At 48.5% G+C, this 67,874-nt stretch overlaps 5 protein-coding genes across 8 annotated transcripts; 1 reads left to right on the top strand and 4 right to left on the bottom strand.

Moving 5' to 3' along the window:
• Positions 1-7,715: 7,715 nt before the first annotated feature.
• On the bottom strand, positions 7,716-12,846 carry PNPLA1 (patatin like phospholipase domain containing 1). The gene is made up of 6 exons (XM_031042900.2): positions 12,608-12,846; positions 10,174-10,406; positions 9,124-9,189; positions 8,413-8,625; positions 7,995-8,055; positions 7,716-7,915 (listed from the first exon to the last, which is right to left on the bottom strand). The coding sequence occupies exons 1-6, from the start codon at positions 12,807-12,809 to the stop codon at positions 7,716-7,718; spliced, it is 975 nt and encodes a 324-aa protein (XP_030898760.2). The 5' UTR covers positions 12,810-12,846.
• Positions 12,847-16,770: 3,924 nt separating this feature from the next.
• On the bottom strand, positions 16,771-19,546 carry LOC115945324 (apoptosis facilitator Bcl-2-like protein 14). The gene is made up of 5 exons (XM_031042901.2): positions 18,847-19,546; positions 18,062-18,196; positions 17,676-17,737; positions 17,183-17,446; positions 16,771-16,815 (listed from the first exon to the last, which is right to left on the bottom strand). The coding sequence occupies exons 1-5, from the start codon at positions 19,544-19,546 to the stop codon at positions 16,771-16,773; spliced, it is 1,206 nt and encodes a 401-aa protein (XP_030898761.2).
• A 2,683-nt stretch (positions 19,547-22,229) lies between these two features.
• On the bottom strand, positions 22,230-28,496 carry ETV7 (ETS variant transcription factor 7). Of its 2 annotated transcripts, XM_031042906.2 has the most exons (8): positions 28,403-28,496; positions 26,417-26,534; positions 25,972-26,136; positions 25,606-25,713; positions 24,599-24,790; positions 23,832-23,974; positions 23,391-23,491; positions 22,230-22,999 (listed from the first exon to the last, which is right to left on the bottom strand). In XM_031042906.2, the coding sequence occupies exons 1-8, from the start codon at positions 28,406-28,408 to the stop codon at positions 22,882-22,884; spliced, it is 951 nt and encodes a 316-aa protein (XP_030898766.1). In that variant the 5' UTR covers positions 28,409-28,496; the 3' UTR covers positions 22,230-22,881. The 2 variants fall into 2 exon arrangements, with proteins under 2 accessions (XP_030898766.1, XP_030898765.2); XM_031042905.2 differs by lacking the exon at positions 28,403-28,496 and having other exon boundaries at positions 26,417-26,837.
• An 812-nt stretch (positions 28,497-29,308) lies between these two features.
• On the top strand, positions 29,309-48,463 carry KCTD20 (potassium channel tetramerization domain containing 20). Of its 3 annotated transcripts, XM_031042908.2 has the most exons (9): positions 34,862-34,982; positions 40,286-40,485; positions 41,164-41,198; positions 41,301-41,443; positions 42,494-42,596; positions 43,043-43,163; positions 43,657-43,854; positions 44,585-44,695; positions 45,312-48,463. In XM_031042908.2, exons 1-9 carry the CDS (start codon positions 34,972-34,974, stop codon positions 45,602-45,604), a joined length of 1,215 nt encoding a protein of 404 aa, XP_030898768.1. In that variant the 5' UTR covers positions 34,862-34,971; the 3' UTR covers positions 45,605-48,463. The 3 variants fall into 3 exon arrangements, with proteins under 3 accessions (XP_030898767.1, XP_030898768.1, XP_005142210.2); XM_031042907.2 differs by lacking the exon at positions 34,862-34,982 and adding an exon at positions 29,309-29,351 and having other exon boundaries at positions 41,164-41,443; XM_005142153.4 differs by having other exon boundaries at positions 41,164-41,443.
• A 227-nt stretch (positions 48,464-48,690) lies between these two features.
• STK38 (serine/threonine kinase 38) lies at positions 48,691-64,085 on the bottom strand. The gene is made up of 14 exons (XM_031042917.2): positions 63,896-64,085; positions 62,188-62,320; positions 59,889-59,940; positions 59,627-59,749; positions 58,998-59,081; positions 57,904-58,027; positions 57,132-57,286; positions 55,541-55,643; positions 54,940-55,001; positions 53,889-54,006; positions 53,569-53,692; positions 52,743-52,838; positions 52,396-52,490; positions 48,691-51,793 (listed from the first exon to the last, which is right to left on the bottom strand). Exons 2-14 carry the CDS (start codon positions 62,316-62,318, stop codon positions 51,663-51,665), a joined length of 1,398 nt encoding a protein of 465 aa, XP_030898777.1. The 5' UTR covers positions 62,319-62,320; positions 63,896-64,085; the 3' UTR covers positions 48,691-51,662.
• Positions 64,086-67,874: the final 3,789 nt, after the last annotated feature.

Genomic DNA, 67,874 nt, shown 5'->3' with positions numbered 1-67,874 from the left:
CTACCTCCCAAGGGGCTGGAAACTGAGGCTGGGACCCCAGGGTGCCACTGGGCACCCACCAGCATGGAGAAGCAGCCTTTTGCTCTGGAGAACTCACTCCAGAGGCCTTGCTGACCTCCTTTGGCTGATTCCCAACACTTTAGTGCAATATGGAATGTCCACATGGCCTCATCCTTTACCCAGTGCACAGCTTAGAAACGTATTGCAATGGTGTCATTTGATTTTAATGGGTGGCCTTAGGAATTAAGGTGTCACGTCATCCCCTTCTGCCCACCGTTTCACAGGAAGACTGACTTAGAGATCAGAGATATAAGACAGCAAGAGTGTGGTCAGAAACAGAAGCAGGGTGGGAAAAACCACAGCACAGTATAGAAAAAAGCCTTCCAAACCTGTTCTGGACAGCAGCTTTCTTGTGGCTTGAGTGCTTGGTGTCAGCAGAGGGGATGAACAGGAATGGAAATGAGAGAGAACCTTTCACTATCCTGTTTCGAGGCTGCAGCAGCTTGCTAGTATATGAAGCTGGAGTGTTAGCTGCTTTGAAGGAATTGTCACCCAACATGCTGAAATCTGCGTCCAAGATATATGGGGCTTCTTCAGGATCACTTATAGGTGCATTTGGGTTGTGTGGCTGTGATTTAGGTAAGGGCTCTTCACTTCCATTTATTCTTCTGTGTTTAAAGAGATCAAATGTCTGGAAACGTTGGAGTTGCATTAAGATCTGGTTTGGGTTTTCTTTATATGTGGTTAATTCCTCAGAATTTTACTTCATTGACTTCTTTAAGAGCAGGAAATGTGGATAAATTAGCCCATGAGAAAATAGACTGGATAGAGATATTAAATAAGTCAGTGCATCTTATTAGTTTGAATTAATGGTAAACATATTTAATATAAGAAACAGAAGTGCCCTCCTTGGTGATGCTTTTGGGGCTGTTGGAAGATTCCCAACACACAGAGGAGAAAGAAAATACATAGAGGGGCATAAATGCAGAGCCAAGAGGAAGAAAGATGAGTGAGATTCCCGTCAAATTTCTCCTATATTGCCAGAAAACTTTAAGATGTCTTGTGGAGGAAATGGAGAGAAATGGGAACAGAGAAAATGTTTCTGCTTCCTGTAGTATTGAAGGTGCTTTTAAAATCTTGACCCACTCATGAGAGCTTCAATCCTAATAGAAACAAGGGCTTTATATGAGCATTCACCAGCACAGCATCCCGGACTGGTTTGGGTTGGAAGGGACCTCAAAGCTCCTCCAGCTCCAACCCCTGCCATGGGCAGGGACCCCTTCCACTGGAGCAGCTGCTCCAAGCCCCTGTGTCCAACCTGGCCTTGAGCACTGCCAGGGATGGGGCAGCCACAGCTTCTCTGGGCACCCTGTGCCAGCGCCTCAGCACCCTCCCAGGGAACAGCTTCTGCCTTAGATCCAACCTGAACTTCCCCTGTTTCATTTTGAACCCATGAAATGGTAAAATGACTCTTGGGCAGGTGGAAAGGCAGCCCAGAAAGTCCATAAATAAGAACAGTATAAGGGCTGTGGAATGACTGTTTGTTTTGCTTTGCTTTAGACAAGGTGAAGTTGGATTTCTACAAATATTCCTGCACCACTTTCTGGTCTCTTCACCTTGGAAGAGAAGTCATTAATGTGATAAAGAACATCTTAAACAACCACCTGCCCCCGAACGCGCACCAGCTCGTGGCTGGGAAGCTGCATGTCATCATCACCCGTGTGCGGGACTGCAGGAGTGTGGTGGTGTCAGACTTTGCCTCCAGGGAGGAACTCATCCAGGTGAGAGCAGCCACAGCCACACCACGAGGGCACTGAAATCACAGCCACTGTCAGACTCAGCCCAGGTAATGGAGGATGCAGAGAGCACAGTTCCACAGGTTACCTGCCTACCTCTCCAATCCTGGCTGTGGATATCAGACATGGTCTTGTCCACAATAGTTAGTGATGCCAGATAACCCACCTGTGGGAATTTGGCATTCATACATGAGCCACCATTCCCAAAGGAACCATCCCAAAGACAGCAGGTTTTCATGGCCCTCACCTCTCTGCTTTCCTTCTCACCCACAGGCCCTGCTTTGCAGCTGCTTCATCCCTTTCTATTTTGGACTTTTACCTCCTATGTACCGTGGGGTGGTGAGTAGCCTTATGGTTTGGAGACACTATCAAGCCAAGGGCCCATCTAGACTGTGTCCTTTGTCCAGTGGTGGTATTAAGCACATTTATAGCTGTTTGCCACTGAAGTTGCTTGGTGCTGTGTTCACACAGTGTCTGCAGAGGGAAGAAGTGAACTCAGGTGCCCCACAATGTGACCTCAATGCAGAACTGACCTGCTCACAGAACTGTTCATCATTGATTCTATTGCTGAAAAGGAGGAGGTGGTGTTATAGACCTGGAGCTCGTGGGTCAGTGATCAGGGCTGTTGCCTGGAAGGGGATCTCTGTAGCCCCAGTGCTTCAGTCTAGTTTGGGCCTGGGTGGGGAGGAAACCCCAAATGATGCACATGTGGAGAAGGACTTGGGGGTGTTGGCTGATGAGAAACTGAACATCAGGATATCTGATGTTCAAAGCCCTGTGTCCTGGGCTTTAAGGTCCCTTCCAATCCAAACCATTCTGTGATTCTGTGCTCTAACACATCACTCTTCTCCCTAGAAGGAGGAAGTCTCAGGGTTCCTTGTTTTCTCTCCTAGCGTTACGTGGACGGGGAGATCGGGATGTGGCGCTCCAACTTCGTGTCCCGGACAACCATCACCGTGTCTGCTTTTGCCGGCGAATATGACATCTGTCCCAAAGACTGCCCTGCTGCCTTCCTCACCTTCCAGTTATCTGATTGTATTTTACAGATCTCCAAAAGAAACCTCAAACGTTTACTCTGTATTTTCTACTGTCCTACACAACAAGTGAGCTGCTTCTACAGGTCCCCAGAGCCATAAAACCCCTATAGCTGTCCCATCTGCCCTGACTGCCACCTCATCCCTGCAGGTTCTGGATGAGTATTATATGTGTGGCTACCAGGACACGGTTTCCTACCTAAAAAGACTGAGTAAGTGCTTGGGAGTGAGGAGCAGGTAGGTCGGGTGCTTCTCAGTATTGGTTTGCTGACAGAAGGTAAGATGCTACCAGTGCACCTAGGGTGACAAGGCCAGAGAGATCCTGGCATCCCTGGCATTGCCAGGATACGCTTGAGTCCCATCCTCTGTGATGCCTCTCCTGTAGCTCCCTGTTCATCCCTTCCCCTCCAATAGTGTTAGGTCACCTCTTCTCTTCCACACTGGGCACAATAGAGCTTTGCAGGGAATGCAGGTCCCCAGGACCTAGACAGAAGCATAGACTCAGGTGCCCTCTGTGATGTTAGGCTGATAACCTACTGATGCACAAAGCAGCAATGTTTGGTGACTCCTGACCCAGAAACCCCACTCAGATTAGCCATGCACTGTGGGCATCAATCCCCCTGTTTTCCAGTACACCCTGGTCAAACTGGTCAGTCCTTTCCATTGCTGGAGACCTGGTAGTTGAGCAACAAGCAATGAGAGCTGGGTTCTTTTCCCACCAGGTGAATTTGGTATAAATTACCTTGATGAGGACTTCACGCTTTCATTCAACAAATCGTGTCAGAAAGGTGAAGAGACCTTGCACTGGAAGCCAGAAACAAGAGTACTTCACTCCAGAGCCACGGACCCTGAGGACATCAAGGAAGAGAACCCAGGGACCATCCAAGCAGCAGATGAAGTGGAAGAGGAAGTCCCCCACCACCTTCTCCACCATCAGATAGGTAGAGGACCAGCACTTCTTTACCCCATCAGTTTTCATTAGCTAAATGACACTTGCCCAGGGCTCTCACTGACAACAGAGGTTGGCTGGGCTTTTGCAGGCTCCAGTAGTGAGAACATGAGAAATGTGAAAGTGTCCCCCCTTGGGTCACTGGTTATTAGGGAAGCCTCATGTTGAGCTTGTTTTGGGTGGACTGAGGACTTCGAGTGTGGCCAGGTTAGAGGGGCTCTTAGGAGAAGCAGCTCTTTCTATGAAGAAAGACTTTTCTTCACCATGTAAGGTAGGAACAGGTTCTACCTACACAGGATTTCGTTAAGGGTGAGGGAAGGAGCAGCATCTCAATGCTCAGAGCTGGGTTTCTACTGAGTAACTCAATGCGCCACCACATCTGAAGGGCAAGAAAGGCCTATTCGAGCTGCAGGTGAACATGTATCATTTTTATGCAACATAAGGTGGGTTTAAATCCCAAACTCCTCATTTTCTGCAATCCTCTGCAAAATAATGTCCTCTCCCATGTCAGTTGTGACATGGAAACCCGGTGAACCCTCAGCATTTCAGATTCCAGTTTGTCTTGTTGTTACTGGGAGAACACAGAGCAGCCTGTGCTGGAGTCCAGCATTTCTTTCCATTTGATTCTTTATTTTCTCTTTGAGTCTTCCAGCATTTCTGAATTTGTGGACTTAGGAAAACAGTTTTCCCAACATGGTGATGCTTTAAAATGTTGCCACATAAACCAAAGGTGAAAAAGGACCCAAATGCTGTTCTGCCATATCTAGGAGGAGCACACCAAATGAGGAACATCAATGGGAAGGAACAGGACTAGTACCATTCCAGATCTAGAAATAAAAGCTTGAAATACATAAAACAAAAGCAAAGAAGATATTTCCATTGAAAACAGACAACTCTATGGGACCCACACTAGAAATGCAGGGCACAGTCTTAGGCTGTGGTTTGCTTCCAAGGTTGGCTTTAAATGCCTGGGAGGAAAGGCATTTTGCAGTATGATCAAAAGCAGCTGATGGGCTGCCTGGCCCCTCTCCTGCCCAGGGAGCAGGGGGTGTCTCTGTGTCCTCTTTGGTTTGATCTATGGCAGTTCACAACCTGGTTTTGAGCAGCCCAGCTTTGCCTGCAGAGCTTGAGAGAGGCAAATCCAGCCAGGACTTCCAGGAAGGGAGGCAGGAGCCAGTTTTGATGGACCCAATGCAAAACAAGCATCCAGGTTTCTTTTAGCACACTCATTGCAGAGCAAATATTCCCAGGTCATTGATTTCAGTCAGAGATAGCAGAACAGGTTGTCTTAATCTTTTGCTGAGCATTCATCATTAACTCTGAATCTGTTAACACCAACAGAGCCTTCAGCAATTCCCACATTCACACCTGCAGTCTCCAGAGCACTTTGGATGAAACTTCCCTGTTTCACTTCCCTTTGTGCAGTGAAACAAGCTGTTCATTCAAACCAACAGCTTGTGCTATTGTGATCTGTTCCTTGCCCATGGGGAACCAGCCAAAGGATTCAGTTGGGATAAATCCAATCCATCAGCCTGATGTGTAAAGTGTATTTGGAATGAGGAAGAGTGATGCTAATTCATAGGCAAAGTGTATTTGGGATGATGAAAGAGTGGTGCCAATTGATTCTCCATAAGGACCAGCAACATGAGGTGTGTTTGCCTGGACCATACACTGTTTGTAGCAGCAAGTTACAAAGTTGTATGAAAAGAACTAATGTACGTGTGAAATGTCAGCTCTCCTGGTGCAGCAGCAGATGAACGCTGCAAGAATCATCTACTTTGAAGTAAGGGGAGGTTAATCTTGATGTTTCTCCATCCTTCTCCACAGCTGCGCATTCAGAGGGGTCCAAATGTGTGCCTGCCCGTCCCCAGCAGGAGCAGCCAACTTCCAAGGGTGTATGAAGCTCAGGAATAGGTAATTGGTAAAATAACTTCAGGGAACTGGGCAAAAAATCGTTCCTGCTCAGTGTGATGTTCCCTAAAGCATCTCCTCCCTCTGTTTGCTGCTTCTCGGCAAGTTTTGGAGTGGGAGGAAAACACTGGAAATGTGACATTTCCTGCAAACTCCTGTCCTGTCATCTGCATGAAAGCAGGGGGAGGGATGCTGCTGGTGAGCAGCAGCTGGGGTGGTTGGGGAAGCTGGTGGCTGAGCTGTACACACATATAAGTGAAGGATGCTCAGTCTGCCCTGCACAGGCTCTGGTTGGGTCGCAGACACAGCCCTGTGATGGTTTTCCTCCAGCCATCATGATAAAGCAAGTCAGGCCTGGGCAGGGAGACTGTGGCAGCAGCACTGGGAATGGAATCAGCCAGTTTCACCCCAGTGGAACAAGAAAAGCATCCCCACACTCCCCAAAACTCCGTAAGGATCCAAGCTGCTGTGTGGAATGAGCTCCAGTGTCACCCACCGCATCCCAGGGCAGCAGAACCACCGCATCAGAGCCCCCCAGGGCCCATCCAGGCTGGTTGCCTAAGGGAACAAGCTGGCAGTTAGCTGGGTCCTGGTGGGTGAACCAACATGAATAAGTAGTCCCAGGGATGTCTGGTTACCAAAGGGCTTTTTCCTAGCTGAGGGGTTGTGTCACTAGGTGAAATCATCCTCCTCACCAGCTGCATGTGAAGTAACTTGCAAGCAGGTTTTGGGGAGGTATGGTTTAAAGTTATCTGTATGGCAAGTTAAATGCCTTAAATCCTTGAGAGTTTAGTGCCAAAACATCTCTCAGGCTCTTCTTGAACATGCCTGATGTCCTGCTAAGACAGAGCCCAGCAGATACATGCTTCGGAACAGGAATACGTCGCTGTAGGGAAGCGGCACTAAGCTGGTTTACAGTTCCTTTGAGATATCACTAAATAATATCAGAGGGAGGAGGGAAATAACTATTCGTAATGTGGGATAGCCAGGATTTGGAGTTCTCAGTCACACTCAGCATCAGTGACCCACAGCTGAGGTCCCCCAGGGTTTCCCTGCTCTCCCTGCTGAGGGTCTGCATCCCCTGAGCACCTCACCTCCTGGCTGTGGCTTTCTTGGGCAAACCAGGCACCACGGTTTGGAAGAGCTTCTGGAACCATTTTACCATGGAGCTGATACCATCGAGCAGCCCCCACAGCTTCCCCAGCCTGCAAATCCAACATAAACAGGCTGAGTTTAATGACCACTCAGTGCAGCCAACAGGGGAGGGTGTTAATGGCAAATGCACATTGTGATGCTCCTAACCCTAACCCTAACCCCTAACCCATACCCAAGTAATCCTATGGTGTTCCTGTCAGCCATACCCCTCCCCCTGAGAGCTTGCCTTCAAGTAATACCAAACCCTCCCGTGGAGTACGGGGATGCTGCTATGCATGTTAATGCAGCAGATGTGCACTGGTCCATAGAAAAGAAGGGATTCACCACCAGCCCACCCTGCCCCAGAAGCTGCCCCATGTGTTTCCAGCAGCTGAAAGATGCTGCAGCCCATTGCACACTCCAGTGCAAGGGATGTTGGATGCCTCTTGCTAATCCTGCACTGTGTCCCTGCAGCTATGTCAGCACTGCTGAAGCCACAACCATTGGTTTCTGAATCACTTTCAGCTTCAATGCCTCTATCAAGATGTTCTTACCCCTTCCTGAAGAAAGCTGGCAGCCTGTATGGTTGCAACAGGACCTTTGACAGTGGATCCTGAAGTCCAGAGGGCTGCTCCTTCCTCCACATACCCAAGCCTGTACCCATGGATGACAGCACAGAAGTAAATAAAGACCAGGAATTAGAAATAACCCAGTAAATGCAATAATTCCTCTTGTCCAGCAACTCTTGCTGCAGCTCAGCCTGTAGGCACTGAAGCCCAGGCTTGAATCCAGCTTGAGCTGCTCTTACAAAGCTTCTTTGTAAGAGCAGCTACTGCAGATACAGGAATATTTCCTATAATAACTAACTCAGTAATGTCTTTAAGGTAATACTCAAAGACTGCAGCAGCCCTCAGAGGCCTTGAAACCCAGGATGAGCACCCCAGATCTACCTGGCAGGAAGCAAGGAGCTGGGCACTGTGTTTCCATTTTGCATAGGCCAGTGCAGGTCCTTTTGGATGGGGCAAAGTCATTCTTCCCACATGAGCTGGCGAAGCGGAAATTCCCACTGCAGTAATTAAAGCCAAAGGCATCTGTGGGACACAAATAGAGGGATGAGGTTTGCATGTGCGTTGTGTCTAGGACAGACTTCAGGTCCTGGGTATCACTTACTGTTCCTGTACAGGAAAAGGGCAGTGTCCTGGTACCCTTGGGAGAAGATGTCATTCAAGACCTGTAAGGAGAAACACTTGAGATCACTAGAGCTTTCCATCCAGGCACTGACAGGATCTGCCTCACTGTGGAGGGTTGGGGTGCCCCATTTGGAAGGCAGCAAGCACAGGCTGGCTTCCAACAACCAAAGCTGTAGTCCTTTGCAGGTTATTAAACTAGGGTGCACCCCATTCCAGGTTGGCCACCCGTCAGCACTACCCACCAAAGAAATGCACTGCAAAACTAGTAAGTACTGCACCTTCCATGTGAGATCTGATTGATTACTGATGGAGATGGAGCTGAACCTTAAAGTTTGGGAAGGCAGGTCCAGCATCAGTTTGTTTTAACCAAAAGCAGGGAAGGAGAGCTGCTGGCTTACCATGGTGCTGGGTGGAAAGAGAGCATAGCTAATCCTGCAGAGGTTTTCTATTGAGATCTGAATGCTGCCGTTGAAGATCTGGAAGCAGAAGAAGATGGCAGGACAATCCCTTGGGCAGATATCAAGCTCTCCTGTGAATGGGGACACGGTGATCACAGGTTCCTCCAAGCTGGAAACAGGCTGCAGACCAGTGAATCCTCCATCCACATATCGCTGAGGGGGAAGAGCAGAGGAGGGTTTGCTCTGGGGGTTGCTGTGGTTTGTGAGCATGTCTTCTCTCTTCCCACCTGCAAATGCATCTCTTCCTACCCCTTGGCCTCTGCCAGTTCTTTCTGCTGCCCTGCCTGTGGCATCCTGGTGGCTCCTCGCCCAGATGCTGTGATCCACAGCAATTATTAGAACAGACATACAGTTCTTTAGGTTCCCAAAGCTTTGTAAAGCTGTTTTGGCAGTCATTGGCCAACTCAAGCATCACTGCATTTAGAGTGTCGTATAGATTTCAAGTCCTGAGCTCAAGCTGTCGGACTCCTGCATTTAATATTCCACCCAGCTATCATCAGATGGGATGAAGAACAGGCTAGAAGGCTTTATCATCCTTCCTTAACAAAGCAGCATCCTAGGCTGATATATCCCTCTCTGTTCAAGGGAACGTAGAGTTAAACCCAAGAACATACTGGTGGGACAATAAGTTTTACATGAAATAGCACTCACCACACCTCGGTAGGATGGAGGGATGAAGCCACAGTAGATGGGAAGAAAGCAGCTGCAGAGGAGAGCCTGGGGGATGAGAGGGATTGCAGAAGTAAATGGCCCTGTCAGAGTTGTCCTGGATAAAAGCTGTTGACATGATGCCTCCAAAACCAGGCTTGACCTGCCTGTCAGTGCCACCTGCACTTTGCATTTGACTGTGTCAAGAAGAAAGGTGTCAATGAAGGGGAAACACCTCTTTTGAGAAGGGCAGAGCACCTCAGTTTGTCATGTTTTGAGCTGGAGCAACACTATAGATGTATAATTTACGTATCACTGTCCACAAGTGCCCTTCGACAGTGGCAAGGTGAAGCTCTGGGGTCATTTTTCATGTTTGAGGGGGTTTGGACAGTACCAAGACATCCTCCCAGTGCATTTTCATTCTGCTGGGATTGTCCATGATAAAGCCATTGCTGGGCCATTCACAGCCATTTTCTACCCATCTCATGACCTGGGAATAAGCATCCTATGCTCCTGGGTTGACCTAGGGCAGGCACCAGAGGGTGAACTCCAACATATCCATGGACTTGCCATCCTCTACTGTCTCCCTGAGATGAGCAAGTCCATGACTTCATGGTCTATTAGGGATTTACCCTGCGTTTCTTTTCCCCAGCAGCTCATTTACTGGTTCATCTGTTGCTTGTTTGGCACCACAGATGCTTTGTCCAGCTTTTCCTCCAAGGGAAGTGCTGAGGCAAGGAGGAAAATCACTGCCAATGGGGAGAGACCTGTCCAGAGAGCGGAGAGGTCATGTTAGCTTTAACTGCTCTGCAAAGAGTCATCGGCACTGCCTAGGGCTGGCCAACACAGCAGCAGCTTTTTGAGGCTGGGAATAAACCTGCTTTCTGGACCTAAGAGCATCTTCCACCCTCCCTCCAAGCCCCATGGGGCTCACTGTGGTGCAACCATGACACCCTGACACCTTCCCATCTTGGACGCAGTTAAAGTCGTCAATGTTTGACCCCAAGCAGTAGGTAGAGCTCTTCCTACAGCACCCAAGGAAGGTCCCTTTACCTGGATGAGCTCCTCTTTCGAGCTGAACTCTGAGGCCATGACGTTCTGGCCATCCACCACCCGTGTGAGGGAGATGTGCAGCCTCCCCGAAGCCAGTTGGTAGGAGTTCTCTGGTAGCATCCTCTGCAGAACAGCCTTAATATTTGCCAGCAGGCTGCACTTGGGAGACAGGGGACCCAGGATGGTTTCTCTGGCCTCCTTTGCCATGGCAAAGAAAAATTCCTTTAGGTCATCTAACAGAGGTGGGAGGGAAAGACAGAGAGAAAGTCAGGATGTGCTGCCCAAACAGTTGTGAGTTTTAGCCTATTTTTAACACTCCCCATAAGACTCCCCAGAGAAGCTGTGGCTGCCCCATCCCTGGCAGTGCTCAAGGCCAGGTTGGACACAGGGCTTGGAGCAGCTGCTCCAGTGGAAGGGGTCCCTGCCCGTGGCAGGGGTTGGAGCTGGAGGAGCATTAAGGTCCCTTCCAACCCAAACCAGGCTGGGATTCTATGAGTGCCCCATACTGGGCAGTTAAACCCTTGCAGAAGAAACCTCACCAGACTCCTCAGTGCTGCAAAGAGCCATTCTTGCATCTGGGTGGCCATGGCACAAAGCCGTGGGCTTGTCTTTGTAGGGGCAAAGGTGTCCAGGCTGTCTCATGAGACTGCTTTAAAAGCACGGACAGACAGATTAGATGGAGTGTCCTCAAGTCAGCTGGAGCCCCACAGGTATTAAGAGGGGTTATAAACATCTGAGCGGATGGTCAGGCCATGTGGGGTGATGATTAGTGCACGGTGGGTTTACACAGGGTCAGCAGGGTGCTGAAAGAGGCAGAGGCACCGCAGGCAGGTGATGGGGTCTTTGGCTCTGGCCAGGGCTTTGGTTCAGGCTGGGTGGAATGACCCTGGCATGTAATGCTGTGACCATCCCTGCCTGCAGCAGCTTGCTGGTGACAAGCAGGAGGTGACCTGTGCGGTGGCAGAGGACAGCCTGGCTCAGAGGGCTGAGAGCCACTTACTCAGGCTGTGGTGCACATAACCATGGGACACCCCATCAGGAGCCTTTAAACCCTCTTTTTCCCCCAGTCCTCTCTATGGGAATTTGACAGACTTTGTGCCACACTCATTTTCCTTATTAGAAACCAAACCAGAGTCACCACTGAGCAAAAGGTCTTTTCTTCTCCTGGGGAAGTCATTTTGGGCACACAATCATCTCAGCACCTCCAAGCAGACAGTGTCACCACCCCCAGTGAAGCAGATCCCTATTTCAGCACCAGTGCCCACAGAGAGAGCAGTTACCAAACTGATTCATACCTGGTGGAGACCCTAGCACCATCCAATTACACTGGGATCAGGAATCAGAGAGGAAAGCTTTGGGGTCCTTGTTGATTTGTAGACGGGTTCATCCCCATATAGGCAGAAAGGTTCTTTTCTGCTTTGTCTAAATACATTTGCCAAAGTTTTGATTTCTTTGGGCTCCAGCAGAGGTTTCAGAAGTGGTTGTTTCCTCTCTGCTTCCTCCATCATTATTTGGACCCTAAACCCATAAATGTCCCTGTTGCTTGACACAGGGCTTGGATCAGCTTTCGAAGACTTAAGTCTTGTGTGCACTTGTTTACACATGGACACTAATTGGAAATATGGGAGAACGTGATTATTAAAAGTGGATTAACTGCTCTGAATTAATTCTACACATAGAACTTAATGACTGGGGGGGGGGGGGGGGGGAGGCTGTTTCCACATTGTCCGAAAAAGTTCATAATAAAACCTTTTTGCAGCAATAAGAGAAACCTCAGCCCCAGGCTGGACCAAGCACTGCTGTGCCCTGGGCATGTCATAGAGTCATAGGATCATGAAATGGTTTGGGTTGGATGGGACCTTAAGATCACCCAGTTCCAACCCCTGCCACGGGCAGGGACCCCTTCCACTGGAGCAGCTGCTCCAAGCCCCTGTGTCCAACCTGGCCTTGAGCACTGCCAGGGATGGGGCAGCCACAGCTGCTCTGGACAACCACAGCTTTAAGGTCCCTTCCAATACAAGCTGGTCCATGATTCTATGATGTCCACCCACCACAGCCATGTGGACTTGTTTTGGAACATGTCTCAGTGCTCCTTAGACCTCATAGCAGAGGAAAAGATCTGCTCCTTCAGCAGGAGCAGGGAAATGAGGCAATAAAATGCAGATACATCCAGATTTACCCATGCAATATCTGCCTGACCATCTGAGACAGATAACAACAGTAATAACCAGATGCTTCAGCTTGCACCACTCAAAAGTGCTCCGGGTTGGCTGCTGAAGTGGCAGCATATGCAGGTTTCTTTTATGCCTTCTGAGTGGCATGAGTCCCACCAGTATCATGTCCCCACTGCTGCTGCTGCTGTTTTAAGGTTCCTCTGTTTCTGTTCTGGAATAAACCCCCCATAATAAGGAACCCTGGACAGTCACTGTCTTACCGAGGCCGATGCCGCACACCACGGCCGCGGCGATGAGCGAGCCCGCGGATGATCCATAGACCTTGCAAGCGGATTTGAGGAGTTCGGGAGCCAGCTCCAGGAGGGACTGAACCACCCCAACCTGGTACAGGGCGAGGAAGCCACTGCCCGAAAAGGAGAGTGAGAAAGGGGTGCTCAGACCTCGGGGATCCTCCTCAGCCATCTCCAGATCCCGGCTCAGGTTGTCCTTTATCACCAGCTGAACCTCAAGCTGTCTTCTCTGCTTCCTCCAGGCTCATCTCTGGCTGCACAGGAGTGAGATGGATTTTCTACCTCCCTCTATGACAGCTCCCCGAGGCGTTTAGATCCATGAGCTATTTTAATTGCTGCCTGTGCTAAAAACAGACGTTTTCCCCTGATCAAAACAGCTCTTGTAATCCTCGGCCACAGGCAGATCATATGCTCAGGGCTGACTCAAGGCTCCCCTTGTTCTATCAAGTGGTCTGAAGCACCCCAGAAGCTCTCCTGGAGATGGTCCCCACATTCTTGTGCCCATCATATTTGGAAACATCCATGTAAAATTGTCTCTTTGCTTCGTGCTTCCTACATCCAGGCTGTTTTCCTAAATAGGATTCTCCATCAATCCCAGCTCAGGCACAGCTCAGCACTGAGTGAGTAAAGGCTTGTGTAAGACACTTAAAGCCAGAGGGTGTTACACAAGGGGTGGATGCAGGCTGTTGTGTCGGGTTAGGTTTGGTTAGGATTGCTTAGATTTGCTCCCTATCGGAAGGGTTCTGTCTTTGCCTGACTCTTGGATACCCTCTGGGAGGGTCCTATGCTCTGCTCCTGCATTTACAGGATCCCAGACTGGTTTGCATTGGAAGGGACCTTAAAGTTCATCCAGTTCCAACCCCTGTCAAGGGCAGGGACCAGATGTTCTTACCCCATTCTCCTTCGGGCACCTGGTGATAGTTTCTTTCCTTGCCCCTGCCATGAAGTAAAGTATTAAATGGGATTTTCCATTCCCAGAGCCAGATAATGAAGGATGATGTGGTGGCCACCAAACAGCTGTTATCCCTGCAGGAAGACAAGTGGGAAATGCATGGTGAATGCAGGAATTGTTCCTCAGCTCCATCTAAACCTGCCCTGGTGCAGCTTGAGGCCGTTTCCTCTTGTCCCATCCCTTGTTCTATCCCTTGGGAGCAGAGCTCAGCCCCTCCTGGCTCCATCCTCCTGCAGGCACTTGGAGGGAGCCATCAGGTGCCCCCTGAGCCTTCTCTTCTCCATCTGAACCCCCCAGCTCCCTCAGCCGTTCCCCATTACCCTTGTGCTCCAGGCCCTGCTCCAGCTCCATTCCCTTCTCTGGCCCCATCCAGCCCCTCAAGGTCTCTCTTGCAGTGAGGGGCCCAGAGCTGAGCACAGGATTCCAGGTGCAGCCTCACCAGTGCCCAGTGCAGGGGCACAATCCCTGCCCTGGCCCTGCTGCTGCACTGGGGCTGATCCAGGCCAGGATGCTGGGGGCTGCCTGGGCACAAACTGCTCATGTTCAGCTCCATCTCTCAGCACACAAATCACCCTGTCCCATGATGAATTACAGCAGCTCCTCAAGGCAGGGAGGGGGCATAAAAACTGTGTCCTGCACCCTCGCATGCTGCAGCATCCCAGGAGGCAGCATCCTCCCTGGCCTGGTGCCACACTCCCGTGAGATGAAACCTTGTCATCATCCTCTCAGCGACAGGGAATTGGGCATTAACCGGCTCATTAAGGGCTGGTTTCTAAGCCACCCTCCCCCTCCTGGCACTCAGGAAAATGGGATTAACAGAGGCTAACTACACAGGGTCCCAGAGGCAGCATGAGATGCTTTCAGGAGCCTCCCCTGCTCCCATTGAGCAGCAGGCAGGAAAGGGGCTGTGTGGGGTGTGAGGCTGTGTTTCCTCAGCAGGATCAGTGCCCAGATGGCCAGTGTCCGTGATCCCATGGATTGTAGGGTGAGGAGATTGTTTTAGTGGTTCGAAGCCACAGAGGAGAGGATGAAGGTAATACCACGAGCTGGAAACCAATCAAAACCCTGGGGCTAATAATTTGCCCTTCTTTAATACACTCTTACTATCTTCAGTGGCCACAGGCAATCATGGTTCTCACTTTTATGATCAAGACATTAAGCCAAGATGCCAGAGTTGTTTGCTCCCACATCCAACAGCCCTGGGGTGCTGCACTAACAGCAGCTCCTGAGGACAGCCCACCAGGCTGGAGCAGCATCCCAGCTTTGGGCTGGGTTATCTGGGACCAGGAGCACTGTGTGCAAGGGGCTCTGCAGGGTTTGGTCCTTATTTCCTCAGCATCACTGACCTGATGGGTGGGAAAAGGTTCAGTGACCACAGAAGGGTATTTGCTTCAGCCCTGATATGAGGAAGAGAATGGCAGAGATGAGCTGTTTTCCTCACTGGTGTTTTCCTGCATGCCAAGGGCTGACGATGTCCTCCGGGAAGTCATCAAGGAGACAAAACCCTTTTCTGCTCCATGCAAATCCCAGCCCACAAGTGGCACCACATGAGCTGAGATGCAAAACAAACAGGAGCATCCCAGGATTCTCCTGCCAGGTCCCTATCAGGTCCCAGGCACCTGCCCCAGTCACAGCCCCAGCTGTGTCCCAGGCTCCAGGCAGTGGACAGGAAGGTTGTGATGGTTGCAAATAGGTGAGAGCAGTTTTGGTTTCTCCTGCAATAAAAGTCTCTCACTTCGGTTGCCAGCCAAAAGGAAACACAGTGTTGGCACTGTGCTTGGTGCTGGCACTGTGCTTGGTGCTGGCATCACTGGGCAGGATGCAGGAGTGGGATCTGGTGGTTTCCACAGTCATAAGTACCCTGGGTTAGATTAGTTGGAGTCTCTGCAATGTGTTCCCCCTCCTTGGGGCTTTTTCAGTGATTCAACTCTTTGTCTCTACCAAACATTTCCTTAAAGGCTTTGCAAAGGGGGATGTTGATCTGTGTGGAGAAGAGCTACTTCCTTCCTTTGAGGAGTCTGCTTCCCCCTTTTGTTTTACTTAGGGTTTTAAAAGGACCAAGAAGTTTAGGTTCCCCAGAAGAGGAAGCACTGGGCAGCCACAGGCTGCCACTGGCAGCCCACATTGCACTGTCACCCCATGCCCGGACTGAACCAGACCAACAGATTGATTCACTGCCATCATCCCCTCCAACCCACTAGATCCTGCCTCCATCATCTCCTTCATCCCACCTTTCCTGCACTGCAAGCCTCCAGATTTTGACCCCTTCACCCCAGGCTGGGTCCAACTCTGGCAAGGGAGATGCTCCTGTTGGTGCCACCACACTGAGCACTGTCAATCCCCCCCAGCCCCGAGCTGCCTTAATCCATGGCCCTGCTTAGGAGTCTGGGCAGAGATTAGCTGGGAACACTCCCAGAGATTAGGCTTTAATCGCTTTGACATTTCACATCTTCTTAGACCTTGTAGGTGAGACCACGACAGCCACAAATCCCTTCAGTCCTGGAGGGAGCCAAAGGGAGGGCAGCTCCTGCACCACTCGGGAGCAAGCTTTGAGTGGTTCTTGGTGTCACATCAAGCTGCTTTGGTGAATAAATCTGCTGCTGGGAAGGGAATGGCTATAAATAGTAAAAAGTGGCAGGATCAGACCACGTATCTGCTGTAAGACTCCCTTTGTGCCACTGGAAGGAGCAGCTGTAGCAAAACAAACATTATCCCATGTATAGTGACTGTACACATCACCCATTAACCAAGACTGGCTGTCATTTAGGGATCATTTTATTGGAGTTTTAGGGTTTCTTTCCTGAACTGGAAGCTGGGCTGAGAGCAGAGGCTACAAAAATTACCTTGTACATTCCCAGGTACTTATAGAAAAGCAGGTAAATAAATACACAGACACAGACACAAACCAAACAAGAGGTTCAACACATGCACTTGCTGAGAGCTACAACACAAATACAGAGTGAAATCTGGGCTTTGCTTGATTTACAGTCACTCCGCCCCCAGCCAGGTGAGGTTTAAGCCTTTCACACTGCTGCAGCTATCACTGGGCTTTTCCTTAGAAGCTGTTAAATCCACAGCTCTGAAAATCAGCCCAAATCCAGGTCACCAGCAGGATGCAGTGACCTCCATCAGTAAATCCACATCCTTCCCAGGCACCACCGGCTCTCCGGAGCAGCCCACGTCAGTCTGGGCTCTCACAGATGTCTCTGCTGAGCTCTTCTCTGTTCTGCTGAGACAGAAGGAAGCACTGGTGAGGTCCCTTCCCAACCTGAGCTGGTGCTATTGGTCTGCTAGATGAACTGAGGAGGAAATCCTCCCTGTTGAAGGTGTGGTTACACCAAGATGCAGCAATGCCAAGCACTGCAGAGCATCTCCTGGCTGCATCTTGCAATGCATCAAGCAAGCCCTTGTGTGCGTATGGGCTGTGCTCATGTTGGGGAGGGTAAAGTCAGCCCAAACAGGGTAAGATCCAGCACCCCATCACCTCCCCATACAAGCCAGCATGGCCCAGGTCTGTCAGTCACCCTAAAATTACACCTCTTGCCCTAAGTCTGTGCTGGAAGCTCAGCCCCAGACTCCATCCTCGTCCCTACCTGGAGAATTCTGCTGTAGGACAAGGGTGCAAAGGAATCCTCCAGGTAGCGGGTGCCAAAGCCCATGATCCTGTTCACTGCCTGGTTGCAGATGCCTGCCACCTTGGCGGTGAGGTGTACTGTGAAGGCAAACTGGATCTCTTCGGGATTGACATTGGGTCTGCTGGTTGTCATTTCCTTATGGACGTAGGCATCGGCCAGGTCCTTGAAGGAGCTGTAGGACATGTCTCTGAAGAATGTCCGTAGCCGCGCGTCTTCCTTCACCTGGTTAAGAAGCAAGTGAATACATGTGAATAACTCGGTGTGTCATCCTTGTGTTGATGCCTTCACTCCACATTAGGACTGACAGACAGACAGACACGATCACACCCAGTCGGGGAATGAGAAGATACCATCTCATTGACTTTACTGTTTCCCTGCACAAGGGAAATCAATGGTGTTGCTTTGCCCACGTTCCCTCCACCCATGCAGCTGAGCACAGTTCTCCTCTCACCTGCCTGTCCAGCTCATCTCCTGCTCTCTGGAGCAGGGCCACGATTCTCCAGATGGCTTCATCTGCAGAGAGAGATCCCACGTTACCTCCAGCCCTTTCTTCAGGCCTCACACCCAATGCTCTGTTTACACCCAGGAAAAACCCCCTGAGCAATGTGCATCCACCTCCATCCCTCCAAATCCCATCTCAGCCTGTTGCCAAGTGACTTTTTAACCTCAGCCAGCAAAAACACTCCAGTGACTTCAAGTCTCCCTCTCCCCAAATCAAGCCCCGATGCTGAAAATCAACCCCAGTCTTCATAGGGGTCATGTAAGCCTCAAGGTCAGGATTGAAGCAGGGTTTGGGTCCCATGCAGGCTCTGGATTGCTTCAAAGGGCAACACTCACCGACCCCATCAGCGCTGGCTGGCCGTGGTGGCTCCTCACATCCACATGCTCTGCTCCCCTGGCTCTCACTGCCCTGCACAATCAGCCCAATCTCTTCTGAGACTCGTGCATAGTAACCATCAGGCTGCTCCTCATCTGCTGCAAGAAGAACACAGCTTCAGAATTGAGGGTTATTTCTTTGCTGGCCATGGGTTGGAAAGGAAAAGCAGTCGCAGCGTTGGCTGCATCCATGGGGTGCTCATGCCCACCCTGGATCAGTGCATGGTGCTGGTGAACAATGAGGCTGAGCTCTCTGAATTGCAACCAAGTGGCTTCAAAATTGACCCAGATCCACCAAAGCTTTGCAGAAATCTTCTCACTGCTTTCTCACTGGGGAAGGGCAGCAGTGAGGGTACAGGGTGTCCTGCACCCTTGTGCCAGCACCCTTCCCCATAGCAAATCAAAAGTAGCTTAACATTGGCCCTGGAGCAGCACAAGATTTAACTCCAGGTCTCAAAACCAGGTTTAAATTAAACCTGGAGCAACTGGGAGTAACTTGCTGCACACATAAGTTGCAGCAATGCTGTGTGCTCAAAGTAACAACAGCTTGATCCATTCCTGAGGTAGCAGGTTGAGACTGGAGCCCTCAAAACCTATCCCAAACCTCAGCAAGCACCAGGAGGGTGATGCTTCGGTTAGAAAACAGCTCTAAACACTATGGAAGTTCAACCCAAAAGAAGCCCAACAGAGAGCCCATTGGCAGTAGGGCTGGTTTAGGGTTCGGGCTAGGGGTGCTGGGGTCCTACCTGCTGTGGCCGGAGCCTGGACGTGCCGCAGGGGAAGGCAGCTGGGTCTCTTGGCCCTTGCCCCTGCTCCTGTCTCTCCCTTCTCCTCCTCCATGTGCTTCTTGAAGGAGAAAACCTTCTTGAGGCTGGCTCTCTTCTTGGAGGCTCTGCCCGGTGATGGGGATGTGCTGGAGTGCCCCGTGGCTCTTTTCACCCCTTCTGGTTTGGAGCTGTGAGGACCTTTGGCATCTTTCTCCTTTGCCTTTTGCCCCACGTTTTCCTTCTGGTCCTCGGGGCTCTTCTTGAAGAGGAAGTTTAAGACAGTTTTGAACCAGGTGCGTTGGGTTCTGCCTTGGGAAGAGCTTTTTGTGCTTTTCCTCTTGGGCTCCAGCTCCTCTTTAGAGACCTCCCCAGGGGCTTTGCTGTCATCATCCAAAGCCTCATCCAGGTCCAGTGAATTGGGTCCATCCTCCTGCTCCTTCCTGGGGCTGTGTCTGACGCATGTATACTTGTAGAAGTCACTTTTCGACCGCTGCAGCTCACCTGCCTTCCTCCCATGGCCACCACCTCTCACCTGAAATGGTTTCTTTGGGTTCTCGTAGCAGCTCAGGGAGCGCTTGACGTAGATCTCCAGCACCTTCTTGGCCCCTTGCCTGTCCAGTGAGAGGATCTTGCCTGACGGCTGCCTTGCCATGTCCCACTGAGGCTTCTCAGCCTGCATGCTGCTATAGAGAGGAGCAAGAGCTCAGCCTAACTGCTGCTTTCCCCCATACACTGCACAGTCAGGCCGGGCATGGTGGGAACCATTCCCGTTTGGCACGCAAGGATGGGCTGTTTATGCTCCCAGTAAATGATCAACCCTTTTTATAGCTATGGGAAAGCACCTTACGTAGATGGCACGAGTGAGGTTTTATGATGGGCTGTAGGCACGGATGATAGAGAAGTGAAACTGCGGGGGGGAGATGTGGACGTGTTTTACTGAGAAATCCTGGTTTACTTCCAGTGTGTTTAATACAGCAAGGGTGGATTCAATAGAATCCGGACACTCTGGTACCCTGACTTCCCATATTACAATGAAAAATCACATGCGAGGACAACATCTTGTTGGTGAATCACACAACCCAGGTTTTTACTATCTGCCCTTAAAGTATTGACTCGCCTCAATTTCTGGGCATTCCCCAGCAAGGCTGTGAGCTCCCAGCACTTGGAGAGGCCAAGGGCAACGTGGGCTCCTGCAAATACTGCAGGTGTGATGGGGAATGGCTGAGGGAGCTGAGGGGTTCAGAGGGAGAAGAGAAGGCTCAGGGGGCACCTGATGGCTCCCTCCAAGTGCCTGCAGGAGGATGGAGCCAGGAGGGGCTGGGCTCTGCTCCCAAGGGATAGAACAAGGGATGGGGCAAGAGGAAACGGCCTCAAGCTGCACCAGGGCAGGTTTAGATGGAGCTGAGGAACAATTCCTGCCCCACAGGGTGCTCAGGCATTGGAACAGGCTGCCCAGGGCAGGGCTGCAGGCACCGGCCCTGCAAGTGCTCACACAGCGTGGAGATGAGGCCTCAGTGCCATGGGTTAGGGGTGGCCTTGGCAGGGCTGGGAACGGTTGGACTGGATGGGATTAAAGGGCTTTTCCAGCCTGGTTCATTTTATGATTCTATGAAATATCCTCAGTCATTGTCAATACTTGCCCATCACCCTGCAATGATGCAGCCCCTCTGGGAGCTCTCACAGGCTGGGAGAACCCAGCCCAGACCTTCCAATCGCAGAAGATGCTGCTATTGAGAAACCAGAGCTGCACCTTGTGCTGGCACTAACTCCAAACCCAATTTCACTTTTCAGAGACCCGGCCCCAGCCCAGACATTCTCCACCACTGAAGAGTACAAGGGAAAACAACCCCCAAATCCAGCACATTCAGCTGTTCAGACCACCCTGGAGCCCAGCATCATGAATCATAGAATGATTTGCCTTGAAAAGGACATTAAGATCATCTATTTCCAAGCAGGAACCCCTCACCTCACAACTCTGCTTGCTCTAGATGAGCAGCATCACAACACACAAGCACACCCACCCACCCCAGCTTGGCCTGGGTTTGGATCAAGAAGACACCTTTCCTTCATCCAAGCCAACACCAAAGCCACCCATCCACCGAACAAGAAATCATTTGACTACATTTAATCCCAACAAAACAACCACCCCCATCCTACTTGGACTCATTCCAGTTCATTGGCCAAGTCACTTTCTTGATTCGCTCTTTCAGTATTTACCTTTCCATCAGTATTTCTGCCCCTCTGGACACAGGTCAAGACAAGCTCCTCGGCCACAGGCACTAAGGGATGTCAGGCTCTCCTTGGAGGTGATGTTTTATACCCAGGGCTGGTGGATGACTAAGTCCTATTTTTAGCAGCCGTTCAGGCAGGAAAGAGGCCAATGCTTCCGCCTGGGATCCCACTATCACCTCCCTCGTGGGTGTGAGTTTCACTGGAGGTACAAGCAATTTCCCTGTGACAATCAGCAGCAAAACATCATAAAAATCACCTATTACCTGATGCAAGCACTGGGCTCTGAAACCACCTTCCTAAGCCATTGGATTTGTTTGTTTAAGTGGGTATTTAATGACTGTGATGCCATTTATGGGAGTTTCTGGGTTGTTTCTGTAAGGAGAAGCCATGTGTTTGTCAGATAAATGGGGTTTCAGTGCAGCAAGAAGATTGCCCCACTTATATCTCAGGAGTTTCCAGGGAAGAGGATGCTGGGGGTTGTTATGGGACCACAGATGCTCTGGGGCACGGTGCTATCAGGTTGTTGCCCTGCACAGTGCATGGTGTCAAGGGAGGGGATCCTGCCCTCTGCTGTGCTCTGGGGACAGCAGCACCAGAGAGACCTGGAGCTGATGGAGCGAGGCCAGAGGAGGCCATGGAGCTGCTGCGAGGGCTGGAGCAGCTCTGCTCTGGAGCCAGGCTGAGAGAGCTGGGCTGGGGCAGCCTGGACAAGAGAAGGGGAGAGCTGAGAGCAGCTCCAGTGCCTGAAGGGGCTGCAGGAAAGCTGGAGAGGGGCTTGGGACAAGGGATGTAGGGACAGGCCAAGGGGAATGGCTTGAACCTGCCCAAGAGAGGGGAGACTGAGCTGAGCTCTTAGGCAGAAGCTGTTCCCTGGGAGGGTGCTGAGGCGCTGGCACAGGGTGCCCAGAGAAGCTGTGGCTGCCCCATCCCTGGCAGTGCTCAAGGCCAGGTTGGACACAGGGGCTTGGAGCAGCTGCTCCAGTGGAAGGGGTCCCTGCCCGTGGCAGGGGTTGGAGCTGGAGGAGCTTTAAGGTGCCTCCCAGTGGCTGGAATTCCTGCTTCCGACTCCAAGCAAATAACCACATTTCTGACCATGAGTAATGTTCATTACTGGCTGTATTTCTCTTCACATTACTTACACAGCTAATTACAAACAGCAATAAAGAGGGAAAGGAGTTAAAACGAGACCCAGCTTGGGCATCCATGCAGCCTGGAGCTCCAGCCAGGTCCGATCCAGAGAGATGGTTCAGCACAATCCCATTCTTAACCACAGGAGCAACCCCACAGGACAGTGGGACTGCAGTCTCTGCAGTGGAAGTCCATTCTCAAACTGGAAAGTGGCTCAGATCCAGAGCAGTGTGGTCAGGCTCCAGGCCACCACTCACTGCAAAAGCACTGGGGTAGATGCTCAACCCAAAGCACGTGCTCCAGTGCTCTTTATTCAGCACATCTCGCTGCAAGAATGGTCTTTACCAGCAAGTTTGAACCTTAAAGACAAGCAACCGAATTTACACAGCAAAAATGTCAGGCTCCCTCCCCAAAGGGTAGAAAAGAAGTGAGCAGGAGACGAGCCCATATTCTCCTGCACTTTGGGGCTGAGGGGCAGCTTCTGGGTGTGCTTTGCTAATGAAGCCCCAGAGATGACACTGCTTTGGCTCAGGGTGGGTTTTGAGACACAGGAGCAGTTCTGTGGCCTCATGTCCAGGAGATGCCAGAGACACCAACATGCCCCAGCAGAGCACAAGTCTGTGATGCACTGCAAGTGCCACCATCAGTGACTCCCTATGGTGAAACCTCCAGTGGGTCTTCTTTCAAGTCCTCCTGGTCCTCACTTTCCTGCTCCAGCTGCTCCACTTTGCTGGATTTCTCATGGGTGATCTCCCCAGGAGTCTTCAAAAACCTGTAACACATTTGTTGAATGGCTTTAGAGCATGTCCCAGCCCCAAACCAGGCTATAAAGCTCTTGCCCTCATCAGCTGAGCTCTGGAGCTCACCAGAGGGTATCTGCCATCCTTGGCTTTGCTAAGCATCAGCTCTTGCTTTGCACCCAGCTCAGCACTCACCAGTCCAGAGCTCACATTTTAACTCCAAACCAGTCCCAGGGAAGCAGCCAGCACTGAAACCAAGAGGCTCCTGGCTTATTGTCACCCCTTCATCTGTCTGGAGGTGAACTTCAGACCTGGTGTCACTGGGGATCTTGCTGGATGAAGCAGCTGCCAACATCTGGAGCCCATCACCTTCCCATGCCCCACCTGCAGTGCCCCAGGCAGCTCTGATCTGCTCCAACCCACCTGAATAACAGCTTCTGCCCTGGCTCCTTTCTGATGATGTTGAGTTTGTAGTAATGTCTGAGCGCTCGTGACATCTTCTCGTAGGTCATGTTCATCCGGTTCTGGAAGAAGAATTGGGAGGTCTGTATAAAAGCATTGACATGTGGCTTGGGTCTGTCTGCACCAGGACCACACATGGGACATTAGAGGTGGTTCTTGGGCATTGCAAGCTGCAGAATGGGTCTCCAACCCAGCCTTGCTCCTGGGTCTACCCATTACAGTTTGCTTCCTAGGGGATAAGAAAGCCTCCCTCCTTAATCGCCAGGAGGTTGGCATCCCTCACCAGCTCTGCACCCACTGTCTCACCCTTCCCAATCCCTGTGCCATCAGCTCTGGAGAACAGGTCCTGAAAGCAACATGCAGAAGCCCAGGAATGACAAACTGGTTCCCAACTGCATTTACCTTGTGGTTGCCCCAGAGCTGGGCAAGCCCGTTTGGGTTCACAACCCGGAAGATCTTGGCTTCCTTGTCTTCCCACTTGATGTAAGGCTCATAGCGGCTGTCGCAGAGGAGCTGGTACACATAATCCCACAGCAACCTGCAGTCTGAGTGTTGGGGAAGAATAAATAGGCACCGAGCTCCCACTAAGACTCCAGTGAGGGTCAGTCAGCAACAGAATTGCACATGTTAGCAATGGTAATAAAGAAAAGAACCCAGAGCTCATGCACAGCACTTTTCAGGAGGGATTATTTGCCTACAGGAAAGCTGGAGAGGGGCTTGGGACAAGGGATGTAGGGACAGGCCAAGGGGAATGGCTTGAACCTGCCCAAGAGAGGGGAGACTGAGCTGAGCTCTGAGGCAGAAGCTGTTCCCTGGGAGGGTGCTGAGGCGCTGGCACAGGGTGCCCAGAGAAGCTGTGGCTGCCCCATCCCTGGCAGTGCTCAAGGCCAGGTTGGACACAGGGGCTTGGAGCAGCTGCTCCAGTGGAAGGGGTCCCTGCCCGTGGCAGGGGTTGGAGCTGGAGGAGCTTTGAGGTCCCTTCCAACACAAACCAGGCTGGGATTCTGTGATCCCAAAACACTAACAGGAACTGCAGTTTTTCAGGTGAGGAAGCTGGGGCAGGGAATCACCCACTGCTGCATGGAACAGACCGAGGTGAGAGAGATGGGCAGACAGGACAAAGCACAGGCTCATTGCCCCCAGGAACCAGGCTATAAACTCATATTTACCTGCAATTCTCCCATCCACTGGGGCTGACAGGGCTGTAGGAAAAGAGCAGATGGCATCTGCCCTGCAGCTGCCCTCCGAGCTGTGATAGGAGAGATTCAGTGGCCCTGCATGGCTGCAGGCCATGGGCTGTTCTGCACAACCCAGGCAGGAGGAAACAGCCATTGGAGCAGCCTCAGCACTGCAGCCTATCCCTGGAAACACAACAAAGTCAAAGCAACCTGGTGGTGCATTACAGCAGGTCCCAGGAGATCTTCCACAGCTCCAAAATCGGTGAGAAGGGACAGCCCAGGCTGGTTATCAGCCTAGAGAGAGGACAGGGATGCTAAGGAAACCTTGGGATTTTCCCAAGGCAAGAGGAGCAGGAGGTCCAGGGGAATTAAAGGAGATGCCAAGGAGAGTGAGGAACAGATACAGAAGAAAAGCTGGAATAGGTGAATGCACCAGAGTACAGACTCTTGTACCATAAATTGTTGTGGAGGCTTAAGATGCTCATCACCCTACAGCTGAACTGACAAAAGAACTGAGGAAAACCCTCCCAGAGCCACCTCAATGCAAAGCCACTTCCCTTATGGGCACACATAAGCCTCACTGGCCCTGACCAGCCTCACCTGGGCCTTTCCTCACTGGCCCAGAAGCTCTATTTAAGCTCAGCCCTGGATCCCCATTCCTTTCCCAGCTATGCTGCAGGAGGACTGGATTCTGCCTGGTTATCAGCCCTCTCTGATCCAGATCTCAATCCATAGACAGACTTCCTAATGTAGCTACAGCCTCACCTGGCCACCATGGATCCACCTAGACCTGATCTGACCCAACCTGCTCCATCGCTAAAAGCTTTCTTGATGACCTGGACTTTGTTGGACCTGGCTGCCACCTCCAAGACTGTCCTGCTACCCTCAAATAGGATGGGATGGGTTCAGCTGCTTGAGCTTCAAACCCCAGATGCCTGTAATCCACTGTAGCTGAGGACAAGTTTTGCTTGACAGACAGCTGCCATTCTCCATGATACCTTCCTCTGGGCTCCTGGCTTCCCTGAAGGGTGAGTTCAGCAAAGGGCTGCACACCAGAACTCTGCGTTGAGTCTTAATGTGCTGGAGTATTTCATATAGCACATCACCTGCAGGGAAGGGAAGTCTGCTCAGATGACTTGGCCTTACAGTCTCTCTCAGTTGATGTTGTTGCTTAGATTTCTGTGCCACAAAGAGGTTGTTCCCATCCCAAAGCATTTACAGTCCAGGTAGACTAAAGGCAGAGGGCTGTCCTTGTCTCCAGCACCCAACTAAAGCCTGCTGGGACCCATCCAGCCCCTCTCAGCATATCACAGCTTGTGCTGTACTTGGATGGGCCTCAGAAACACCCTTGCACTCAGTCTAACCTGAGCTGGGAGCTCGATATCTGAAGTCATCCTTGGTGAGGATGCACAGGGCTTTGCCATTCATTTCAAACTTGCTGTCATCAGCTGGCCGAAGGGAGAACTCTGCTTCAGCCCATCTTAGCCAATGGATCACGTCGTCTTTGCTCCACAGGGAGGGCTGGATTCCTGAAACCAGGGGCATCCTCTGAAACAACTCAGTTTCCAGCTCCAAAACTGCTGGGGGGGGGGGGGGGGCAAGGCAGGACACTGGTCCTTTCTATCACTAAAAACTCAAGTCGAAAGCACCCCAAAGAGAGAAAATGAACCCTGATGACTGGTGCATCCTGTGCCACTTGACCACAGGGAATGGGCTCTGGGTGGGACACCACGGCTGTACCCACAATATTCCACCCTGTGGGAACGTCTGGGGTTTGAAGCAGCATTGGCTTGCTCAACATGGACTCACTCAGCCCGCCTGGAAGCATGAAGATCTCCCCCTCGCTGCTGGCTGGGTGTCTGGCCTGGGATGGGGCTGGTATCGAAGCTGTGACAACAGAGCTGGGAGAGCTGATGGCTGCTTGACCCTGGGAAAAGAGATCAAACACATCAGTGGGGGAAATTCCCAGCTCTGGTTCTGCCTTTCCTTTGGATGTGGCTCCATCACAGCAAATACTGCTCCAGTTACCCATCTGGTTTCTCACAGCAGCTCTTCTGTCTGCTGCTCTTCCACACTGGCTCTAGGTCCTTTGTCAGCCCCAGGATGAATCTCTGGTTGCTCAGGACATCGTTAGTAGCCAGAGATCCCCCTCTCTTTCCCCAGCTCTTTAGCACCTTTCCTTTAGTACCTGCCCTCATCCAGGCTCTGGATGTGGGTTATCCATCCTCACTGCTCTGTGGCTGCAAGCACACACTGAAGCTGGCTCATGTTCATTTTCTCATTGACCAACAGCCCCAGGTCCTTCTCCGCAGGGCTGCTCTGAATCTCTTCTTTGCCCAGCCTGTAACTGTGCCTGGGATTGCTCTGATCCAGGTGTAGGACCTTGCACTTGGCATGGTTAAACTTCATAAGGTTGGCATCAGCCCACTTCATAAGCGTGTCGAGGTCCCTCTGGATGGCATTCCTTCCCTCCAGTGTATCAACTGAACAAGAGTTATCGGTTTGGTTATTCATTAAAGAGCCCCTCCAACATCACTGAATGGGGAAGATGGTCTGTGCTGGGAGGAGAAGCAGCCCCATCATCAGCATCTCTGCCTCCAGATCTCACCCAGAGCACGTGAGCCAGGAGGGAGCTCTCATCCTTTCAGCCCCGTCTAGATCCTGAAATATTGCTGCCAGCCAAGCAGATAATGATTTCCCTCAAAAGTCTATTAATGTGAATCCCAGCAATTTGTCAATGTTATTCTCTGGGAAATTAACAGCTTTGCCTACAGATGGCATTTTCTGAAGCTCCAGCACCCCCTCAGGTGGATGCTTGGAGGCAGTCAGAGCAGCCAGCTCTCCTCAGTGCATAAAGGAGCTGATCCCCCCTGAAAATCAGGGCTGTAGGCACCGGCCCTGCAAGTGCTCACACAGCGGAGACAAGGCCTCAGTGCCATGGGTTAGGGGTGGCCTTGGCAGGGCTGGGAATGGTTGGACTGGATGGGATTAAAGGACTTTCCCAGCCTAGTTCATTCTATGATTCCCTGTGATCCTTGCAGCAGGAGGAATGTGGGATTTTGGTGATGGGCAAGGGGTTTTCTTCAGCAGGAGAATGAGTTTGTCCCCATTCCCTGCTAGCAGGGCAGTGGTTGCTGCCTGGCTCAGAGGTTTAGCAAAGCACAAGCTCTGTGACACACAGGAAACCAGTGAAAATCCAGTTTAAAGTCTGAACATGAACACAAGAGACCTCTCGGATTCGTTCTGAGCAATAAGCTACAGGAAAAAAAATCAAAGTGAAAGAAATTAGCGGAGTACTTTGCCTAAAACTTCTCTGATAAAATATATTTTAGTTTCCTCCCACGTGTGTGACTCCCTTACAATAAGGCTTACACTGAGAACAGAACAAGTGTTTGGTATTTTTCCTGCTCCTAAAGACTTCCAGGGCATAAGAGATTCCTCCTGAGTTTTTAGTACTTGATATTAATCACTTTACACCAGTTTGATTTTCTTGCTTTTCCCCTGCTTTGCTGCTTCCACATGGTACCATTTCCTCACTATGTGAGGAAGGGTTATCCTTGGAGAGGTTTAAGGGGGGGAAAGCAAGGAAAAGGGGATGAAAACGAATCCCCTGCTGTGTGAGAGCCGCTTTCTGCTTGGTCCCAAATGGGGGGTATGGATCCCCCCCGGCTGCTCCAGGTTCTGTGAGGCCATTTGGAGGAGGATGGGGGTCACTCCGCCCCCCCAGCATCAACTTCCAGCCCCTCCTGAGGGTGGCAAAGCGGGGATGGAGGGATCGGGGGGAACAGCTCTTACCTGCATCCCCGGTGGCAGCGGGCGGTCAATGCCCACCGCGGTACCCCCCCGGTGTCCGGTGCGGGCGGGTCCCGTCCGTGCGGCCGCTGCGGCTTCAGCGCGATCCTTCCGGGAAACGAAATCGAAAGGAGCCGCAGAGCAGTGATGCGCGGATGGACTCCACAACCAGTTAAGGGTGTAAAGCAGGTATGCTTTTATTCAGGCTGAGGTGCATGGGGATAGCTCCTGCAAAGCATGCACACCTCAGGGTTGTTCTCCCTTTACATTTATTCTCTTAAAGTATATACATAGACATGAGGTTGCTCAATCCGCCTATACATATTTAGTATCTATTCCCGCTTCGCATTATAATGAGCCAGAAGGTCCTTTGCACCTGCGCAGTGCCCCTTCTGGTCATGGGCAGGGGTCTCAGGATGAAGTAAATGAGTCTTCCTCTTGTGGGTAGGGGTCTTCAAGATGAAGTAAATGAGTCTTCCTCTTCTTAAACTTTACACCTTTTAACCTTCAGACATGGCCTTAGGGTCTGGTTGGTCGGTGTCCAGTCTGCTTCTCCTGCCGCTTATCAGCAGAACCCATCATCTGCTTTTGTCCCTTGTCAGTAGAACTGCATCTGCTTCTCCCCCTCCAGCAGTGATCTATGCCTTGGCAAGATGCCAATGGCAGGTACTTGGGACTTAGGACTTACTCAGCCGGTGTCATCCTTTGTCCCCACCGGGATCGGGCCGGGAAGGACCGGATGCCCAATGGGATGGAGACCGGGACCGGATCAGGAGCACGGAGTGGGGGTACCACGGCCGCACGCACCCCCACCCCACCGGCAACTCTCGGTTCCCATTGGCCAGCCGCCTCTGCAGGCGGAGCCAATAGGAAAGCGGACCGGAAGGGGCGGGGCTTAGAGGCGGGACCCCGCCCTCCGGCAGGCGGAGGGAGAGGCTTCGGTGGGGACGCGGTGAGTGAGGCCTAAGGGCGGGTGAGGGGCGTTGAGGTCCGGTGTGGTCTGCCCGGCCCTCCGGGGGTCTTAAAGCCATTGTAGGAGCCGTTTCTGGCTCTGTGAACCGGGGACGAGCTTCAGAGGCCTTCCCGGGCCCTCTCAATGCTCTGAGGGTGACCGCCGGGCCTGAGGCCGCGCGGGGACTGAGGTCCTTCGCGGCTCGGAGGAGGCCTTTGGAGCTCGAGGTCTTTCCTCTCCTCTGCGGGCGCTGAGGGGGTGTCTGTGGGGTTGGATGGGCTCTGGAGGGGGCTGTGGGCCCGGGGGGGAGGTAGAGGGAGAGCTGCCCTTCTGTGGTGTGTGCATATGGGGTCTTAGTGTGCACTGAGGGGGGCTTCCACCTGCCCCGTGTTTGCTTGGAGAGGGGCCTGCAGTGCTTGGCAGGGACTGGACTTTCTCCTGGGCTGTGTAAGAGGCCTTGGGGGCTTGACTTTACCCAGTGCTCCTTGGTGAGGCTGCTGCTTGTAACCACCACCTCCAGAGCAGGAAGCACCCTCCTCTCAGGGTGCTGGTTGGTCACACGGCCCTCCTGTGTGTGGTCCGGGGTTGGAGGCTGGTGGGTTATTATCACGATGTACGGTTTTAGGTTTGAATCCATACCTTCCCTTTTCTCCTTCCTATCTGGCTCTGCTGCAGTTTGAAAGGGGTTTTCCCCTATAAGGGTGCATTAGGTGAGATCTCAGCCTGCCTCTGCTCATAGGCACCGTTTCGTGTGGCGCCTTTCCCTGTCTTTGATCCTGCTGTTGGATTCTCTGTGTTGTCTTCTCAATGACCTTAGACCTTTCAAAGAAGAGGTAATGCTAATGCCAAGTCTTGGATATAAACCTGGGAGGCTCAGAACACACCTCTGCACAGAGAGTGTTTTGAATGCCTTTGCTGCAAGCACAAACACTGTTGTTGCAGTCAGTTATGGCGTTAAGGCAGAAAATTCACCTGTTTTCCCTGTGCCTGCCTTATCCTCACCCCAAAGTCACGCTCCTTCCTGCTGGCATTGGACTCACGACCTGTGAATCGGAAGGAGGTTGTGTCTGGGGGATCAACAGAGAGACGCAGCTCTCCCTTTTGAGGTGTGTCCTTGTTTACCCTGGTGCTGGCACTGTGACACTGCACTGCTGACAGTCACCTGGATTTAAGGTTTATAAATACTTCTGTCCTCAGTTCACCGAAGCGCTCTCAGTGATGTAAGCATCAGAAGAGTGAATTATTGGGTTCAAAAACTGTGGCTTAGTCTGTAGGCAAAGCTGCTTGTGAGAGGTGTTAGTTATTCTTCACACTGGATTTACACATGCCTTTGTTACAATGGAGTGATTTCATTTGGGGTAACAGTCACGCTTTAGTAAAATAGACTTGATGCTGTTTATAACTTCTTTGTACTTATGTCACTTAAAGGAATGCTCTTTTGCAAAGCAGCCTGCTCATGTTGTCACAATTGTCTTTATTTTCTATAATAACATCCATGTTAGAGGCTCTTCTATGGTCTGATCTTATGGTTGAAATGGAGCAGTTTGTCTAGACTAATCCTAAGTGAAGCCTGTGCAGAAAACTGTGTCCAAACCTAAGCTTTTAAGAGCAGGTTAAAGTTGTGCTCTCATGGAGAAAGGTGAAGCTTCTGCCCATGTGAGTTCTGATCCAGGTTTACCACCAAGAGATTCGCTTGGTTCTGGTGGTTTCTTGGAAGTGTCTTTAGTTGGCAGCCACAATGACAATAGCAAACTTGTTTTATGCAGTCTGTGGTGAGAGCTCTAAAATGTCAAGCTTTGGTCACATCTGACCAGGATTGAATTGAAATCGGGGGATTAGATAGAGAGAGCTGCTTTGTACATTAATAGACCCTTTTAGGCCCTGCAGTAAGACTCCACTTCTTGTTAAGGATTTATTAAACGCATGGATAAGCTCCACTACTGGCATATGTTAATTTCTTTGTGAATCTCTTGGATTATTCAGCAGAACAGCTGAATATTCCTCCCAAGGACAGCCTTTGAGGACAATTCCCTTGAAATAAATGAATTGTAACAAATCCTGGCCTTTCTTTTGCTTGTTGTCTTTGAGATAACCATGTATGCATCTGAAGTTTTGACCAGAATTAATGGGTTTCTTGTTCATGAACTTAAAAATGAGCTGGAGCGGACTGGTCTGGAATACATTTGCATCTTAGAACTTTGCCTTTTAAGAGCCACCTTATTCAGTGCCCAAATAGGCACCTTACCCCTGCACAAACACCTCGGTGCATGTGTTGGCATAAGCATCACCTCTGCTTTTTCTATGTTGTATTTTTAAGTGGTATTTTCCCTTTCTTTAAACTTCCACAGAATACGGCTCTGGTTCCTGCTGCCTTCAGCAGAAACATGACACAGCCAAATATGTTTTTGTGGAAGAAGTATTAGTCACATAAGAAAGAATGTTATGAAATATACTTAGAAAGTGTTAGGCTGTGCTTGGCATCTGAACTGTTTACCCCCACGTATAAACAGCTCAGGAGGAACCTTAACTCTCGCCAAGGTACCATCCTAAACCTGAGTGTTTTTGAAACCTTGAGCAACGTGGTTTTCAATGCTTGAAAATAAGGTCTCATGTTCTGTGCTGACACAAACTGAGAGTGCCAATGGGTGGCCTCACCCAGGGGACATTTTAGCCCCTGCTGACACAAACTGAGAGTGCCAATGGGTGGCCTCACCCAGGGGACATTTTAGCCCCTGCTTTTGCCTCCCTAAAAATAAATCAAGATGTGTTTTCCTGAAGAGCTGCAGTGTGCTAAATAAAACACTTGTGTTTATGTGAGGTTCCGGTTGCTTCAGTGTTACTTGCAGTTTACTCATGAGGCTGCACTCTAAAAGGTAGGCTTATGTTTGCTTTGCTTTTTGTTGTTGTCTGGATCTTAATGTGAATTAAACAACTTGATTTGGAGCAGTGCAGCTGATTCTGCAGCCAGTGTGGATCAGCTTTACCCTGCTTATGCTCCAGCTCATCTCAGCCCTTCACCTGGGTAGCTAAGCTGTAGCTCTGGTGGCTTTATCTTACCCAGCTTCCAGCACCTCACCCTGCTGCCTTGTGGTGAGATACAGCAATGGGGATGTCAGATAAACCCCCAGCAGAGATCTGGTGCCAACCTGTCTCCTACCAGTGAGGTAAAGATCTCCTATGCTGGGTTATGACATCCGAGTGTTACCAAGCCTGGTTCTGCTTTTCCACACAAGACACAAACTGCTGGAGAGGGGCTCTTCATCAGGGACTGCAGTGACAGGACAAGGGGTGATGGGTTTAAACAGGGGAAGTTCAGGTTGGATCTAAGGCAGAAGCTGTTCCCTGGGAGGGTGCTGAGGCACTGGCACAGGGTGCCCAGAGAAGCTGTGGCTGCCCCATCCCTGGCAGTGCTCAAGGCCAGGTTGGACACAGGGGCTTGGAGCAGCTGCTCCAGTGGAAGGGGTTGGAACTGGATGAGCATTAAACTGCCTTCAACCCAAACCAGTCTATGATTATTCAGGTACCTCAGTGAACACTGAGCTCCTCCTTACCATAGCACAAATGCCTTTTCAAAACTGGAATATTTACTTTCAAATGTAATTGCATTGCATTAAGCATTTTGCAGCTGGTTTTGTGATGCTGTGTAACTGTTATTCTGAAATCTCTCTGGTGAACAGCTCCTGTGGCCACATTCAACTTTCAAAAATCTATTGTTGGCAGCAGAGCGGAAAGCTATACAATTGGTTAAAAATGAATGGCAGTTGGGAATGAAGGAGCAGTTACTTACTGGGATCCCTTCCAGAGGAGGAAGGTGGAGTTTGAAGCTGCTCATGGTCTTTCTAAAATAAGAGTCAAAGTAAGTGCTTTCTGCTATGGGTGAAACACCAACTGGTGATTTGTAGCAGATGAAAAGCTCAGTGAGAAGAGGAATTTTAGCTTGATCTGAATGTTTCTCTCTACTGATATTCTGCTGTAAAATATTCCACTCTTGTGTACTTCAAAACACACTGATTAATACACTGATCCTCATCTCAAGAGCATCCACACTGGATGGGTTTTGTGCTGAAAGCAAACAGAATGGTTTCTTGAGCCTTTATGGTGCTGCAGTCTGGATGTAGGTCTGGACGCTGTGTTGCAGGCCAGAATTGGAGCTGGTGGTGGCAGAAATGATTCCAAGGACTGACGTTGGGAAACTGCCTGTCCTGAGACCACTGTGGTGAAGCAGAAAGAAGGGATATCTGGTGTTGATCCCCTCAAGTGTGAGCTGAAGTGTTCCTTTGTCCCCTGTTGTCTGCTCCTTGCTCATTTTGAGGGTTCATGCTCTACCGTGTGTGCTGCCTTCAGCTGTAGCACTGTGTGCTCTGGGAAGCTTTGTATCGTCCTGAGTGGTGCAGCCTGCCTCCCCTGTGTGGGATAATGTGCCTCAGTGACGAGAGAGTTGCTCTTTCTTTACATCCCCCCAATCTCTTTATTGTATCCAGACACACCGGATAATTGGGCATTAAAGAATTAAAAGCTTGTTCCCAAGCCACAGGTTGTTCTTGCAATACGTGGTACATATGTATAGAGCAAACATGAGTTTGTACATTAGTGATGTGATATCCAGCATAACATGATAGTTTCATTGTTTGGTTTGGTATGAAGTATGATACCTCTTAAGGCATCTTTCATTAAGCTATTCAGGTGCTTTGGATTGTTCAGCATAACTTGCCAGCACACACACAGATGCTTTATCACAGGTTTGAATCAGGATAAAAATAGTTTCCTACTTATTCAGGTTCTATTTGAATTAATTCAGTATTATTGATGATCTGGGATATACTTAGTCCTGTTCCATGAAATTGTGTTTAAGTAAGCTAGATCCATCTTAGGGGGAAAGCATTAAGAACAACAGAGTAGATTGATCTATGACTTGAACTGATAGAGGATCACATGTCCAGTGTGATGTGTAAGAGCATGGAGCAAATGTGGGCCTTCTTACTGTGCTCAGTAGCAATGCATCACACAGGCACTGGCATATCAAAGTAACTCATTTTATCCTCACTGTAAATTTCTTTGGGCCCAAGTCTGGGATCTCTGATTTGAGAATCCACATGCACATGGTTATGTGCATACTAGAAATCCTGGGAGTTCATTCCTTTCTGGCTGTGTGAGGGATGTGCCGTGGGTGAGTGTCTCTGACCATATAGCATCAAGGACTGGATAACACTGTGCCTTGTCTGCCCTATAGTTCATACAATCAGAGTGGTTTGGCGTGGAAAGGACCTTCAGATCACCCAGTTCCAGCCCTTTGACACCTTCCACTAGAGCAGCTTGCTCCAAGGCTCTGTCCAAAACAGGCTGACCCAGGAATCTGGGGGGAAAGAAAGATTTTGAGAGGGGTTTTGCTGGAAAAGACGAGGCTTAAAGTTATTTCAGGTTTGTATATTCAAACAGTTCATGAATCAGCGCGGGGGGGGGAGAGTGGAGGCTTTTAAGCTGAAACATTTACATGAATCAGGCACTGGGGGAGTGACCATCGGGCACAAACAGTTCAAACCGGACAGCTCTGCTGTGACTTGGTGCTTCCCTCTCCTGCGAGCGGATCTGGGGCTGCTGGTGCTTGTAGCACAGAGGACGTATGAGCCGCCAGTAAGTAAGAGCTGTGCTGTTTGAGAGGGGCTGTTTGCACAGGGTTTGCTTCAGGGTTATAGTAGGTAATAGGAGCGATTATTTCTTGTCCAGAAGTTGTGATAGGTTCACGTAAATCAGACTTGGAGCTTTCTCAGAAACACTGTTTTCCTTTTTTGTGTAGCTTAGAATTGAGAAGTTGCTTTTAGTGTGCAGCTGTAGGAGTTGGAATAGTGTGGATTTGAAACCCAAGTTAAATTTAACTGCTTAAGAAGAAAAATTGAGAAAGAAAACAGCCTTTTTATATCTGAAGAGCTAAAGTGGGTCTTGCTTTTAAACTTTGAAACATTTATTGCTCTTCTGAAAGGTTTTTTAAGTCGTTTTGCAGGAAATGGAAAGAGGACACAGGGCACAACCCTGTTGTCTGCTGCTGTTGCTTCTGGTGCAGGCTTTTAGGTGTATTTGTAGCTTAACCTAAGGCTGGTGAAGGCGAAGTGTAACTCATGGGTGTCACCTGGTTTAACACTTTATTTAGCTCAGAATTCTGTGGATTTAAGGGGGACATTTGTTTTTGCTGTCTCTAGACAAGAACAATCTGCTTGTATTTGAAACAGCTCATCTTTTGGCAGTTTTCCCCTTACCCTGATCAGATTTGCATCCATCCTTCTGCCTAGGAAGGAGCCAGGTGTTCTATATGGGTATAGAGTCACAGACTGATTTAGGTTGGAAGGAACCTTACAGCTCCTCCAGCTCCAACCCCTGCCATGGGCAGGGACCTCTTCCCCTGGAGCAGCTGCTCCAAGCCCCTGTGTCCAACCTGGCCTTGAGCACTGCCAGGGATGGGGCAGCCACAGCTTCTCTGGGCACCCTGTGCCAGCGCCTCAGCACCCTCCCAGGGAACAGCTTCTGCCTAAGAGCTCAGCTCAGTCTCCCCTCTCTTGGGCAGGTTCAAGCCATTCCCCTTGACCTCCAGTTTCTCTTCAGTTCTCTCCCCCATCCCACTGGGGAGTGAACAAGTGACTCTTTGGGGCTCGTTTGCCATCTGGGGTTAAACCACAACAGAAATTAAATTAATTCCGAGCTTTTCTTGGTTGCATGCAGTTATATTAGAAGCACATCTTGTTCTGGAGTGTCTTGACTGCAGAATTAGGTCAGGCACACCCTATGGATGCGTGTTTCCTGCTTGCTCACATTTCTGAAAATAATTGGACGTGGAATGGGTTTGGAGGTTTAAAGTGGTGTTGTCACCTTGGAAAGGAGTTGTTTGGAGTTTTATTTAAGTCCTTGCGGTTACACCGTGGTTCAGGCAGAGGGAAGGATTAGTAACTGTTGCACTCACTCAGTGCAGGTTGTTCCTTGCTACTCACAAACCCAACGGTGAAGTAAGGTCACTACTTCTACTATTTTTACTCTCTTACCACTTCCTCCTTGTCATGCTGGAGAGGGGCTCTTCATCAGGGACTGTAGCAATGGGACGAGGGGTGATGGGTTCAGACTGAAACAGGGCGAGTTCAGGTTGGATCTAAGGCAGAAGCTGTTCCCTGTGAGGGTGCTGAGGCGCTGGCACAGGGTGCCCAGAGAAGCTGTGGCTGCCCCATCCCTGGCAGTGCTCAAGGCCAGGTTGGACACAGGGGCTTGGAGCAGCTGCTCCAGTGGAAGGGGTCCCTGCCCGTGGCAGGGGTTGGAGCTGGAGGAGCTTTAAGGTCCTGTATTTAAAGGGGTTTTCTCTGATGGCCATGTTACAGTGTTGGAGTGTTTTCTCTACACACACATCACTGATGTACTGATCATGGTGTGCAAGTTAAGCCATTTGGCTCCTTCCAGTAGCCAGGCAATGACTGTATACCTTGGAAAGCTTGGAAGAGCCTTGGATTCCTTAGGGTGGGGAAGAATAATGTGCTAAAGATATCCCAGTACAATTCCTTCTTTCTTAAGAGTTGCATAGAACAAGGCTCAGCCTCTATCCCTGCAAAAGGTTTGCAGCAGGAACCAGTTGTGCCAAGGATGTTGCTAAATAAAACTTGTCTCCAGTTTGTGTTTAGAAAAGCAACCTCACTTCCCTTTTTTTCTCTCAGCAAAAGTGTTGGCTTGAAACAAGTTCAAATAAAGATGACTTCAGCGCGTGGGTTGGGGAGCAGAGATGCTGCTTCAGTTGCATGTCATGTTCTGGAGGGAGGAGGGATCCACATGCTCCAAGTGAGGCAGAGTCAATGGCCACAGTCAGATGTGAGGTTTGATTTCTGACTGTGACACTGATTTCATTTTAAATCCCAGCCTCTTCAGGAGCTCTTTCTCTGAGCTTTAGTGCTGAGCATGACATTGGGCTTTTGTTACTGCTGACTTCCCAGCTCCCCAAATCCAGCTGCCCACAAATCCTGAGTCTTCAGCTCAGACTGGTCCCTGCCTGCTTCGGGATATCAGCATCCAACCAAGCACCTGAGAAGTGAGCTAAGAAGTGGGGTTTCTCATGATCAGTCCTGTAGTACCAGCCAATTGATGCTTACCAGAGGGTAGAAACGTGCATGGAAACACACCTCAAAAGAAGATGGGAACCTGCTTGTCTTTGTCCTGCTAACCACAGGGTAATTGCTGGTGAGCTCCAGGAGTGAACGTGCTGCAAGTCAGTGTAACACTGAGCCTGATGCTCTGGCTAGTCCCGAAGATGGTGTTTCTCAGTGTCCTTCCCTCCTAAAAGACTTCCCTGCAGTGCTTCCCAGGGCTGCCAGGAGGAAGGAGCAGTTCATATTTGTATGAAGATGAATACTGCTAATTATTATTTATAGGTATTTATTCTCACTATGGGTATTGCACCTTGATCCTGGGCATGAAAAGAATATTTGTAAGCTGGTCAGGCATGAGTAGAACCTTCTGAAGTCTTTACTTACTGGTTTCCCTGCTGGGTTGTATGTATGATTGCAGTGTATTTGTCATGCAAAATGACTAGTTTGGATCTGTATTGTCCCAGCCAGCTGTGCTAAAGGAATCCTTACTCATTTACCTCAATTCTGCTGACGCATAATGTGTAGGATTTGAGCATGCCAAGAGGCAACAGGGAAATAGCATTAGCCTGGCCCAAGACAGATTATCAGTAGGGCTTCCTGTAGATTTAATGACGAAACTCGGATCTGATGCTGGTCAGAGCCACCACTATTGCAAAGAGCATCTGTGTTTCTGCATCTTTCTATCACTGCAGCTTTTAGCACCTTTCACTGGTGCTGACCTTAATGTAACAGCAAAGAATGAGGAGAAAAGTGTCAAACAGTTGGGGCTTTTTGTCCTAAAATCCTGCTTAACAGATTAAGCAGAAAAGGACTGGGGGGGATGATCAGGAGAAATTCATGTCTTATAGCTTATGTGAAGCTACAAGACGTATAGATGGTAGTTCTACAAGTAGTTTCTGAGGTGTTGTAGTAGAGGTCTCTGCTGACTGGCACACAGGGTCTCTGGAATTGTGCATGTGTTTAATTCTAAGCGTAAGATGATGAACAGGCACAGCAACGTTCATCACACCCAGATAGTTGTGAAAATGCATCTGTAGGCGTTTTTCATGCTATTTGACATAAAGTCCCAGCCTGGTTTGTGTTGGAAGGGACCTTAAAGCTCCTCCAGCTCCAACCCCTGCCACGGGCAGGGACCCCTTCCACTGGAGCAGCTGCTCCAAGCCCCTGTGTCCAACCTGGCCTTGAGCACTGCCAGGGATGGGGCAGCCACAGCTTCTCTGGGCACCCTGTGCCAGCGCCTCAGCACCCTCCCAGGGAACAGCTTCTGCCTCAGAGCTCAGCTCAGTCTCCCCTCTGGATAAAGGAGTTCCCCTTTGTCCATTAACATAGATCATTCCTGGGACAGGAGGTTTGTCCTGAAGTTGTAAGAGTGGGGCAGTTGGTATGTTCTGCTTAGATCCTAGCACTGGGTATTTGGTGAGAGGAGGATGGTGATGCACTGCACACTGTTGAGTTTGCAGGAACTTGCATGACCCTTGTAGGTTCCTTGTGTGGCTGCTGCAGCCTTTGGAAATGAAAAAGTACAGCAGCTTTTCACAGGGTTCTGCTGCTGCCAGAAATCCTCCTTCTGATGAGCCTGGCATGAGGTGTAAGCACTGCGTTTGTATTACATACAGATAATGCTGGCAACTTCCTGTTGGATTGATGGGACAAGAGGAAGGAATTGTTATTCCTTTTGAATGTTTCCAATTAAGACTGAAATGGCAGTAACTGACTGGAAACCCAGCACTGAACTGCTCATTAAAACCTTTATCCTCAGCAGATCCTGCCCAGCAAACTCTCCAACTCTCATTTGGCATTTTGGTGGTTTGTTAGTGCTGGATTGCGTCTGGTTTGTATCCAGCCCTGTCAGGGTTCTGCCATGGATGGGACTCCAGGCTCTGGAGTCTTCATTCAGCCAGGCAGAGGACACAGGACAATTGTTCTGCAGGGGGGAAGTTGGGAACATTCATTAATGAGGAAATTGGTGTTTTGTGTTTGGGAGAATGAAAAGGAAACGCATCCAGCCAAGAAAAGAGAGTGATGTCTTGTCCAGGGCAAGGGGAGAATGAGGTAAAGAGACAGCAAAAGAGATCTGTAGGGAGAGAGAAGGGAGGGAAAAGTGACCAAAGAAGATGTCTTCACATGTGCTGAAGCACAGTTACGATTTGAGTGGCATTGGTTAAAGTGTTGTATGTGTCATGCAACACGGTCTAGTGTGAAGTGTCCCTGCCCATGGCCGGGGGTTGGAACTGGATGATCTTAAGGTCTTTTCCAACACAAACCATTCTGTGATTCTATGACTATAGTGGGTTAAACACTGGCACTGGAGTAAGCACTATGTGACAGGAGGGTGGTGAATCAAGAAGGAAAGACCACAGAACGCAGTATCTGTGACCAGGGAGCTTCCTTCAGACCTCAGAGGGGTTAAGAGGCAATGCCTGAGCTGTTAACTGGGAAAATGCTGGGGTTTGGGCTATAGCTGTATTACAGAAGTCATTTTGCCGGTGCTGGGAATCTAGAGAGATGTGGTATGGAGGTGAGGCAGGGAAGTAGTTGCAGGATCATACATGTGTCCTCTGAAGGCATCAGTGGCTTTAGACTTGCTTCTTAATAAGCAAAGGTTTCTAGATTAAATAGACCCCTGATTACTATAACAGCTTTATTTCCCTCGCCTTAGGTAAACATAGGGCCACAACCAGCACCATAAGCCTTCTGAAACACAGTTAAGTGTCTGAAGAAACACCTTTTGAGCCTGGGAGGCTTTGCTTGTTATTCCAGGTACAGGGATTCATTGCTCGGGAGTTTCTTCCAAAACCAACAACCTGGTGTTTTCTCTCCTAGCTCTTCTCTTAGAAAACGCAGCCAACTCCTCGCGTCACGGAGGCCCAGCATGAATGTGAACTGTGCTGCTGGCACAGACTGGCCAAGGAATCTGGAGTCCACTTGTTCTGTGGGGAGCACAACGGTAGCAGTCCAGGAGTCAGAAGGAAGTAACGTGGTGTTAGGAGGTCACAGCCCAGCTGCAGCTCCCAGGACTGAGGGTAATGCCTTTACCTTAGCAGTGAGAAGGTTTTAGGGTTGTTTTGTTTTTCTGAGGGGGTGCTGTGTTTTGGGAAATCTCCAGTTTGCTATAGGGAATACGTATCCTGCCTCTGCCAGGCTGGTCGAAAGGACAATGGTCCACAGCAGTTTGGGGTCTTGCTGTTTTAGCAAGAACATCACACAGGTACGCCCTGGTTGGCCAACTTGCAGCTCCTCCTGAGTTGTCCTCCTGAGCACATTAGGACATTCCTGATGAGCTGTGTGCCCACCATGGAGCAGCATCAGCCACCATCCACTGTGGTGTTTGCTTCTGCTCCTGCTTTGCTGTGAGAGTAGCTGTCAGTGCTGGGACTCTGTGTTTCAGGCCTTGTGTAATTCCTGGGCTCCTGCTCTTACACACTGAAGCTCCTTGCTTTAACAAGGAACATTAAGCATCATGGTTCATCAGGAATTTTCTTACTCACAATCCAACTGCTGGCTCAGTTTTAAAATGCAGTGTGGTTTTATGTCATGTAACATTACCCTGACCTCCCTGTATGACTCAGGTGATGACGTATAACACTACATATATTGACATCCCTGTATGACTCAGTTTTCTTACTACAGGGCTACAGTGAAATGATGTTTTTCAGCATCCTCAATATCTTACTCTTGCAATATTCATTTGTCTCTCTCAGGTTTAGATCCTGAATGCCGGCACACTCCTTGTCCAGTAAGTCCCCAGCTCAGTAGCATGTTGTCTGCTCCTGAAGACACTCACAACTGCCATTTCCAAGATGGAAATAAGAGACAGTTGGAATACTTTAACACCCAGGAACGCCATGGGTGCTGCACCTTGTCCTCAAGCAGCAGCTCACAGCCGGTGGCTCCAGAGAAGGTGACGCTCGTGGTAGATGGCACTCGCTTTGCAGTGAACCCACAGATTTTCACTGCTCACCCTGACACCATGCTGGGAAGGTGCGTTGGTTCTAGATGCCTCAATGGGGGCAAATGTTTGCTATAGTGGAACAGACTCCAAGAGCCTGTTTGCCATCTGTACACACAAGCAGGGCAAGGTTGACCTCATTCAGAACTTGGCTGTGAGGGCTTGAAGACATGCCCAGATGTAGAAGGAGTTGGTAGTTCTCTAGGTAACATTCTCCTTTCTGTCCTCTTCCTTCAAACAGTGAGTGCTTTTAGCTAGACCTGGTCTCCTTTTGCCTCTGACTGTTTGCCTTGTTTGTAAGCAGTGCATCTGTCCCCAGCTGATAACCTGCCTTCCAGAATGGGGAAAATGATAATGTTCCATCCCCCTTCTGCTGTTATCTTTTGATACTCTCCCCAGAGAGAATTTACTCTGCTCCCTGTAGCATGGCATAAAGGTTGGAGCCTTTTGACACAATAGGAAGCACTCATTTTCTGTATTGCCAGTGCTTTCACCCATCCCTGACCAAAGGAGATGGGTTACTGACCCCTGTGGAGGCTATTGTGTAAAACAAGGGATCAAAAAGCATGTGGTGGGTATCTCATGTAGTGTCAGTGAAACGACTTTATTGCTGGGGTAATTTCTGACAGGATTGAATGAGTTGTTCCTTGGAGCTGTGGCTTGTTGCATGCACTCCAGTAGATGGTCTTTACTGTTCGGGTGGTGAGGAACTGGAATGGGTTGCCCAGGGAGGTTGTGAATACTCCATCCCTGTCAGTGTTCAAGGCCAGGTTGGACGAAGCCTTGCGTGGCATGCTTTAGTGTGAGGTATCCCTGCCCATGGTGGGGTTGGAACTGCATGATCTTAAGGTCCTTTCCAACCCAAACCATTCTGTGATTCTATGTAACAAGAGTCCAGTTATAGGATGACTGAGCTGAAACAGCTCTTGTGCTTATTTACCATGTGAGAGATTTAAATGTAGGGTTTATTACTGTATATATGTATCACTGCTGGATTTGTTTAACCTCAATGCACCTATTGATCCCTAGAATGAATGCATTTCAATATACTTATGCCCTTACATAGATTTTTATCTGTTCAGAATGTTTGGACCAGGAAGAGAATACAATTTCACACGGCCAAATGAAAAGGGGGAATATGAAATCGCAGAAGGAATCAGCTCAGCTGTGTTCCGGACTGTGCTGGTAAGGACGTGTTTGCAGATGGAAGAAAACAGTCTGTTTGTGCCAAACTGAGCCATGTCCCAGGGGGGATGCAGCTGCCTGGGACATGTTCTGTTATTCCTGTTCTGCACTGTGATTGTATTAAAACTCTTCAGTATGAGTCAACATTTCAGATGTTGCCTTTTACCTTTCTTGTGTCACACTGTTGTAGCCTATGAGCTGTTATGAAACTCTCTGCCATGGGAGAGGTTTTAACTGGAGCTCACTGTTGATCAGACCCAAGCGAATCTGCAAAGAGACAGAGATGTAAATTCTCGGACAGGGAGGGTGGTTTTACTGTTCACAGAGCTATAAATATCCTCTGTAACTCTCAAATGTTGGTTAACAAAACAAAGAGGTAATGAAAAGTTATCAGGCTCCAAGATATTCTCAATTTTTCATTCCCAAAATTGTCCTTTTATTTGCAGGATTATTACAAAACTGGGATCATTAACTGCCCTGATGGGATTTCCATCCCAGACCTTCGAGACACATGTGATTACCTCTGCATAAACTTTGATTTCAACACAATCAAATGTCAAGATTTAAGTAAGTATGGAGAGAAACCAGCTCTTAGGAGCTAATCTGCATGGGTTTGAGCACTCTGATCCTGACTCAATGCAATTCTTTATTGTGGGCTTTAGTTTAACATGGAAGTGTGGACTCACTAAGACTCATCTATGCATGGCATTTAAACAGCTTCCTTTTTGTGCTGCATCAATCCCAAGGGAAGTGAGCAAATCACAGGCACCTTGCATTCATTCTATTGCTGTTCCACTCTATTGGTTGGACCTTGGTGTTCTTTTAATGGTAGTGTAATGATTCGACAGTGTAATGTGTATCCCTTTGGAAGCATGGTCTCATGCATCTGATTTTGCCAGTTCTGGAGCTGTGGAGACTGTTGATGCATCTGAACATGTGTTAAGCAGTTTGTCTGAAGAAGAATTCAGGCTGTGCTCTTGAATGTATATGGGAAGTGTAGAGTGGGGACATATTTTCTTGCTGTGTAAAACAGTTCATCGTATGATGTCCATCTCATTAGGTGCTCTGTTACATGAGCTCTCCAATGATGGTGCTCACAAGCAGTTTGACAGCTACCTGGAGGAGCTCATCCTGCCTATAATGGTGGATAGTGCAAGGAAAGGAGAACGTGAATGCCACATTGTGGTGCTGACAGATGAAGACACTGTGGACTGGGATGAAGATCATCCACCTCCAATGGGAGAGGAGTACTCACAAAGTAAGGGCTCAGCACTGGTGCTCCTGGCTCCATGTTCCTTCTGAACTGACTGCTGCTAGAGCCTGGTCAGAGCTTTGATCTGACCACCTGTATTGGTAATGACAGCACTCACTGCATCTTCCTTTCATTTGCTGCTTCCCCCTCAGCTTTTTCATGGCTCCTTAGTGAGTAAACACTGCTTCACACACCCTCCACCACCCATTCTATCCAGCCTGCAATATTCATCACTGCCTTCCCACCAAGGAAGTGGTACAGCTAGTCCCAGTCATGGGAACAGACATCTGGAGTAGTTCTTGGGAACCAAACTTGGTTTTCAACACCTCACAGAATCCCAGCGTGGTTTGGGTTGGAAGGGACGTTAAAGCTCCTCCAGCTCCAACCCCTGCCACGGGCAGGGACCCCTTCCACTGGAGCAGCTGCCCCAAGCCCCTGTGTCCAACCTGGCCTTGAGCACTGCCAGGGATGGGGCAGCCACAGCTTCTCTGGGCACCCTGTGCCAGCGCCTCAGCACCCTCCCAGGGAACAGCTTCTGCCTAAGAGCTCAGCTCAGTCTCCCCTCTCTTGGGCAGGTTCAAGCCATTCCCCTTGGCCTGTCCCTACAGGCCCTTGTCCCAAGCCCCTCTCCAGCTTTCCTGTAGTCCCCTTTTAGGAACCTCCACACTGTAGCATGTCAAAACCAGGGAGAAAAAGTCCCTCCTTGTAGTTTCTAATCCTCTTTTTATCCCTCCAGTCCTTTACAGCTCCAAGCTGTACAGATTCTTCAAGTACATCGAGAACCGTGATGTGGCAAAAGCTGTCTTAAAGGAGCGAGGCCTGAAGAACATTCGCATTGGCATTGAAGGTAAACTGCTCCTTCAGGTGACTCCACACTAAAGCCTGGTTTCCTCTGGGCTCAAGGCATTTGTTGCTTTGCTCTGTGTTACTAAGTGTTTATTTTCATGGAATTAGTACAAGCCAGGTGTGTTCCTTCACCTTTATCATGTTACACTGAAATTGGTCAGGAGGCTTAAATGTTAGAGAAAAGTAAAAGAGATGTAGCATGGAGTAGTAAGACTGTTCTCTTTAGGAGCCAGTAAACAGGAAACAGGAGGCCCAGAACTTCTGCCTGCTGATCCAGGCATTCCCTTGGGGAGCTTAGAGAACACTGTGCTTTGTCCTGGGACTCTGTCTTATTTTTAAAGTAGCTGTGTCTGCTCACAAACTGGCCAACACTGCACAGCCTTGATCATATAGCTACACACACAGTACTGCACCCTCTTTATAGAGACTCGGTTTTGAGTATAGAGACTCAAAAAAAAACAGTTTTTGCAAACCAACAATGGTAGATGTGGAATGTGGGTGTTCATCTCCTAAGTCCCCCTGACCCCATAGTCATTCCTGCCTGGCTGTTCTGGGATCCTCTTGTCCCTTTGTGCATATCAGAGATGTGAAACATGACTGACTGGCTGTGTTTTCAGGGTATCCCACCTGCAAAGAGAAGGTGAAGAGGAGGCCTGGTGGCCGCTCAGAAGTTATCTACAACTACGTTCAACGGCCTTTCATCCAGATGTCATGGGAGAAGGAAGAGGGCAAAAGCCGTCACGTTGATTTCCAGTGTGTTCGGAGCAAATCCCTCACAAACCTTGTCACTGTGGGTGATGATGTTTCAGAGGACCACGAGGTTATAATGCATCACCCCCCACAGGTAGATGAACTGGACAGGCTGAATGCACCATTCTCCCAAATGGCTGTGAATGATATACCAGATTAGTGGTGGCTCAGGGTCATGGTCCCAGTGATGTGGGAACGTCTCAGCATAGTTCCATCCCTGGTGATGGAACACAGACTCTTGCAGGGTGCTTTATCCTCGTTCCTGCTCTTACTACGTTGTCATACTTCAAGCATGTTAATAAAGAGCCACACTCTATGGTCTAATTGTGCAATCAAAAGCAACATCTCCTCAAACAAGAAGAAATGATGCTGTTTGTTTCTACTTCAAAGGCTTCCAGATTGGTGGGTGCTGAATATTTTACCTGAACTTCTAAATGAAGATTCTGAAACATCGTGTTTGACATGAGAGAGGAAATTCTGAGCCTGTCAAGACAAAGCTTTCCTTTATCATTAGGCACTTAGCTTTGCTTTTGTGTTATATCAGTTACAAAGGACCCAATATCAAAGCAGGACAGATGATGCTCTTTCATCAACCAGCAGAAATGTAGCACAGCTGGGACAGCAAAATCCTGAGTGTGGAAGAATGTGTTTACACTGCCACCTGGCTCTGCATCCAGTGTTGTACTGCTGTTCAGGGCAAGGATGGACTAGCTCAATAGGAAGTATATGCCTGTTGACAGGAATTGCCCATATATACTTATCCATAGGATGGAATCGTTTTTAGGGATGTTGTCTGTTAAGTTCAGCAAAATGAGTAGATCATATTGAAGGAAAAAGCAAAAAAGAAGAGACTGTAGTTGATATTTTACCAACAAAGTAAATCTGTTTAGTAGCCTAATAGATGTAAACATCCTCCTAGAAGTGACTGCATGCTAAAGACTATCAGTTGTCTTCTCCACCCCCCTGCTAAGACAGAAGTGGAGGAGCCCCCAGTACAGTTTACTCTGTAAGTAAATTCCTTGGTCTCATCCACCTTAGTCAGTATTTCTGTAGACTCTCCCAGGAGCATTCTACTGTTGCAGGTTTAAAGGGCCAGCTACTGTCTTCCCAGTTTGGAAGTGACTGCACCATTTTGCTGTGAGGCAGGTAAGAAACCAGCCTTCAGCAGAGAAAAATACACATACCTGGGAGCAACACTTCTTTGCTGCTCTGATTATAGTACCCTAGTTGGTGGTTCAGGCTCTGTGCATTTTGGATTCAGAGACAACAGAGTTGTGAATGTAAGTAGAGACACACTCCAGGCTGGTTTAGCTGAGTTATATCAAAACCAAATGGTCCTGTTCCTTTAGTGTGGAGGTACCTGTAGGCTTCATTAACCCCAAGTAGCACACAGTGAGTTCAGAACCACCACAACCAAGCAGCACATCAACCATAACGGGTCTCTGGTTGTTCTGATTATTGTGTAGAGGTTTTATGTACCCAAAGCAGGATTAAATGTGATGCAAAGAAAAGCTGAAACCCAGTCAAAGGAAGGGAGAGAGCTCCCTTGCAAGGTTAAGTTCAGGTCAGTTCTGCTCTTGCAGTTGGCTGCTGTTGAATCCTGTACCACTTACACATTCAGTTACCTGGTCATAGTTGGCAAAAGAGAGGTAGGTACTCTGCCCTGGAAGGTTTCATTCTTTGTTGCCAGGGTTGTATTATAAAGCAAATCTTGTTGCATTCTCCATCTGTCTGCAAAGCGTATGGTAGACCCAGCACTGAAGTTACTGTTTGCTGCTAAGGATGTTTGGGTTTTCAGTGTAAGTACCATGACAGTCTCAAGCACAGATTTTCCTGAAGGTTTATGAGTTGTTTTAGTTGCAAGTAACAAAATCTTTGCCAAGGCATCAATTTGCTGATATATTTAGCTCCCATTTGTATGGATACAGTTCTATTCTTTGCAGTGTTTCTGTTCTTAGCTTCTTTCCCAAGTGCAGCAAATCAATTTCTTCTTTTTCTAAGTGCCTATGGGAAGGTTTCCAGAAGTACTTCAGGACCTCCTGGGGATCCCAGTGGTTCAGACACCCAGGTCCACCTGATGACTTCTGCAAAATCCTCCCTGTGTGTCAGTGGATCAGGATAGAGAAGTGTCCTTCAGGATCAGCACAGAGGTGGTGGCAATCACTTCCCATTCTTGCTCTAGGTGAATTTCTATTTTTGTAGTAGAGAAAGGAAGACACATGGACCATCAGCCCCCCAGCTAAGGGCCAGACCAAGCCCATTACCTACCGTTTCCACAAGCTGAAGGCGCTGGTGAGACCCTGCCCAGCAGTGATGGAGCTTGGCCCCAGGACCTATGGATTCTCTTCCTTTCTGTGTGTATTTCTCTTTCCAGCTGTGTAAGTTTGAAGTAAACATTTGTTGATATTGACCAGCTGACTTGCAACTGGAGATTACACATGGCTCTGTTCTGCAGACCTGAAACGTGTGTGTTGGTGAGCTACAGGATTGTGTCAAGGCATCTGACTTCAATGGGACCTGACAGCCAAGTACCAAAACAAACTCCTCTGGTGTCCATCCCTGAGCCCAGCATCAGCAAACCTCTGGAAGGATTTGGCCAGTTTAGTAGGACAGTGATTACAGGGACTTAATTGCAACAAGCCATTGCGTGAGAGTTGGAGAATGGCAGGGCCTTGTTGAAGCTCGTTGGTACTCTGGGTAATCAGTTGGACCTTCAGCATGGGATGGACGTATCCAGCGTCCATCCTTTCCACACCAGTTTTACCCCTCCAAAAGCCCACTGCAGTTTATTGGCTTTCCCAAGGAATTTAAGATGAGCTTTATTTTTTTTAGTAGAGTGAATTCTATTGGAACACTAAAGCAAACTGAGAAGCAGGCATTAGCTTTTCCTTCTCTTCTTGTGGTCACCTACTTCAGGTACGTCAAGTTTTGTCTTCCTCTAAATCTACTGCAGTGTTACCTGTGGTGTGCGTGAACTACAGCTGTATGGTTTCTTTATTAAAGTATAAATTATACCTGGCTTGTCTGGCTCTTCTAAAACTCATTTTAAATGGGGAGTAGAACAGACAGAGGAGGAGTTACTCAAGGTTTTGTTTCTTCCTTCATAAATAAGCTTCTCTCCTCCAGGCTGAACAGCCCCAATGTTCTCAGCCTGTCCTTAACCCATGGGTTGCTGCTGCATTCTCACCCCTGAGCACTTGACTCTAAAATGAGTTTCAAGTCTGAAACAAGAACCTGAGAGATTCGTTTCCTAAGAGGATTTTATTTACACAACACAATGCAAAGATCGTCCCATAAAAAGCAACCCCCACTCCCCCTGCCCCATTGTACAGTGCAGTTTTGTAACAGCTTTGAAGTATTTACAGATGCTTGTTTTGACTTACAAGTTAAGGCAGAGTCAGTGCACAGTGGTAAGAAACACTTAGTGCAGTTTTGTGCTAGGCATGATACGGAGATGAAGGCAGCATCACTCATGTTCAGATCCACTGGAAATTCAGACTGGAATTACTCCTACAAGTCCAGCAACTGCTTGCAGCTTAACTAAAAACCAGAGCTAGGAGATACACACAACCTCAATACACAAGCTAGGAGCTAAGGAAAATGTTTGGCTAACATGGAACAGGGCACAGTAAAATGTTCATCTGAAAATGAAATGAAAGCTGGATCCTGGGAAGAAGATGCTGTACTTCTTGTCTCAGCTGTGGGAGGAAGCAGGCTCACAACACAACCATAATACAACAGGAGTGAGTGTGACAACTGCTCCTTGTGCCTTTGGAAAACGTGACTTTTAACTCAAAAAGTAACAACCAAAGGATTCCGAACACACATGCACTAAAAATGCACAGTCCATGTTACCATAAAGGGTTGGTTTTACAGCAAATTATCACAAGTTTGAGTTGCTTCACTTCATCTTTGGTATTTAGAAATAAAAATGCCAGTCCCTTTCAGTGAAGGGCTAATAATGCAGCTACTATCCCAAAAATCATGTATTCCTAAGCCACAGCAGCTTGAAAGGCCTTGGAGGTTTTAATTATTAAGGCAGTAACTAAGCCATTAGGAAGTTTTCAGACTGGTTTGATATTAACACCTCATAGTTTTCCAATGGTTTTGTAAGGCAACATTTTCACACGGCTTGAAACAAACTGCAGGATAAGGAGGAGATGGAGCAAGCTGAGAAGCAGGAATCGGTCCTCCATAAAAAGGGAAAAGGGAGCAGAAGATGCTAGCCGATGAAAATCCTGACCCTGTAAATCATAGCTTCAGTTAGCCCTTATTCATTGGAGTAAGCCCTGCTCACTGCAGTGATCCTGGGACTTCTGCTTAAGGCTATGTTTGCATTTCAGCTTTGTAGGATCCAAGTGGTATCTACACTGCTTATGGCAACTCCTAGGACACATACAAAAAGCACAAGGAGTGGTCAGGGGAAGGATGCTAAGCAGCTATCACCCACTGTTAGCTATATACAGCACTCCAATCCCCCAATCAGTCCTTCACAATGGCACTCAATTCAAAAGACATCTAGGTAAAAATTCCCTAAAAAGCACCTATTAAAACAAGTTTCACAACAAACTCATTTTCTTTCATGTCCTAATCTAGAATATTAGGCTTAAATATAATTGAGAGCTTCCTTTGACTTTGAAACACTGCTCTGGCTTTGTTTCTAAACAGCTTTGTCTGTGCTATGCAGTTAAGTGTTCAGCACCAGGAAGTCTGCAAGAATCCAAGACAATTCAAATTGATACAAGCTTTTAGAAACCTTACATTTATACATGTATTTGTAGTCCTAATTGTGAGTTAAAGACTGGAACCAGGCAGGCCCAAAGGTTAATGCCTCCTGCCCCTGGAGCCATTAACCAGAGGCATTTTGCAGAGTTAACTACAAAATAGGTGCAAAGTGGAGCAAAAAGGGATTAGCAAAAGCTCAGCTGAGGCAGAATCCTCCCTCCCAAACTGCAGGCATGTTCTGAGATGCCCAGGCAAGGAAAGGCACTTTCCAGCTCTCCTGGAGAGCAACCTGACCATAACTGAATGTACTTGTAGAAATGACACCAGGCAATAAGATAAAGAGAGGAAAAGAGGGGAAAAGTGGGTTCTACTGCCCCAACACTGAGCCCATGATCACTGTCTCTTTGGAAGACCACAGGGACTGATGGTTCAGCCACACAGAAAGACAAACTCCTTAAGGAGAAGCCAGGGAGGCCTCCACCAGCAGAACTCATGGACGAATCTGATGCTGTTTGCTCAAAAGCAAGAGCAGAAAGGCCACAAAGAAACGGGCTTGTCCTTAACCCAGTGAAGAAGCAGCAGATCTTAGAAATGGCCAAAAGATGGCAGCAGCAGGACTGGGAAGCCTCCCAGCTGACCAGGCTGTGCACAAGATCCCCACCAAGGCTCAGGTTAAATGTATTTCCTTTCCTCTCTGCACTAAGTCCAGATCTACTTGGGTTACCAGCTGTAGTTTGCATTATCTGCAGCCTTGCATACAGTAAGTGAAAACTGTTGGTGCATGCTGAGGAACTGGCCCATTTCTCCTAAGACTGTCTAGGAAAACAAAGTGTTGCACAATTATTACTTTAGAACAAAAACATGAAATGGCTTGAGGGTCAAATCCTGTCTTAGTACCAAAAGTAAAGTGCACTGCAACTGGAGGCTGCTGCGCCAGAGTTGAGAAATGCCATTAGAGAGGCTTCCAAGTAAAAACCAGCACTACAAACTAAGGTTAAGGCAATCCAAGTTGTGTCCTACTACACATCTAGTTTACTGGAGAGTTTTCTGTCTCAAGCTTTCATTATTGCTTTGTTTCCTCTGTACTGAAGTCCTTTGCCACTAGGGAAGACAGCGCTGGCAGAATTGGCAGGCTGAGTTTGTCACTTCATGCAGGACTGGCAAAGCAGTCCCTATGAAGAGCTTTGCACGTCCAAGGGAAGGGGTGCTCTCCCAACAGACTACAACTGGCAAGGAGTTCAACAAGACAATAAACTCGTGCTCCTGAAGCAGCAAAACGTGCTGGTAGCAGAGATGACACAAACATTCAGTGATGTAGAAAAAGGCCTTAGTAACAACCAGGGTGTGTAACAAAACAGGGTCCTGAAGTCTTCTCCGAGAGTTAATAGCCCTCAAGTTCTCATTAAAAAAAGGAAGTGGTTCTTGTGGGAGTCTAAACCCAAAGCACAGGAGCAGAATTCCATGGCTCAGAAGTTGTCCCAGGTAATGATTTATTACTTTCCTGCCTTCATGTAGGATGGGATCGCTCCTCGGGCTGTCAGACCTTCAAATCGCTTGTAGGTGTAGTTGATAAAAACCCAGTCCTTGTTCTTGTAGTCAGTCTCTGGGTGGTTGCTGGTGGCCACTGGTAAGACACAGAAAATCCAAAGTCACCCTTTGAAGGCTGCAGAGTTTAGTTTCCTACAGAGCACTGGATGTTGAGTAGGGCACAGTGCTTCTAAATGAAGAAATAACCATAAGTCTGAGCATTCACTGTGCCATTCCTCAACCCCAGTCAAGAACCACTGTAACATGTTCTTTAAGCATATGGAGCAAATGTGGGACTATGCTTTGATGTTTTGACATGGAAATACAAGATCCTTTAGAGATTTACACCAAAATCTCTCACCTCCTGTCCCACCACACCCCTACCCCCTACACTAAGCATTAGACAGACTAGCAAGAATTAGGCAGTCCCAAAGGCTTGGGCTCATGGACCTGCTGAGTCTTGAGCTCTGCTGCCTCTTAGAGGTGCCCTCAGATGCTCCTGCATCATTTACAAGTCTGCATCCCATCTCCCAAAACACATATTACAGTCTGCATACCCCTGCACCACAAGGCTACCAAGCAAACAATGTGATCATGATAAAAGAAGCCAGCATCTAGTAAGATCTTTGATTAACAGGAAATTTATGTTATTCTGTTGGAGAAAAAAGGATTCTTTACATGCAGAATCAAAGTATTTACCTGTTGGTTTAAGGATATCAGATTCTGGAAATTCATCAAAGTTTGAGGTATCATCAATGCTTTTAATTTCTATGGAAATCACAGCAGGTCTCTCTCTGCCAGGAAGAGCAGATTCAGCAATGAGATTCCAAGGGCAGCAGAAAGCAGGATTCAGCCACTTCCCATTTCTTAACACAATCAAAGACTGAAGGTACCTAAACCTTGGCAAGCTTCAGACAGAGACCAAAATACTCTCACCCACACCTGGATGTGATAAATGCCAACCAAGCTGCTCCCTTCCCTTGAGGGGGACTGGCTTTAAGCAGCCCATAGAGCAGAGCAACTTGCTTTGCTGCAAAGCATCTTACCTGATATGCTCCCAATCAACCCCTTCAAAGAATGGGTTACTCTTTATTTCCTCCACACCAGATGCACCAATTCTGTGCTCCCATTCACAGCAAAATCTGGGACGGAAGGAAGAATGACAATGAAGGAAGAATGAAAACGAAAGCATTCCATCCCACAATGGAACAGCTTTCTGAACTGATACTACTATGGTTTCTTAACATATAAATGGAGAAGATTAAGAACTCCCACAGCAAAACCAACACACAAAGTTATGTTTAGGAATGCTGTGTCAAATGCTACAATTAAGATGTGGTATTCTTTCCCAAGAGGATAATGTGCCCTTTCTATTTCAGGACCAGTGCAGAGCAGAATATATAAAGCCTAAAGAGCTAGACATTTATATTTCTGTCCTGAAAATAGAGAAGTGATTGAATATATAAATGGAAGAGCAGCAGTCAGCATGCACTGGGATACATTTGTATGCTCCAGTGCTTACAATGGCAAAACCATTGCTAGTGTAAGCAGCAAGCTCTGCTTACATGATCAGAAAGATGTAAGCTGCTTTCATAAGAAGCTCACAGACAAAATAAAGAGCAGAAACATTTGTATTTTGCCAGAAGAGCAGCACTTACATGGGAGCTGCTTTTCAGCAGAGGTTAGTCAGGGAACCACTAAAAGACCTCTGAGAGACAAATGTATTTGACGAGGGAGTTCAGCATTTGATGCATGTGTGTAGCAGTATGTAGCATCAGGGGGTTTCCATGTGAAGCAAGCTATGAGAGGCATATAATAGAGTTGACAAGACAAGAAAGTACTCTATTAACTGACAAACCATATGCCTGGCACCTTAAAATAAGATCCTTGGCTTTATCAGATATGGGAACTTCTGGAGGAAATGTCAGAGTCTCCTTCCAGTTCATGACTTTCTTGTATGTTTCTTGAGGAGTCTCAGAGCAGAATGGTGGATAACCTGAAAAGAAAGAAAAATCCAACCTTGTCCAAAGCAGAACCCACTCCCATTGTCACTGAAGCCCATGATGCAGCAGCCAGAACACACCTCCCAAACCACCTAAGAGTGGTTGCTTTGAGCAGCTGATCCCAAGCACACAGATACAGCTGATACCATACACAAATCCTGCTTAAAACCTGTGCACTGATTCTCTTACCAATGAGCATCTCGTACATGATGACTCCAAGCGACCACCAGTCACAGAGCTTGTTGTAGCCAGTCTGCATGAAAACCTCAGGAGCAATGTAATCTGGAGTTCCCACAGTAGAGAAAGCCTGGAACAAACACCATCAGTCAGGCATCATTAGAGAAAGCTGCCGCATATGGATGTGGGAACTTGTGCAACAGAGCCTATTTTGAGGAAGACACCAGGTTGTCTCCAAAATTCTTTAGCAAAGTCATTTAAAGCATTTTTTCAAGATATGGAAAGACAAAAATCAACATGTTCATGTGAAGGAGTCTTAAAATACCATCAGGGGAATGGTACCAGTGTTAATATACATCTTGGAAGGGTCATCACTGCAGCACCTCTGCTTTGGAAATAGGCTAAAAGAGCTGGGCTGGTTCAACCTGGGCAAGAGAAGGCTCCTGAAGGGGAGACCTGAGAGCAGCTCCAGTGCCTAAAGGGGCTGCAGGAAAGCTGGAGAGGAGCTTGGGACAAGGGCCTGTAGGGACAGACCAAGGGGAATGGCTTGAACCTGCCCAAGAGAGGGGAGACTGAGCTGAGCTCTTAGGCAGAAGCTGTTCCCTGGGAGGGTGCTGAGGCGCTGGCACAGGGTGCCCAGAGAAGCTGGGGCTGCCCCATCCCTGGCAGTGCTCAAGGCCAGGTTGGACACAGGGGCTTGGAGCAGCTGCTCCAGTGGAAGGGGTCCCTGCCCGTGGCAGGGGTTGGAGCTGGAGGAGCTTTAAGTTCCCTTCCAACACAAACCAGACTGAGATTCTAGGATTCAAGGACTGTTTTAGCTGAGAGGCATCAGCTATCAATGTAAATAATGATGACAGTGCTATCTCAGGCACATGTCACCAGCTGCTCAGCAGATGGATGAAGGACAAACAAGAGTCATTCCTCTTTTTAAAAGAGAAAGCATTATTTCTGTCTGAATTATTCAGTATTGTTCAGAACTCTAGACTAATAGCTGTCATTTAAATACATGCTATTTGAATGCAACAGCTCAGCAGAGAACACCAAGCAGGTGAAATGTACTTACCAACTGCCGTCTATTTCTCTTCCAAGTCTCTGCTTTCCTTTTGGAATTCATGTTCTGGAAAGCTAAAAGAGATCAGGATATATGCGACTGAATCCCACCGGTCCCCCAATATACACTTTTACCACCAAACCATTACACTAAAGGTCTTTACAACAAACAAAGGCAGCCAGAGCCTTACCCAGGTCAATACCCTCAACCCACCAGCAAGTTCCAAACCTATGCAGGAGCAATAGAATTTTATGAAGCTTTCCATTAGCATCTCATAATCAAAGTTATCCCCCTTGAGAAAACGACTGACTCTTCAAGAGACTTCGTGCTCACTTATTCATTTAAATATCACTTGAGATACAGCCATCATCTACCAAATCACACAGAGTTTTCATTCGAGGCTTATTACATAGGAAGAAGGGCTACAGCAGAGTCTGTTTCAAAGACAACAGGAAGATGGTTTTGTTTTAAAGGAACTGAAATTGCTACCAGAAAATGAAAACTACACCTCAAGATGCAATACTGGTCATGAGACCCCTCATTGCAGCCTTAGAGCCTCACACTGAGATGGGCTGTCAGTACACAGAATGCCTTCTGAAGCCAAAGCACTCACTGAAGTCACTGGGAAGACTGTGGTTCAGGTTCCTGTAGAATTCTGTTCTGTGGGCTTTCTTTAGGCCAGTACAGAGACCAAAATCTGAGAGTTTCACATGGCCCTAGAAACAAATAACACAGCAAGAAAACAAAAAAACAGTATGAGACATGACCACATTGTATAGATATATAGCAATTAACTTTTCTACTTCTTCCCCTCCATTTATTTTGTATACTAAATAGATGCACTCTTTTGCATTGCTGGTTTTAGCCTAAGACTGGATGTGTACATAGAGCAAACACCCTGTGAGGACCAGATGAGGGTCCTGGGGGGTTCAGGTGGAGAAGAGAAGGCTCAGGGGGCACCTGATGGCTCCCTCCAAGTGCCTGCAGGAGGATGGAGCCAGGAGGGGCTGGGCTCTGCTCCCAAGGGATAGAACAAGGGATGGGACAAGAGGAAACGGCCTCAAGCTGCACCAGGGCAGGTTTAGATGGAGCTGAGGAACAATTCCTGCCCCACAGGGTGCTCAGGCATTGGAACAGGCTGCCCAGGGCAGGGCTGCAGGCACCGGCCCTGCAAGTACTCACACAGCGGAGACGAGGCCTCAGTGCCATGGGTTAGGGGTGGCCTTGGCAGGGCTGGGAATGGTTGGACTGAGTGTGCAACCCAGCCTGGTTGATTCTGTGATCCTATAAATCAAGCTATCAATACTTCATCACTGCTACACAGAGAAAGCCCAGTAGCTATTTACTGCAAGAACCCTCTGCTCCTGCAAGCTTCTGTCCCCTTCAGAGTGACAGGAAATATCTGCAGAGGCAGCCAAGTCCTTGGGTTGTGCATTGACCCCCATAGATTAACACCTTAAACTCTGTGACTGATCTGCCTTAGTGCATAACAACCACAACCAAAGAGGTGCAGTTTTCAGATGTGCATCTAAAACACAGATCCTCTTCAAAACCCTTAATTTACCTATGTCTAGATGTAGGTGTATAGAATTACCTCAGTAACTCCACTAGTGCATTACCTGGCTAGTGGTATTTACTGCTGGCAACCCTTTACCAAGTGAGCTAAATGTAAATCAAACTTGTAGTGAGCAAGAAGAGGATACTGAAATGGCCAAGCTTCCTGCAAACACCTTCTGGAGGCACTCAGGTAACCTGGCCAGCCTCAGAAATACACCTTGATCTGAGGGAGATAATATCTCTGTTCTCAGCCTCACTGATGCTACAGCTAGGTCCTTCACACTGGATATGCTCATCCACCCAAGAGCTGGCAAGTGGGAGGGTAACAGATGTGAGACCGAAAGGAAACATCTTTGACTAAAAGGGGAGAACTGAAACTGAGCTTTATATTGTAACTGAAATAACCAAAAATAGCTCCAACAACAGCCCAAAGAGAGCTCCTAAGCGAGGTGTGAATGCAGCTAGAGATGAAGGAGGGGTCTGCCTTGGCTTGCTTTTTCTCCCCAGCAGACATGTCCTCAAAAGCTGGAAGGAACCGGACTAAGAAAGAAGCACCATCTCCTTCCACAACTGTTAACCCCAGTTCCAGTCACTATTCAAAATGACAAGACCTAACCACTACCACCCAGCCCATGGTTAGTACATACCTTGCTGTCCAGAAGAAGGTTGTCTGGTTTTATGTCCCGATGGATAAAACCCAGCTGATGAATAGAATCAATGGCCAGCACGGTCTCAGCTATGTAGAACTGGGTCTCTTCTTCTGTTAGAGTGTCTTTTTTCATCAATAATGTCATCATGTCACCTAGAAGCCACCCCACAAATAGCAAAAGTGAACACAGAAATTCCACTTTTAGTAATTTTGAAGACATCTACTGAGAACAGAACTAAGTTATTTCAAACCTCAGAAAACCCAACCTCATTTCATAGAAGTATCCCTCAAACAAGAGTCAGCTTTGGGCTGCTCTGTTCATTACACACCTGAATCACAGATTAAAACAGATGCTTTCAGCTACAGAGCTGTTACAGGAAACAGATTGCATCTGTGCACCCCAGGAAGTATTCCTGTGCTTCCATTAGTCCCACATATTAGAGGCATTCAGTATAACTAATTTCTTGAGTTACATTGGCATTAACACTGAAGGACAAACATCATCATCCTCTGGAATAAAAAAGGACCTGAAAAGCTATTTCTGCTGCAATGCAGCTAGAAGCAAAAGGTTGGGAAATCAAAACCTGGTTATGTCATGGTTCTACCCACAGCCAGCACTGTAACCACATCTGTGCTAGTCCCAGGCTACATTTGTTATTAAGAAATTACTTGTTAAGAAATCCATCCTTAATAACATTTATTATTAAGAAATCCACAAACAAAAGGAAAGGAAGTGAAAGGAAATCAGCCTGTTGATTCCAGGCAGTTACCTCCAGGCAGGAACTCCATGATAAGGTAAAGGTTTAGCTTGTCCTGGAAACTATAAAACATCTTCACAACCCACAGACTGTCGGCCTCCACCAGAATGTCCCGCTCTGCACGAATATGGCCAACCTGGAGATACACATATGGATTTGATCAATTACAAATCTGTCCTTTATTAGATGCATTGTTTATGAAATAAATCATACAATAGTTTGGAAGGGACCTTGAGGCTCATCCAGCTCCAACCCCTGCCACGGGCAGGGACCCCTTCCACTGGAGCAGCTGCTCCAAGCCCCTGTGTCCAACCTGGCCTTGAGCACTGCCAGGGATGGGGCAGCCACAGCTTCTCTGGGCACCCTGTGCCAGCGCCTCAGCACCCTCCCAGGGAACAGCTTCTGCCTAAGAGCTCAGCTCAGTCTCCCCTCTCTTGGGCAGGTTCAAGCCATTCCCCTTGGCCTGTCCCTACATCCCTTGTCCCAAGCCCCTCTCCAGCTTTCCTGCAGCCCCTTTAGGCACTGGAGCTGCTCTAAGGTCTCCCTGGAGCCTTCTCTTCCCAGAAGTACTAGCAGAGGAAAGCCTTCAAAATATTCAACACTGCCACTTTATGTCTCTCCAAGTCAAAATTCCAGCAGTTGTATCACTTTGATGTTTATATCCAATTCCATAAATCAGGAATGCAGTAACACACCCATCTTGAAGTCTGTGCTGAATCATCTGCACGTGTGTATGTGTAACACACTGCCATGAACTGAAGAGGAGGAACATATATCAGACACATAGAACTGTCCCTTTCTTTCACTGAAGAAAGACAAACCTAGTCGTTTAAAAACACTTGTCTCCCCTTGGTTTTCAAGCAGAAAACATGCTCAGTCCTACTCTGCTTCAGACTGAAGAACCCCTTATAACTGCAGTTTCCATTACAACTAAGCAAGGCATTAGAGGCCATTCCTCCATCAGAAAGGAGGGAAAAACCCTACAACACAATCTTGTGGCTAATAAACCTAAACCACAGTTGCCTGTTACCCCTCTCCACACACACATCGAGCTCCCAGTCATCTGAAACACGATGGCAGTGCCACTGCTCAAGGTGGGAACTCACCTGCTCTTTCTCAAGCATATCAGCCTTCCGTAGTATCTTCATTGCATAAACATGCCCTGTGTCCTTCTTCTGGACCAGTCGCACCTGGGAACATGCAAGGGATTGAATCAGGTACAGCGCTGTCACCAGAGCTCTGGATACATTTGGGTATCAAGCCCTTGGTTTTCATTTAATGAAATCAGATGGTAACAGCCCAAATCCATTAACACAGGCACAGTAATGGCAAACAAGTGTAAGAGATGGAAACTCTTTAGCAGAGATGACACACTGAGCAATTAGACACCTACAGTGGATGGTGCAAAGCCTCTTTCACTGAAGGCCAGCAGAAGACACTACCGCAGGTGGCTCTCCAGCCCTCCCCATCTCCAAGGCCAGCCCAGGAGGCCACAATGAAGATGCATTGCCAAGCCTATACTGAGCTTACTTATGAAGTCCTTCTCAACAGCATTCATGTTCCTTTATAGTACACACTGGTTTTAAAACAGCAGTTATTAAGCATAAAGACAGATGCACATTTCTGTTAAGCTAAAAATCAATCTGTGGTTGTTACATCTTCCATTTGTATAAACTATGCAAGTCTAACAAATAGCAGTGTCAAACACGAGATTAGTCATCTTTTCCAGACTTACCTCTCCAAATGCTCCTCTGCCTATGACTTTTAAAGACTCAAAGTCTTCCAAGCCAAGCCTTGTTCTCTTTAAGCGAAGAAACTCTGTTTCCTTTTGTGCATGTGCTGATCTCCTGATTCTTTTCTAGAGTTTAGGAACAGAACAAACAGCAGTGAGACCTCTGCAGGTGGGCACCATGGAGGTGACAGAGATCCCAGATCTCCAGTTATGAAAGAAAATCACTTGTATTTAACCACTAAGATAGTTTTCCCATATTCATTACCTCTTCATCTTTTAAGCCTTCTTCTTCCATCATTTGTTCTAGCTTCTTTTGTCTAGAGCAGAGACAAGTAGAGAGATGAATCATTAAGGTTGTTTCTTGTATCCCATTCACATATGCAACACATCTGGTCTAGGCTTGCTGGAAAGCAAATGCCAGCAAGTACCAAGTGTAAATGATATATAAGGGAGACTTGGACATAAGATTAATCTTGAAGAATCTTTACCATCCTAGCCTTGTTCTCTCTAATTTTGACAATCTAAACTCACCTCGAGTTTCACAGTTCACTCAAGTGTACATTTTCATTGTATATGAATGTAGATCAAGGTCTGGCTTCAATTCCTGTCTCTGTTTGACAGCTGGGTAAGTTACTTAAGGCCAGAGGTGTAATAAATCTTTAAACACCAAAAAGCCTCACTTACTGCAGGGTGAAATGGCTATTTCAACACATCTGTGGGTCTGCAACTTCTCTGCATCTCAAACTCATCAGATGCAAAATGAGAAGTTACTTGGTATCTCCTGAAGAGAAAAACAGAATCTTTGGGAAGCCAGAACCTGTCTGTCCACATTGTACCTTCGAGAATCAGGAATATTTAATGCCTTAATATAAAAAGATTATTTGGGAGAAAAGAAGAAAAGGAAGCAAGACTTCAGCAAGAGGAACAGCTTCAAGGGACATTTGCAACCATCATCCTCTGGGAACTTCTTCCCAACAGCAATCATATCAGTAACTGGCTGAACTGGGACTGCCATTTGGTTTGGTTTCCCTCTCCATGTGTGTTTTCTTGGTAGAACATTAGAAATGTACTCAAAAACTCCTTCTCTTTATGCAAGTCATTCTTTGCAAGATCCTCTTCCTGTCTCCTGTGCCACCATGCAGCTGCTTTGAGGCGATAATATTTGGGGTTATCACATTCACAATCAGGACCATTTAAATGGCTCTGCTCTTCTTTAAGCACCCAGTGAGCTCTGTTATTCCACACTCAAAAGCAGCTCCAGAAGCAAATAACAACTGAATTGAAGCAGAATTAAATAGCTCAGCGTGACTGAGTGACGCTGAAATGCCCCCAAATATCCTTAAAAGGTCCTGTCTGCACTTCAGTGTGGATTTTGTCAGCATTACTTCAAACTCCAAACTAAACATCCACAGACACAACTATTGCTAAAAACCCCCATGTAACTTAAAGTCATAGAATCATAGAATAGTTAAGGTTGCAAAGCACTTTAAAATCATCCATTTCCAAGCCCCTTGCCATAGGCAGGGCCACCACACACCAGACCATGTCACCCAAGGCTCTGTCCAACCTGGCCTTGAGCACTGCCAGGGATGGGGCAGCCACAGCTTCTCTGGGCACCCTGTGCCAGCGCCTCAGCACCCTCCCAGGGAGCAGCTTCTGCCTCAGAGCTCAGCTCAGTCTCCCCTCTCTTGGGCAGGTTCAAGCCATTCCCCTTGGCCTGTCCCTACATCCCTTGTCCCAAGCCCCTCTCCAGCTTTCCTGCAGCCCCTTCAGGCACTGGAGCTGCTCTCAGGTCTCCCCTTCTCTTGTCCAGGCTGCCCCAGCCCAGCTCTCTCAGCCTGGCTCCAGAGCAGAGCTGCTCCAGCCCTCGCAGCAGCTCCATGGCCTCCTCTGGCCTCGCTCCATCAGCTCCAGGTCCCTCTGGTGCTGCTGCCCCAGAGCTGGATCAGGGCTGCAGGGGGGGTCTCTGAGCACAGCAGAGGGGCAGAAGCCCCTCCCTCAACCTGCTCACTCTGGGGCCATACATTCAGTTAACTCACAGAGATGCACATTTGGTCCTTACAGCAATCCCTCATTGTCTCTGGGAACATTATCTTCCTTTATCAGCCAACTTGATAGCACATTATAATCCAGACTGAATGTGTTGCTGTAGATTCAGCTTTAAATACTACAACTAGAGACATAAAATGGGAAGAGGACGCACAACAGGGGCAAGATAAACACTTGTCAACAGTGGCTTTACCTCAGAGCTGTACTGCAAAGATCCCAAGCACATCCTAAAGTTAGTTTCTCCTTATTCATGCTGTTAAATACATGGGGTTCTTACACTGGTAACCGTCACATCACTTTTGCATGTGCATGTTTCAGCAGGAACTCAAACAGCTCCAGCCTAAATTCCCATGGGATGCAGAGACCCAGCAGCCCTGGATATTCATACCAAGCCCCATCCACATGCCCAGGCACACGCTCAGCAGAAACACCCTAGTTTTGCTTTGACCCCAGAAATCTAAATGCAGTTTATGTGTCTTGTTGACTCTGAACCAGTTTGGAAAGGAAGATTTTACCTCATCTCTCGTTCTTCATGCTGCGCAATGAGGTTGCTGTAGAAGTTTTCCAACGTCACCTTTGTCATTGTAACTCGCTCCTTGGTGTGGTTACTCATGGAGGAGCACGGCGTGGGGCCCGTCATTGCCATGGCTGTTACGAAAGGAAAAGGGAGGAAACAATGTTAGAAATAACAAATAACCTTCCAAGAGCTGCAATCGATGAAGTGATGCTGAATCAGAGCTCAGGTTTCACCAGTGCCAACAGCTGTCTAAGCTACGACTAAGCAGAGAAAGGGCTTACAAAATACAAGCCAAACTTCCTGTTTTGAACATTTCTGATCTGAAAATAAGAGGGAAGGAAACATAAGAAACACGATGCCTCAAAAAACCACAATTTCAGGCAGTCTGCAAGGGTTTGTTTCTCCCAATACATTCTACCTTTAACAAATGTTTAAAAAACCCATAAATATCACTCTGAAGCATCTCATCCTGAAGTTTCTCCTTCTAGAACTCTGCCATAAACAACTCCAGCAGTTCCCTGCTGTCCCTTCTGCTGGGGAATCTATCAGATCCTGAAAGGCAGCCCAAAACCAGAGCAACAGAGGAACAAAGACAAAGGCATTCAGCTGCTCTTAAGATTCTCTCCTTTACCGGATGCTTTCATAAAGGTAAAATCCAGAGGACCCCAGCTTTGAACATGCAGTAGTTAAAAAACAACCCAGTGTAAATAACCTACATGATTTCTCAAGAGAAACCAGCATCTAAGTACCATATTATGCTGCTCCAAACCAGCAGCACCATTGCAGGGCATATTTGACAACCCTGTTCTGCTTTGTAAAACACATTAAAACACAAAGACTTCAAGTGTCAAAATACCTCTTGGTCCAGCTCTGGTCACAACAATGCATGGTCATGTAACCAAGGTCTTTAACAGTCACTACCATTTGCTCTGACCAGCACAGGGCAGACTCAACCACACTTCCCAGTTTGACAATGCTGGGCTCTGGCACCGTGTTGGGATTTGATTCTTTCCTGTTCATTTCTTTTACAGCTCTTCCCAAGGCATCATTGTTGTCCTTTGGAATCACATCCTCAGCTACCACCAGCTCCTTTGTTTGCTGTGTTTAGAGGTAACATGGGAGCCACTTACGGAGCCAGCCAGATGGTTTGGGATGGAGCTATGTGCTTGCGGAGGAGCCGCTCTGAAGGACCCCACACAAGTGGCAGGTCTCGATGCAGGGGATGGTGCCACATCCCTGCGCTAGCAGCAAGTAGGTGCTAAAGCCCTGCCTCTGCCTTGCACCTCCTAGAGAACAGCGGAAGCCACCGGCCACAGGCAGGTTACAAGGGGGGTGCGCATAAGGAAGGGGAAGAAAAGCACCCGCAGCGGAGCCAAACCACGGCGGGTGCTCCCCCTTCCCACGGCACCGGCGCTCGGAGCGCACCGACACCGATGGGCCGGTGCGGGGCAGGATGCTCCGGAGCCCTCCGTGGGGCCCAGCCCCGGCAGCATCACCGGCAGCGGACAAAAGGGCCCCAAGCCCGGCACGGACCGGGAGGAGGGGTCTTGCCAGGGCCGCTCCCGCGGAAGGGGACATCGCCCATGGAGGCCCCACCGGACCCGAGGGGCTCCGGGGAAAGCCGCCCCCTGCTCCAGCGCAGGAGCGGCGAAGGGTCCTGGGAGAAGGAAGAGGACGAGGAGGGGCCGCGGAGCACGGGTGCTTACCGGAGCCCCCGGGGGGGGCGGCGAGGAGCTGAAGGCGACAGAGGGTCCGGGGCTGCCAAGCGGGGTGAAACCGGAGCAGCGCTGACGGGGGAAGGGACAAACGGGACCGGAGCTACCGGAGCTCCCGGAACCCCTGCGCGGCCACGGCCGCCCCCCGCCGACGGCGACCCGGACGGGACAAGCGCCGAGGGGACCGCGGCGGCAGCGCGCATGCGCCGCCATCCGAGGCCACGCCCCCTGCTAGAGGGGCGTGGCTACTTCGCCACGCCCCCGCGCGCTGCTGCCCGCCCGCCCTGAGGGGAGCGCCCAGGGGAGCGCATGCGCGGGGCGCAGAGGGGCGGGGCCTGCCGGGCAGCACTGCGCAGGCGCTGAGGGTGGGGGCCAGTAATGGCTGAGAGAGGATTTTGCTTCATTTTATTTACATTTCTCCCCAAAGAAAAAGTGCAATTGGGAGGATGAAAAGGGTTTTTATTACAACACTGAGGGGTTCTTGGGTTTAGTCCCTGACAAATACCCTCCGCACAGGCAGCTGAGGTCTGTCAGCAACGCAGGAGTAACAGGGTTTGAAGCAGTGTGTATAGGCCCTGCATGATGGAGACACTGATGTATTTGTAACATGCATGACATTTCATTCCTGCAATTAAACTGGGCCTTGCTTTGCTCGGTTTGCTATTAAAGGTGAAGAGCAAAACCATGTGCTACCTGTCAGAAACATGGGTGGCATCTTCAAGCTGGTTTTCTGCTGAGGAAACCTGACATGCTGTGGGAGCTGTGGAGAGGACTTCACATGAACAAAGAGAAGTCTTGAATCAAAAGGCTCAAACGGGGACCCTGGAAGCTGATTTTCATCTCTTCCACCAGCAGAACAAGGGGAATGTCTGGTCCTGTGGTGGGGATGGGTGGGAATTGTGGCTACATTCTACTTCATGGGCTGGCATGAGGGAGGAGGAGACCCTGAAGGAAAACCTGAGAGGTCAGAGGCTTCACATGTTCTAAATGCTGGAGAAGATGGGGGGAAAAACGATTTGGGACCTAAAGTATAGGAAAAGTTGTTATTACTGCAGAGGAGGGCAGTGAAATAGGATCCATGTGAGGAGGCAACTGCTGCTTCAGGGCTCAGAACATCAGACTGAAGGGAGCCAGTGAACGTGCAGCTGAATGACCCCAACCTCCTGCTGTGTGTGGGCTGGGAGAGCTCCAGAGAGCAGCCACAGGACTCAGGGGGGGCCCTGCCATGAAGGAGACATCTCTGGTCCATGACAACCCATCCCAGTCCCAGTGAGCCTGTGAGGGAGGGAACCTGAGTTGTGAGGGTCTCTGCTCAACATCAAGGGGTACTTAGGGGAACACATGGATGTTATTCCTCTTCTGCAATTCACCTTTACACCAGAGCTTTTCCCTACACCATCACACGTCTGAAGGGATGGAGGGACTGAGGACTGAGGCTAGTGCGAATAGTTCTGGGCCTGGCGACCAGGATCTCTCCTGCCACCCAGCTCTTTAGCTGGAAGGAGATCAGAAAGCTCTTGCAGGTTCCAGTTACCCTTTGCACCCTTCATAGACTGCAGCTGCTTTAACAGGGGGAAGCCCTGCTCTTTTTCCAGCAGCTGCTTCATCAGGCTTGAAGTCTTGTCCCTGTTGATGCTGTTGGAGAGACCTGAGGGATCTTGGCTCTTCGGTGAATCCCACATAGCATTTGGAAGGGGAACATCCCTGCTGCTGGCTGTGTGCACGCTGCCCAGGGCATTGTGGAGCCACATCAGGCGCTTCAGCCCTTGGAACTCCCTCCCTTTGTCATGCATGAGCTGGTGCTCCGTCACTGCTCGTTTACTGAAACAAGAAACAGTTATTTAGGAAGCAAGAACAGTCAGATCTATGCTCCTATTTCACACCTGGTTTGCTGGTTTGCAGCCATCAATGTTAGATGCTTTTCCAAGGTGAGGAAGGAGCACTGGTAGTGCCTGCCCATGATGTGGAGACTTAAAACTGCTCTTAGAGATTTGGTCTTTCCTAAATTTGGCGTCTTTTCAGAGGTTTAAATACCAGAATTAAGTTCCCTTTTTGTGACCTCAGTGTTCTAGGATTGATGGGTTTTCTTTCCTTCCACAGCTGGAGGTCAGGAGTAATTTAACTGGAATCAGTGGTGCCCATGGAATGCCAAATCCCAGGATGGTCTGGGTTGGAAGGGACCTTAGAGACCATCTCATTCCAGCCTCTGCCACAGGTAGGGAACCTCATTATTTTCTTCAGACATACAAAACCTTTGAGCCAAATACTCAATGACTGAGGAGGACAGGCTAATTCTAGGATGCAAATATTGCTGGATCTGGGGCTTTTAAGGTAACACCCAAGTGCAGCTATAGGCTCCCACTGCAGATTTAGATTGGAATGGGAACCTAAATATGGAATTTCAGCATGTGCCATTCCCATGGCTTGTGCTGAACAGCCTTACATGGTTCGTTACGCTGTGTTGAAAGGCATCAACTGAAATGTGGTGAGTGTTCCACATCTAAAATGCAGTTGGTCTAATTTTATGCTGCATGGAGAGCAATGTAAAATGTTTCTGCATTGAATACATAAGCATTTTCTTCCACTCTGGAGTAAATGAGAGCAGTCAGGATACAGCCCATTAAATCAAAGGCAAGCAGACCTCTAATGGCATTAAGTGAAAGGATGATAGGGCTTACTTACTTTGCAGTGTCTTGACATGTTGCAAAACAGGTGAAAGAAAGAACTGCCAATAGTGTAACCACCTGCAGAGATCTCTGGGGCAGGAACATCTTCTCTCTTCTTCAAACCTGCTCCACGGGACAAGAAGCTGACAGTATGATCCAAATCTTCTATTCTCTAGGCTGACAAAATGAATTCCAGCCTTGGAGCACTGGTAGAAGTGGAGCATTGTACTGCAGTACATCACCCCAGAACATCAGATGTGTGGATACATAACACAAACCAGTGAAAAATGAGCAGATTTCATAGTAGAGTTCTCATTTCCTTGCTAACAGTCCTAATTCTCCTTTCCCACTATTGCCTCTCAATTTCCCACTCTTGTCCATTGGCAAGCAAAGGAGATTATTTCACTTAGAACTGGCAAGATAAAAAACTTGGCAGAAATCTAACACACAGATCAGCATTGCTCCTCAAATGGCTTTTCTTTACATTAGCTTGAATGCTGAATTCTCAATGACTGCATAGATAGGTAAATTAAACACCTGGGTGTAAAAATTTGGCTTGTTCCTATACGTTTACTCCACCAATTTGTCACTTCCGTGGATGGTATGTTCACATTAAACTAGATATAAAGTAACAAATGGATATTAGTTCTTAGTAAAGATATGTGCATTAAATACAGATATATACACATAAATATACGCATAGATGTGTGTGGATGACATTTTAGGTTATGCTAAGGTAGAACTCCTGCTGATACACACTAGGTAAGAGATACTTTGCTATTGTAAGCTATGTATGAATTAAAAAGCATCTTCCAGTTCCAAAAGTAACATTAGCTACTTACTGGTGATCCTGCAGAGCCCACAGGGAAGTTCTGCCCTGCACAGACGTGTCTGCCAGCCAGTCCTGTCACAACCTCCCAGCTGGAATGACACCAAGTGCCTTTCACCTGCTTTTATACCAGCCCAGAAAGCACAGAAACAATAGACATGAGCTCCACACACCGTGTGACTAAGACCTTGCCTCTCGTGGCAGTGAAATGAGACAGCTCCGACTCCAGTGAGAGTAAATCTTGGTTTCTGACATGTTCTGCTCAGCTGTGACTAAGGGAAAGATCACACGTTTATGGACATCTTCTTACTCCTTTGCTCTCCCTCCTGAACCCAGGATATGGTCTTGTGAGCACTTTTTATTCTAACACAGTGTTCCTGTGCCCCAAGGTGATGGAAAAGTCACATTCAAACCTGTTGTTGCAGGAAGAATGTCTGTGCTATGCAAAAGGCATCCCCCTCCCCTGCTGTCCACA

The sequence above is a fragment of the Melopsittacus undulatus genome, chromosome 16 (genome assembly GCF_012275295.1).
Source record: "Melopsittacus undulatus isolate bMelUnd1 chromosome 16, bMelUnd1.mat.Z, whole genome shotgun sequence".
Taxonomy (NCBI): domain Eukaryota; kingdom Metazoa; phylum Chordata; class Aves; order Psittaciformes; family Psittaculidae; genus Melopsittacus; species Melopsittacus undulatus.
This window is presented reverse-complemented; position numbering and strand designations above follow the sequence as displayed.

What these genes read in the sequence shown, in the direction of transcription:
- KCTD20 (XM_005142153.4), top strand. An exon ending in TGCAGCTCCCAGGACTGAGG is followed by an intron (nt 40,486 to 41,163) that starts GTAATGCCTTTA and finishes TGTCTCTCTCAG; the next exon opens with GTTTAGATCCTGAATGCCGG. An exon ending in AATCAAATGTCAAGATTTAA is followed by an intron (nt 43,164 to 43,656) that starts GTAAGTATGGAG and finishes CCATCTCATTAG; the next exon opens with GTGCTCTGTTACATGAGCTC.
- LOC115945324 (XM_031042901.2), bottom strand. Translation starts at nt 19,546, where the DNA reads ATGCAGGCTGAGAAGCCTCAGTGGGACATGGCAAGGCAGCCGTCAGGC. An exon ending in AGCCAGCGCTGATGGGGTCG is followed by an intron (nt 17,738 to 18,061) that starts GTGAGTGTTGCC and finishes CTCTCTCTGCAG; the next exon opens with ATGAAGCCATCTGGAGAATC. An exon ending in CCTACAGCAGAATTCTCCAG is followed by an intron (nt 16,816 to 17,182) that starts GTAGGGACGAGG and finishes CTGTCTCAGCAG; the next exon opens with AACAGAGAAGAGCTCAGCAG.
- PNPLA1 (XM_031042900.2), bottom strand. Translation starts at nt 12,809, where the DNA reads ATGGCTGAGGAGGATCCCCGAGGTCTGAGCACCCCTTTCTCACTCTCC. An exon ending in CGAAAGAGGAGCTCATCCAG is followed by an intron (nt 9,190 to 10,173) that starts GTAAAGGGACCT and finishes CTCATCCCCCAG; the next exon opens with GCTCTCCTCTGCAGCTGCTT. An exon ending in TCTTTCCACCCAGCACCATG is followed by an intron (nt 8,056 to 8,412) that starts GTAAGCCAGCAG and finishes TTCTCCTTACAG; the next exon opens with GTCTTGAATGACATCTTCTC.
- STK38 (XM_031042917.2), bottom strand. Translation starts at nt 62,318, where the DNA reads ATGGCAATGACGGGCCCCACGCCGTGCTCCTCCATGAGTAACCACACC. An exon ending in GCAGAGGAGCATTTGGAGAG is followed by an intron (nt 59,082 to 59,626) that starts GTAAGTCTGGAA and finishes GCATGTTCCCAG; the next exon opens with GTGCGACTGGTCCAGAAGAA. An exon ending in CAGTCTTCCCAGTGACTTCA is followed by an intron (nt 55,002 to 55,540) that starts GTGAGTGCTTTG and finishes GATCTCTTTTAG; the next exon opens with CTTTCCAGAACATGAATTCC.
- ETV7 (XM_031042905.2), bottom strand. Translation starts at nt 26,639, where the DNA reads ATGGGTAACTGGAGCAGTATTTGCTGTGATGGAGCCACATCCAAAGGA. An exon ending in AGCCAGGAGCCCAGAGGAAG is followed by an intron (nt 24,791 to 25,605) that starts GTATCATGGAGA and finishes TTGTGTTTCCAG; the next exon opens with GGATAGGCTGCAGTGCTGAG. An exon ending in AGTGGATGGGAGAATTGCAG is followed by an intron (nt 23,975 to 24,598) that starts GTAAATATGAGT and finishes CCCAACACTCAG; the next exon opens with ACTGCAGGTTGCTGTGGGAT.